Raw genomic sequence first — 72,089 nt, 5'->3', positions numbered from 1 at the left:
TAGAGTGAAGGTAGAGATTACCGCGGGGTTGTCGATTCGGAACTTTGAGACTGGTCATCGATTCGGGACCACCCCCTGCATTTTGGCCCCTAGGGACATGGCTCAGGTTTGGGCCATGTATGACATCCCCAAGGAATTCGAGATGAGGTGTCCACAAGCCGGGGAGAGGCCAATGGATGCTCGGCCAGGCAAGGTGTGCGTGTACGATAGCAACATAGAAGTCGGGCTAAGGTTCCCTCTGAACGAAGGGGTAGTCAGGGTGTTTGAATGGTACCGAGTGTTGCTAGTGCAGCTGATGCCGAATTCTTTTAGATTTTTGTTTGGCCTTGTGTCTTGTTGTGCGGATCGTGACATTGAGTTAACCTTAGGTATGGTGATCTATCTCCTCCAGCTGAAGCTTCACCAGCAGGGCTACTGTTACTTCTTTACTAGGAAGAACATCAACATGTCGGTCGGGGCCCCAACCTCTATGATGCATTGAAAGGAGTACTTCTTTGTACACTGTCTCGAGGGCCTACCCTTCCTTGCCACCTTGGAGCTCCCGAGGACAAAGGTGCCGCAGCCCAAGTGGCATATGCTTACCTTTGAGGAGAGGTCGGCCCTGAGCATGATCGATGAGATAGATGTGGTGGCGTACACATGCTCTGAGATGTTGATGCTCACCAGACTGATGCGTAGGGTGGCTGGTCTGTTTTGTTGCTTTGGTTTACTTGTCGAATCCTTTCTTTTTTCGATCTTGTGCTTACTCTGTTACAATTCTATGATGCAGGTGTGGAGATGGTGAGTGAGGAAGAGATTGTCTGCTGAATGAAAGAGAACCGACAGAGGCAGAGCCGAGGTAGCATGCAGCCGTAGGTCTGTTGAGAGGTGGTCCCCCTTCGAGATCTTTCGAAAGGGCATCCTGACACCAAAAGAGGGCTCAGTAGCGGGGAATGATGATGAGGATGTGGTAGTGGTGGATCTAGAGGACTTTCGTAGGGCCGTCGTTCCTCCGCAGACTGAATTTGGGGGCAGCAACTCGGCTATCCATGTGCCGCGGTAGTCGGTTCATTGCAAGAACAGGCTTGAGATGCCCGAGGTGCCAAAGCAACTTCTCTGCGGGCTCTTGACCATGGCCATCAGTCGTGAAGCTGGGGAATCTGGAAGCGGGGCCTTAGAGTGTTCGCTTGTCTCCGTCATTTTAATGAAGTCTCTTTATGCTGAAACCGTTTCTTTTCTACAGAATGCATGCTCGGCGATTGCTATGGTTGGGGCTACAGTAATAGCAGTGTAGCTAGGGCCACAGAGTCGGTGTATGCTGCAAATCTGGCCGAGCCATGCTGACATGGCCGAGCGATGACTGGGCGGCCATGTGTCGCTTAAAGCCAGCTTAACCATAACCTGAACAATTTAGTTAAAGAACTTAGACATATTATAACTTGGATTCAAACTAAGTAAGGGTTGGAATGAAAAAAGTCCAATTATTGAACTTTGGATCCCTCCCACAAATTTATTAGTTTGGTGGTCTGGTCAATTAAAATTACAATGGATTATCAGTGTTACTCTTAATATTACAAAGCTAACTTAGTAAGGAAAATTTTAGTTCTTGGTTTCCATTAAATAAGTTGATATGTTGTTTTATTACAGGAGGGGTAGTCAAGCAATAGTGTGCCAACAGTTGGTTTTGAAATGGCATCGGCATCAGCAATGGTTTCTACACAATCAGTTCATTTACATTTTTCTTCAAGGAATTTTAGTGTTAAAGGAGTGCCACCACCAACGTAACCTCAACTACATCATCTTCCTTCACAGGTGAAAGATATCCTTTATGTGTTATTTATTGATTTTTTGTTGGCACAAACTAAAATCATAACCTAATCGATCCACCCATTATTCATTGGTTTCTTTTGTTGGCGTCAATCACCCTTAGCAATTTGTGCCTTTTTCTTGCACCAACACCCTTAGTCATCATGGAAAATATGTAGGAACTCTATAGTTTTGTAGTGAGTATTGAGTGGATAAATGAGTTAGTTCTGTTGGTCGGCACAAATTAATCAACCACTTTGTTTTTTCAGTTTATTTTGCACAAGGTAGTCAAAATATCGCCACAAATTGTATGGGAAGAAGTGTGGGTAGTGGTGGGGCACATGTTCCAAAACAACTTCTCATGGTGTAGGAAGAGGCAATGACAGGGCTGGGAGTCAGAGGAATGGTCAAAATATCACAACTCGAGGTAGGGGAAGGTGTATGGGTAAGGGTGGTGCATCAGTAACACCATTGCCTTCACAACCCACTCAGTCAAGTAAAAATGTACATGGGTGAGCAGTGCTTTAGTAACACTATCTGAGTTAGCAAACGCTCAGATTCAAGTGTTACCCATCACCCAACTCCTTGAAGTTTTTTTTTTTTTTTTTTTTTTTCTATTGTGCCATCTAACAAATCACTACGATGTGTTCCACGTAGGCATGATTGTTGTAGTGTTGTATACATGTTTAACAAAGTGTTAAACTTATATCATAAAACTCTTGTTGATTGAACAAACACCGTGTGGATTGAATAGTTGCATATCATTTACACGGGATTTATATATATATATATATAGTCATATAGTTATATGAAAAAGTTAATTAGTCCCTAACATTTGGTTTTTCCTAATGGTGTAGGGAGCATCCTATGGAGATCATCAAAATTTGGATAGGACTCACCGTGTTTGAAAGCAACTTTAGGCATGAGAAGCTGATACTTTTTATGTACACTTTGGACCTCTCTTTGCGTATATCTTTTGTTAATGTTTGATGGAATGTTGGAGGAACTTATGGGGCAACCCAACTGTCATAGGGTTGACTATAAACTTGAGTAATGGAATGTTGGAAGATGGTTAATACCATTATGTATGTAAATGGGGTGGGTTATATGCAATTTTTTTTTTAAACAGATGGAGGAAGTACTCATTTATTTCTTTTCTTTTTTTTTTTTTTTTTGCAAACATATAGGGAAGGTTTTTATGCTGTTGGAATTATCTGAGAATTAGTTACACATATAACCTGATCATTGGTTGTTTATTTCCCTACATCAGCCTAGTTAATTTGATCTATTGCATATAACCATTCGTTATGAGATGCATAAAGATGGTGCATCTCATCTGCTCTTCTTGTTCTTTTGTTGAAGTCAGCCATGTGAATGTAACACATGTCATGTCAAATTTCACATTCTCTTAATGTGCTATTGTCGAGTTATGACCACCTATGTCAATTGAAATTGGATTAGTTGAATTAGTAAATGGTTAAATAAATAGGACAACACATCATCTAGGTTTTCATGCGGGTATAATGAGAACTACAATAGCCACAGGGACAACTAGTAAAATAGCTCATCCGATTCAAAACACAACACAATAAGCTCCCATCTTTTAAGGGTCAAGTTGGCTCTTTAGAGTGTGTGTTGACATCTATTACTAGGTCATTTAAGTCTATTAGGATCATACATCATAACCAAAAAATCCATAAGTTCCATTATAACCGAAGTAATTGATCTAACAACATAACCAAAAAAATCCATAAATTCCATTAGAAGTCAAAAGATATAAGCTAAGATCTGCAAAATGTTAACATTACTTTACATTCCAACACCTAGGATACATATTGCTTAGCACCACCACAAAATGTTTATACAGAAAAGTCATAGCTTCATCCCTACTTCCTAAACACAAACAACATAATGAAGACACCAAGAACTATAACTTTCATGAGTCACATCATCCCTAGGCCTTCAACAAGTAATAGTTTATCAGAATTATTCTCCAATGCTTTCACCCAATTGTTTAGCTCACCTACAAACTTCTTAATCTCCCTCATACAATAACCTTGGGCATCTTCATTGTACATATGTGAGGTAAATACTTTGGAGTCATTAATTGGAATGACCCATTCAAAGAAGTCACAAGCCTTGACATTCAGTTGTTTACCCTGCATGGAACACTATTGTCAAACCAACTAGGAATAATGGTCATATTACCAATTAAGTGAATTTGTCAAAACACTTACAACTTTGTGAGGACATGTATAGAACAACTTTTGTGGGTTCGATGCTATTTCAAATACCCTAATGATACACTTCTTACCACAATCACACACTTTTATTTAAAACCCCAGGTTACATGGTGACTAGAGAGTAAATGTCGAATGCTCACTCATTTCTATAATAAATGTATAACATTAAACTTCATCACACATCATGAACATTAATCTATATAAAATAAGCTTCTTTGACATTAAAGTTCAGTGACATTAAACTTCATTAAACATCATGAACATCAATCTAAAGAGAATAGATTTCATGACACCCTTCTTTATACATTAAACTTCAAATAACATTAAACTCCATTAAATTTCTTCCATGCATCAACATTAAACTCCATTAAACCTCCCCCCATGCACGAACAATAACCTCCATTAAAATTCTTCCATGCATGAACATTAGCATCCATTAAATTTGCTCCGTGCATGAACATTAAACTCCACTAACTTCCTTGCATGCATTAGCAACCATTAAATTACACTCATTGAGTCGGAGCTTAGCACATCTTAGAATTAAGGGTATCTACACATGGATAACCAAGTAATAATAGGGTAGGGTTACTCAGACATCAAGTGAGTCTTATCATCCAAAAAAGCCCATAAACAAGTTAATGGTTACCACATTTGGATTAAAAAAAGATTTCATTGGTAACATACATTAATCCTAAACATAACAAGTCAAATAGCAATCCCGTTTGCATGATTAGTGGCACAAACACCATGGCTATGAAGAAAGTCCCTCTAAAAACCTAAATGAGACTCTCTAAACCCTAATGCTAATAAACCCATTATCAAGGAGGAAGAACATTCACTGATGTGGGAACAATTGCCATAATAAAAATCCTCCTTCACCTCTGTCCAGTTGATCAACGAAGTAACTTTCTTACGAAAATTTGCTCCTGAAACTTAATCGTGACGGAGTAGGAAAAGGGAAATAAGTTTGAAAAGGGCATTTTGGGGGATTTCAAAGTATTAAAACCGCGAATTAAGAATCTTTTTCTACGAGAACACTAACGTAAGGGGTCTTTGTCTAATTACCAAACTATAGAGGGTCTTTGTTGCAAAAAAAGTGTAGGGGTCCGTGTAATTTTCCCTTAAAAAATTTTGCCTAAGTTCCTAACTTATAATTTTCTTGACAAACTGATAATAATGGAATGACTGTAGCTTCTCATTGGCCATAACAGCAGTTAATATAATATGATGACACTTTGATGTTCATGTTGCAAATAAAAGTTTACACATTTGGCTTCCAATGATGGTGTGGATTCCTCGAGATATGCAATGGCGAAAGGATCTTCTAGAGTGGATCCCATTTGTAGGTTATGTAATGGTAAGGTTGAATTACTTTCTCATCTATTTTTTGGGTGTTTGATGGTATGACCTATTTGGTTTGGTTCTAGAGTGGATCCCATCGCCTTGATGATAATGTGAACCAAGACTTAATTTTTTTGGTTGGAGTGGTTGCAGATTGATGCTTCTCACAGACATCCTATTGGTTTATTGAGTTTTCACCATTGAGATCATCACTATTTGGCATATTTGAAATATGTGAAATAAGGTGATTCTTTGATAGGGTGGTTTTCTCTGTGTATTAGTATCTCTTATTCATGCCCACTTAAATTTTATTTTTTAACTATAACATCATGAGTTGATACACTTGGATCAAATGGTTGAATTACTTATTTACCACATGCATGGAAGAATGATTCATTTTTAATCGATTCTAAAAAACATGGGTTTTATATTGTTAAAAGCATTGGATATAGATATAATTAATGAAACTCATTGGTAAAAGATATCTATAATATAGAAATGAGAGAGAGAATAGGAGTTAATATCTTAAATATAAGATTAAATAAAAGGGGTTTAAATGAGGTGAAAAGTAGTTCAAATAACATTTTCAATCCTCAAACTTAGAGATAGACTAAATTCAAAAATAATGGTATTTTAGTCAAGAAAAATCCACACCTCACTCATACTTCTAGTAGTAGTAGTAGTAGTATTAGTAGTAGAGGTGAAAAATAGTAGTACGTAGCAGCAACAACTGCAGTAGTGGTAGTAGTAGTAGAGATGAAATATGATAAATCAAATTACATTTTCAACCCTCACAATTTGAGAGAGACTAAATTAAAAGTAAGGATGTTCTACTCAAGAAAAATTTCACACACTTATTTGTACTTTTAATAGTGCTATAGATATAGATATCAACATTTAAGTAGTTTATTAACAAAACACAACATTATAACTAAACACACTAAAATTATAACTAAACACAACATTATATGCTTGAATGTAAGAAAAGAAACCGACTATGAAACCGGAATAGGAATCAAATCTAGAACACTAATCGTAACTAATGAATGCCTATCAGTCAATTAGTATTTGGTATGCCCATTAGTTAAAGCTTCTAAAGTATCATGTAAAGTATCTAATGATGTCCATATGTGTGGTTTAGGGCCTTAGGTATATGCTGCCACGTGTCTTGAGATGTACTAGAGAGCTCTTAATAACTCGAACTAGCTTGATCGCCTACCCAACCTAGTGCTCATCTCCATGTAGGACTAAGACTCCTCGATAACATATCATCTCTCCTATACGACCTCCTTGAATAAATGGTACGCAATGCACAACACTCACAAGCTCCTTAGTCCGTTGCTTTCCTTGTCGACTAGTGTCCTCTTAGATGATCCCTTGCTCACTAACTTAAGCATCAAAGAGCTCACCTCGGGGACATATGAGACTCTCCCCTTTTGTAGGTCTACAAAAGCAACTCGATTTGATCCCTTAATTCGGTTCATCCTCTTTTCTCCTCTTTATTTGTTGTCCAGATTTTGACTACAATAGTATCATGTCCTTTTAGTGTCATAAAAATTGCTTTTATTTAAATGCCAAATTAAAATGAGAAAAATTAAAACATAATAAATTAAAATTAATCATTTTTACCAATAAAAATATTTCATTTAATAAATAATAAGCGGTCTAGGCAAGAGAGGTCAAAGGAGAAGTAACAATTTTTAATTCTCCTCCTTGAAAAAACAAAATGTAGATTACAGTTATGCCCAAAACATTTGATTCCTTTCCACCCCTTGTTTTTCTAGAACATCAACAAAAGCATTTGCATTTCTTTTAACCCTACAAACCTTCACCTCCATATCTTGAGTTAGCTACTTAAATTTTTTTTCTTTTTATTGTTGAATATCTAGAAACCATTCCCCTCCTTTTGTAGTCAATCCACAACCAACTTTGAATCACCTTCTATAATAGGCTTCTTCACATTCATATCCTTGCCTTTTGCATTCCCTCCATCACAGCCAAAACCTCAGCTCTTAATGAGTCACCTACACTAATTGGACTAGAAAATAGTCATATAACTTTGCTTTCCTTATTCTTGAACACCCCACCAATAACAAAAGGGCCTGGGTTCCCCACACTACTTCTATCAAAATTTAATTTAATAAAATCATTACTTTGTGGAGACCATAAAGACCTCATCGTCTCAAATTGAAATTAATTATTAATGATACTTAAAACAAATATAGTTGTAAAATAGAATTTGAAATGAGAGAGATTTAGAAGTATTGGTGCCTTTAGACTCTCACACTTGGTAATTAAAAAGCACACACACACACAGTAGTTGTAGTATACTTAGATTTGTTGTAACTTTTAAGGTGCTAACCTTAGCATGTTTTCCTTTGTTATAATAATCCTCCATTTGTAAGGTGCTAACCCTTTTATTAATTACTTGGTGGAATATCAATTTTAATTGGTTTCTATTTGCATGTTTTCCTTTGTTATAATATTCCTCCATTTTTATTTTCATTTTCTTTGATGTTCAAATCTGTCTCTCATCTCATGCACGAAGAATCGTCTCATATATCAATTAACAAGTTAGGTCTTTAAATCGCCTTACACGATTATTATCACAACTATATTAAGTTTGGTTGTTTTAATTACCATTGAAGCGGAAGAAAAGAAAAAGGAATGGAAATTCAGAAGTATTTCCATCCGAGAAAGACTATATACCTTACTATCAAAACTAGGGAGTTTCTTTGGAAGTAAATAAGCCTTAATTTCATCAATGCCCCTTTGCCATGCCAGTCAAAAATAGAAGATTCTAGACTGAATTCTAGACTGGATATATTGTTTGAAATTTCCAACTTTTTTCTTTGCAAGTTGGAAGAACCACCACTCATTTAGTGGATGCATTATAACACTGTAATGACTTGTTCAACTTTTGTTTACAACAATTGGTTCTTTGGTTCTTAATTTTGTTTTCTTAGTTGCTGACGTGGCAGTTGTTTTTGTTTTCAAAAAACAAAATCATCAACATGTTATAGAGCCCATCCTTAGTCTCTAAGTGTTGTGAAAGTTTTGGTCTCAGTCAGAAATAACAAGATTCTCCGAGTAGAATGGCTATAAAACATACCTATCCTAGTAGCTAGGGTTGATCCTCTGATTGAATGGTTCGGATGAAGAAACTAACCATGCCCATATGACTACACCTTTTTAATGAGTATGTCAAACCCTATTATAATTCATAATCTTAGGGGTGAAATGATGATTCAAGTGTATCTTTTCTTTTCTTATTGCTGTACATATAATATTAATGTTTTCCTTGACAAGTGGATGAATTCAGAATTTCTTTTTGTCTTACCCATAGTTTCAATCTTTGTTCTATTCAATTCATGTTCTGTCACAGTCGAATCCAATTACTGTAATTTGACGCAACGTTGCTCTCTTTCTCTCCAACCCATCTACAACGAAACAAAGAGAATTCAATTCATGTTTTGTCGACACAGTCGAATCCAATTACTGTAATTTGATGCAACGTCAAGCTCTCTCTCTCTCTCTCTCTCTCTAACCCACCTACAAGGAAAAAAAGAGAGTTTCTTGGGAAAAGTTTCAACTTTTGGAAGGTTTAAGTTCACAAGTTGTCATGTTAGGTTCATCATTAATGTATAAATGAACTTAGTGTGCAGGTACTACGCGCATTTCTAATTCCTTCTGTTCAGCAATCAGTGGATTGAACAAATACAGGGTACTTAATTAATTAGCAATTATTTGATTCTAAAATGATTAATCCGGTACTTCAGCAGAGGTTGAAGTTAATTCTCATATATAGAGAAGAGAATATACATTCATATGAACTCATTTTCCCTGTTGATTCAATTGCTAGATAACAAGGCATAACGACTGGCTGTGAATCTGGCAGAGTTCTCCTGGATGTGTTAATAATATCTCTTCTTCATCACAGCACTGCCCAATGCCTACACCATCGAATCCAGTAATTCCAAATAATCCTTCATGAGAGAGAACTCAAATGCATGGCTGCAGGCTTAGTAGTAGTGCAACTGCTGCTTCCAAACGGATCAGGGAATTAAACCTTTTTCAATTTCAGTGCAAAAATTAAAAACTCAGATTTCCAGAATAATCTCATGAATCATGAGTGGTGTTCAATTAATGGGTTCACAATTCATTGAAAGCGGATTCATTGCCAATTAAATGTGAAAAATTAGTTAAAAATTAATGTTTGTTTGGTCCAGAAATCTATGATCAAATTGCAAATAATGTTTAATCAATTGAATCAAGTAGTCATGCTTCTCAGTTAGATGTGGTTATATGAATACAAGATGTATAGTTTCATGCACCCATCAGCTCTCATCAGGGAGAAGAAAAAAAAACCAAGGATGAGAGAAGATATATAATAACCAGTGATATATATATATAGATATATATTTGAGATAAAACATTCATAATAATCACACAAACATACTTATATATATCCATTATTCATGGTTTCTTACTTCAGCATATATAGTTACAGAAAAGGAAACACAAAAGACCTACAGCAGAGACTACAGATATCATATAACATGACCAAAGGTCCAAAGCACACACATGCAACCTAATGCTTATTATATCTCTGTTAGGAGCCAACATGCATGAGTACGTAGCTAGCCATGTTCATGGCTGCTAATTAACATGCTAGCTCCAGTTCTCCACATTATCACGCCAAACTCTATAATTAATTTACAGCAGTAACTTCAGTTGTATAACAAGCTCATCTCAATGGGGAGGTCGCTTATAATCTGGATAAACATGGTGGGTGTTAGTAAATGATCCTGAAGGATGGCCATAGCTACCAAAGCTCTCGTTGTCATCATCATAACTCATTATGCCATTGCCCATCTTATTGGTTGCTTCATTGGAATCTAATGCTGCAGAACCAACCGCAGGATCTCTCTTATTCTTTCCTGTGAGATTGTTTATCTTCACATTCTTGGCACCAGTAGTTCTCCCCACCTCTACCTTGCGTCCCAGTTTTACTTCGTATTTTAGGCTATCCAGTGGAAGCTGATAACTGTTCTTCTTGTGCTCCGCCACAGCAAGCAGCTTTGATGAAGTGACCTCTTCTTGTGCTTCAGTAGTCCTTGCATCAACTCGTTGAGTTGCCAAGCATATCCACCCCACAGTAATGAAAAGTATCAGTAAGGCCTTCATGATTTAGCTGTAAATTGTATCAAGAAATTAATTAGAAATGCTTCAGTTCTCACTACATAACATACAGCTACTACTGCAACCATATATAACCTGAGTGATGAAGTAAACAAGTTTTATGTTATGGACTTACCTGAATTTCGATTTTCTAATTCTTTGATTGTTTCAGATGATCAGCCAGACAAAATGAAATTTGAAGAGTGGCCATGAGGACCATTTATAGAGGTTTCTTGTTCTGCTAATTAAGCTGGGTTAGCAGCAGCAAACTGTAGGAACAGAGACTACACGGAGTGGGGAACCACTTTTTCATTTAGCCCTATGTCCTGGGGATATAGCCACTGAGAAATTATTGGTTAGGGTTAATTATGAAAATTGTCAAAGCTGGTAGTGCTGGTTTTCTTTCTTCGGTAAAAACTTGATTATGCTTCCATTTGGTGTTCACAAGTGATCAGTGCTCTTGGACAAAGCTAAAAATTCAATCAGATATGATTAAAGGGTACAATTTTCACTAGTGGAATGGTGTCATGTTATGAAGTAATTAAATTGTGTTACTTGTGTATCCGTGAGGTCACAAAAGCTCCCTCTCACGTCACGGGTGCATCTTGGGTTGGATTTGGGCCAACCTGAGTCCAATCCAAATTAACCTGTAATAATAGGGCTGAATTGGATTTGGTTGATTATTGGGTTACGGGCCGGTTTAGGGTTTTTAGCCCAGCGATATTGACCTGACCAAGGATGAGAAGGTTAGGTTTTCTGGCCATGATTATGTGGGTTGATAAGTCAAACAAATTGTTAGGAAAAGGGTTGGATAGGATAAAGAGGGCCAAGTCGATCCATCTGTGAAACAGATGGATTTAAATGGGTTGTCTTGTGTTGGATAAACAGATGGCCAAGTCGATCCATCTGCACAAGAGGCGGGGATAGCACGGTCCTAGAAATCAGCAGCACAAATAAAAATAAGAGATGAAGCAATACAAACTAGGCTAACTTGACTACCATGATAGCATTGCGCGTCAACCACCGTAACTTGATTTACCTAAATGTGTGTTGATAGCGAACTCCCACCATCCAAATGAGAGCTGATGCATTTAAAGTCATCAACGATGCTCGAAACTCTCCAAGGCGTAGCCATGGATCTCTTCAAACCTTTGAATCTCCTTCGATGCCTCTCTAAAATTGAGGGCCATATTGTACGCTTCCCATGGGCCAATTTAAAATTCTAATAGGATGTTTGGTAAGTCTTTCGACATGCTCTTTACCAATATTTGGTAAAGTGACCAAATATAAGAAGCTTCAAACCCGTCTTTCTATACATAAAATCTTTCATTTAATAGTTTGATAGGTCATGGTCGACCGTGATATTTACCCAATGATCTTGGTCATGAAAGACAAGCTCCAAAAAGCTTGGTATGCCATTTTGCCAGGCTATTGAAAGATTTACTTAAAAGGATATGCCAAACAGCCCCTAAATATCCCCAAATACCATAGCAGGTAGCCAAGTACTTTCCACATAGCTTCACTAAGGCTGCATTTGGCATTCTTTATTTTAAGGACTTATCTCATTTTTGCTGTTAAAAATTCAGTGTTCAGAGGCATTTTAACTGTAAAAAAGAGATAAATCCTCAAAATAATGAATGCCAAATGCAGCCTAAACATTATTTGCTGATGAATCTTTCCCATAAGCAGTAAATATGTATATGGTTGTCAATTGAACCAGATTTGATCCAATCTATATGTGTCTATTTACAAATGGATCGGACCCAATCCAATCCATATCTAAGTACAAACCAAATCCAATTTAATCCAAACTGAATAAAACATTAGAAATTAATAAAAAGCATAAGAAATATAAAAAAATATAGAAATACAGTAGAAACTTCACAAAAAATAAAATAAAATAAAGAAAAACTCTGATATAATTAACTGTTCATCAACATGACTCTCTCTTTATATCCAACATACAGACCCTAATTAACATCAAAAAGAAAAATTAAAAATAAACTAAACTAAATTTAGATCAAAGTAAAAATTGACATCTTAAGACCAGGATGCTGTAGTTGCATCAAGTTTTAAGAATAAATGTATAACAATGACAAAATAATATAAGTTGCAACTCCTCAACATGATTCTCTCTATTCTTGTTGCTGAACTTGAGTATCATTGCTGAAATTGCAAAATGTTTGGCATCAGTTGTTGTCTGAATACCTGCAAGTTACCCTAACTCATTGAGAATCAAAACTTTGGCTTCATTGCACTTCATCCCTTCATATGGTACGACCGATAGATTCTCTGTCATTGTAAACTTAAAATTCAGCTTCCAAACTATCTCTGACCATACCAAAAGACCACTTCTATTATTATTATATATCATACATATAAAAACCATAAGAACTTGATATCTCACATGATGAGTTACTGTGCCTAGCCTATAGCCAGGGGTGTCAATTGGACTGAATTTGGTCTAATCTAATCCAGTCCAATCTAAGTTCATTATAAATGGATCAGGTCCAATCCAATCCAATGAATGTTTTGGACCAATTTGGATTAGTCCAATTTAATAATTGGATCGGACCATCCAATTTGTTCAAATTCATTTTGATTTAGATTGGTTTCAAACCAAACCTGGTCCATTGACACATATATTCTTATCTTATATCAATGGATTATGTATTGGCTTAATCAAATCCAATTCAATATAAATTTGTTACAGACGGACCAGATCCAGTCCAATCTAATAAATATTTTGGACCGAATTGGTCCAATCCAATATGTCTTGATGGTCCGTTCAATTTGTCCAAATTGATTTTGGACTGGTTTATTAACACCCTTACCTAGGATTAATTAGAAGCATAGGCTAATTAATCTAAAGCAATCAACTATGAATTAGGCTAACTAATCAGAAAAAAAAAAAAAAACTTCTCTTGTGTTCAGACATGTACAAGTTGGGACAACTGCATATGCTAATTTTTTTTGACAAATCGAGAAAAGAAACAAGAGGGCTACACACAACAGGAGTAGAATGTCCCAAGAATATATATATATATATATAAGACTTAAAGCTCTAGGGAAGAAACAGCACTTGAATGAACAAAGTTGGCGAGCCAATCCGCAACCATGTTGCATGCCTTCACGATATACATGATAGTACTCCACTTGACCTTCCAAACTTTCGACCAGCAACCTGCAATTTCAATGATGGATTTCAATCTCCAAGGGGGCTGCACACTATTCCTTAGATCGTCAATAACCAATTTTGAGTCTCCCTCTATAATAATATCCTTGTTGGTGGAGTTAATGGCAACATTATGAGCCTCTAACGCAGCCCATGCTTTAGCAAGATTAATAGATGAGGTTCCTACTTTATATGCTTTGCAATCCAGGATTTGACCTTTGAAATCCCTAGCTAAGCAAGCAATTGTGCACTGACCATTGATGCATGAGTAGGAATGGCAATGGGGCGGGGATCATATTCCTCGTTCCCGACCCCGATTATGAAATTAATCTCCATCCTCGTCCCCCAATTCCTGCCGGGATAAAATTTGTCCTCCATCTCTGATCCTCGGCCGATGGGGATGAGTTCCCCAAGGGGACCTGAATCCCCAAATTTTTTTAAATAACAGCATTTTTTTTTGAAAAATAAATAAATAATTTAAATTATAAATATTTTTTAAATATATTTTGATATATATATAATAAATAATATAATAATATATATTTATCGGGATCGGGGAGGGGCAGGGACCTCAATCCCCATCCCCGACCCCGACCCTAATCGGGGATTCCTATTAATCCCCGTCCCTGTCCCTGCCTCGCCAAAACAATCCCCATCCCCGATGGGTCGAGGAAATCGGGTCCCTGTCAGAGATGGAAAAAATTGCCATTCCTATGCATAAGCGAAATTCATGTTAATTATCCATATAAATGGAACATACTGCTTAACCTTTTCTTCGTTCCGATCTAACTCTGTGTTTGATATGAATTCCATAAAAGCATTTTTTCTCTTTCAATGATTATAGCTAGAGAGGTTTTCTTATTACTAAAAACATTATCATTGTGGTAACCATAACAAGAAAGCAATTTTTCTTTAGCAAACGAACCATTTGAGTGGCTAACCAAACTCTTTCACCAATTCAATATTGTGTTACTATTCTCTTGATTCAACGTATTGAAATCACTCATCGTGACCCACACTTACTTAGTCAAGGTACAATTCGCAAAAATGTGATTGGTATCCTCTTCTTCTTCACCACAAACAATGCACACTCCATCAATATCAAAGCCCCTATGAATATGCCTTCTTTTAGTAGGGAGCTTATCATTCAAAAGCAAATACATGGAGGTTTTAATTTTCAAGGGTGTTTTCAGAGCCCACACTTTATTAATCTCAGTCACAATTCTATTGTTGTAATTCTCATTCATCTTACAAGCCTCATTATAGGCTGGTTTAATCGAAAAACTACCTTTCGGGTTGGGTCTCCAAACCAGTTTGTCTTCACAATTACTTCAGGAAATAAACAACATTTTAATTTTCACCTATGCTGTTGTGGGAACAAGATTTTAATGATGTTTTCTTTCGAAACCCTCTTGTCCAGGTCAATTGCTTCCCCAACTTTTAAGGTCCGGATTACTAATTTGACTAGGATCAACTGCTTTGATCAGAGGCTCCTCATCGGCCCATTTGTCAATCCAAAAGTTTATGGAGTTGTTGTTCCCAATGATCCAGCCTAAGCCTCTCTTATGAAGATCCCTAACAAAGAGGATGTCTCTCCAAGCCCAAGACTAATTTTTCTTCAAATCTACCTTCCATAGGTTCTCTCTACCCAAATATTTCTTGCTTACCACTTGAATCCACAGATTTTCTTTCTCATTCAAAATTTTTCATCCCAGTTTTGCCAAACAGGCCTCATTCATCCAAAATAAATTCTGAAGACCAAGGCCACCCCTATGCTTGGTGGAACAAACCCGGTTTCAATTGATTAAATGAAGAGATATCTTTTCTTTGTTATTGGACCACAAGAAGTCTCTTGTTTTCTTTCCAAATCTTGGATGACCCCATTGAAATTATGAAGGATCTCATGATATATTGAGGAATCATGTCAGATGAGGATTTTATGAGGGTAAGTCTATTAGCGAGAGAAAGAGAATTCCTTTTCCACCCAACCAGTTTCCTATTCATTTTCTATTGAAAGCATCCTTACCAAATCTATTATTGAAAATAGGTTCCCCTAAGTAAAGGCGGTTTCTTGGTTCCAAGGGAATTCTAAGCATTCTAGACATTATTTTTTTCAACCTCAGATGGATATTCTTGGAAAAAATGATATTAGATTCATCAAAGTTTGGAACCTGCTCAAATGCTTTGGCAAATTTATGGAGGATGTCTTTTATAGTAAAACAAGTTTGGATATCTGCTTTAGCAAAAATGACATAGTCATCTGCAAACTGCAGTATTGGGATCTCCGGTCCATATCTAGAGGCCTTAATACCAATAGAACTTCTAGTAGAGGAAGCCTCCATCAGATTCTTAGTAAGAGCCTTTGCACATAGGAAAAATATATAAGGAGATAGAGGGTCTGTTTGTCTGATGCCACCGTCAGGAATAAACTCTCTTACCGACACTCCATTGACTAAAATTTGATAAGTCATTGTTTTGATGCATTCCATCACCCATTCTACCCATTTGGTGTGAAATCCAAGCCTCCTAAGAACCTTTTCTATAAGCATTCAGTCCAATCTATCATAAGCCTTTTCCATATCAATTTTGTAGGTCATAGCACCCTTCCTTCTAACTTCATGAGCAATGAGAACGTTATCAATGAACTGCCTATTTGGAATGAAGGCACTTTGGAAAGAGGATATTATGTCATCAAGAAAAGGTTTAATTCTATTGACTAGAATTTTTTATATTGTTTTGTAAATGACATTGCATAGGCTAATAGGCCTGAAATTATTGGCAGTCTCTAGGTTTGCACTTTTAGGAATAAGAGTGATAAATGTTTTATTTAAAATATTGTTAAGCTTCCCCGAGTAGAAAAAAGCTTTCACCACACTAGAAAAAGAGTTTCCAATAATGGGGAAGAATAACACATTAAGCCCATTAGGCTAAGGCGATTTGAGATCCTTCATAAAAAATAGTCTCATGATCTCCTCATTAGCCTCGATAGCCTCGATAAATTCCAACTTTGAATCTACTCTCGAAAATGTCACCTAGGTACTCAGAAATACTATCACACTTACTCTCCATCTTCATTCTTAATCTTTTAAATTCTATTTTTGCTCCTTTTAAAGGTAGCCGTTATGTTAAAGAAACTATTTTTTCTATCACCCAAATTAGCCTAATCAACTCTCGATTTCTGAGTCCAATACAACTCTTCACGAGGCAACAAGGAGTTAAGGTGTTTTTAGAGAGCTACCTCAAGGTTAACAAGGGACATGTTACTAGGGTCACTTGATAATTTAATTTGAACATCTCCCAATTGTTTATATATTATTTCTTTCAGAAGAAAAATATTCTCGGATTTTTCCTTGTTCCACACTTTAATTTTTTTGGACAAGGGAGTTTCTCTTCTTGATAAATTGAATAGCTTTAGACCCTGAAAAATCATTATTCCATGCCTCTTGAATCACTTCGTTGAGGTTGTCATCGAGACACCACATTGCCTCAAATCGAAATGGTTTAGGGCCAGAAATGGAGACTTCTCCTGTATTGAGAAGGGGAGGGGAGTAGTCTGATGTGAGAAATGGAAGATTGGTAAGAGAGGCATTCAAGTTCTCTCTTCTCCAGAGGTCATTTGAGAAAACCCAATCTATTCTCTCTTAACATTATAGTTTTTCCATGTAAACTGGAGGCCATCCATATTCATTTCAATAAGGTTGCAATAGCCAATACATTCATTGAAGTCTCTTGTTTGACTACTAGTGACCATCCTCCCACCCCATTTGTTATCACTGACTCTAAAGGCATTGGAGTCTCCCATCACACACCAAGCTTCATCTATACTTTCAGCAACGTCTTTAATCCATGTCCGAACTATTTTTTGCTCTAACCTATTAGGAGGAGCATAAACAAATGTACAATACCAAGACTTTCTAGAGATTAGATCTTCAACAAGAACATGAAGTGATATTTCATTAGAAAAAATAACATTTAAATTGCTTTGGTTTTTGTTCCGCATGATTCAAAGACCTCCAGAGATGCCGATTGATTTTATATAAAAGGATTCATTGAAAGGAAAGATTTAATGATTTTCTTTGTGTGCTCAAGACTCACTCTGGTTTCCATCAAAAAACAGAAACCTAAATTATGTCTCTTAGCTAAATCAAATACTTGATGCCTTAATTTGGGCCTTACAGACCCTCTAATGTTCCATATTAGTACCTTCATTGACTCCGGTGTTGGGTGTTGGACCTATGTTGGCCCTTTCGATAGTAGAAGCTTGTGTTTCATCCTCAGTCAGTCAATCTTCATTAAGCTCTACAACTTCCCTTTAATTTCATCTGGGGTAGACTCTTTCCTGATGCCTTCAAAGTCATCTTCGTCTTCTCCCCCTTCATTAAGAGTGTCATCATCACTAAAACCATAAGGGTTTGGAGACTTACTCCCCTCAGACAGGTCAAGAGCACATCCATTGCTTCCCACCGATGTACACTTCTGAACCCATACCACCTAACTTTTCGACTGATAAAAAGGTTGTATTGTCATGTGTCCAGGGTTGATAAATCTGGATCCGGTACTCTTCCCATCAATTTACTCTTTGCTTGGAGCCAGTTCTGGTGTTTGTTGTTCTAGCTCCTTCCTTTAGACATGCCTTCTTCTTTGTTCTTTGGCCCATAAGATTTCTAGCTACTCTTTGTTTCTTGTTGTGAACAATAGTCCACTCTTGTTCTTTCTTCTGTTTGATCATGTCTGGGCATTTGAACGCTTTACGCCCACGCTTTGTTTTTTGTTGTGAACAATAAACCACTTTGATCATGTGTTCCTGGCCTCCAAACGTAACAAGTATTTGAAGCTTGAAAGGTTCTGTAAGATCCACCTAAACACAAACCCGAGGGGTGCATCGCTCTCTACATTCCTTCAATGATCGAGTCAAGCTTCCCAGTAGTCTAGAGGCAGCCCAGGGAGCTGGATCCAGATGTCGGCCTTTTCTAGATTTGCAGTGAGAGGGTTGAACCCAATTCTCCACTAAAATGTCACGAAATACTTCCCGTTAATAAACAACGACCCTTTCTTCAAAATTAGGTTGTAATCTTCTGAATTAGAGAAGGGCAGCAAGAAGAAGTCATTTCCTATGGATCGAATATCCGCCTTTTCTTTTATTCCCCACTCCATCACTCTTGAAGTGATGGTCTTGATAGGTTCAGTCTCCCCAAGAATCTTAGAAAGCATGGATAAAGACCATAGATCATCATTCCTCTTTTTCTCCTTTCTGATCTCATCCAAATTAACCGGACAAGCAATCTTGGAGCTTGTTCTTCCGCAATTCCCTTCAATAGAATTACTGCCCCTTCGTGTGCTCAGCCTTATCATAAATATGGTTATCGTTGTTACTTTAAGGGAGCGTTCTTTTTTCCGATTTGGAGAGGGGAAAGTTGGTCAATGGGAAGAATCTCATGTTTTTTTTTCTTATTTATGTGGGGATAAGAGAAAGTTTATTTTCTTGGGTATCCCACCCAGGAGAAAAATTGCCAATACTTGAATGGGACAAAAATGTCCCTTTTAATAATAGATTTTTATGACTAAAATGATCATTGCCTTATTTACACGAGAAATAAAAGAACATGCATAAATGCACTTACCCGAATAAGTATTTCACAAGAAAAACTTACCCAAATAATTGCATTTGTCTGGATAAATAACTTATCAGAAAACAAACGAGCCTAACTATAACAATACTTTTCCATCGATAATAATTCCATTCCATGGATAAGTATATCTCTGTAGCTTTGAGGGCTTTTCGTCTGGTCCGTATCTTGCATGGGACTTTAATCATCCTTATTCCCCATGAAAATGTGCTCATCTTTGCATGAAGGAGGCAGAGGAGGTTTCTTGACCGAGCAATCTTTACCCATCCTTTTGGGTAGGTCGTCATTTAAGTTGGCCTTACCATGAGTCGTTCGGTGTTCCAACTATAAAGGACTCCTTTGAACATTTGATAAATTAATCTACCTTTAGTTCACCTCATCTTCCTTATTGTTTCTTGAAATTCCCTCCTCTTCTTTAATTTCCTAGAGGGTATAATTATACTTGTTGGACAGTGATTGCCTCCTCTGGTTCTTTTCCGTTGAGTCTTTGGTTTCCATGCAGCTCATGCAATGCATGCAAAGTTTCCATACGTATCTCATCTTCCTTTATTGTGAGTTCGCAATTCAAGTTATCCTCTAATCCTCCTTCATTGTTGTCAATACCAAAATTCAGGGACGAAAGTTTGTTCTTTATTATAGAAAACATGTCTAAAATGGCGTTCATCCATTCTGTCTTTACCCAATTTTCTTTTGAAAGTTTCCTATTGGAATTGAAAAAGAAATCCACCGGCTTATCTTCTTTTTTTTATTATTTTTTTCATTGAATTTTCTCTTTCATTAATGCTTAAGTTTATCGGGAGATCCTTTAATTTTTATCGCTAATTGATGAAGGGTGATTTGGCCCGACCTAGTAAAGAGGGGACATGTGGACATGATCTGGCCAAAAGATGACAACTCAGTCAGACATGACCAGTCCGCAATAGATCGAGCTTGGATATTCAACCACCTCGGGATAAGGTTACCTCGGGACAAGATTACCTCGGGACGAGATCACCTCAGTACCAGATCGCAACAGGATCACTTCAATCCCAAGGCACTTCAGCATTCAACCTAGTTCATAACTTAAAGGCATCAGCTTGGGGATACCGACAGACCACTACGTGGTGACCCCAGAAGCCTCTCCAACGGATTCCGAACTTCACGGGACCACGCCGCATAACAGCTAGCATTATCTCCTCCCCGCCCGATTCGGGCGGAATTGATAAGCCTTATCAATTGACAGCGTTATCCCCCAATTAAAGCGGAAACGAATCTCATCATGACGAAGATCCCGCAAAACCCGCGAGGACTCAACTATATAAAAGCTCCACCCCCGGTGGTTCAAGGTACGTGTGATTTCTCTTCTCTAGCTCTCAACATTCTCAACAATTTTCAGCTCGCAACAAGTTTGCTAACTTAAGCATCGAAGCAACCTCGACGGGTTAGCCACCTCGAGTTCTCTGATCCTCCTTTTGCAGATCAACTTAGTCCGCTGTTCGACTGGAAGCCAGATCACCTCTAGCAGGAAGCAGCTAGATCACGCTACATCATTTGGCGTCGTCTATAGGAAACGCTACAGAAAGACTTTTCCACCATCAACAACTCAGAAATCCATGGCATCTTCCAACAACACCAGACAAAATGCTGAAATGAACGTCTCCGGGGGGCAGCCTTAGTTCCCGTCCGTCTACATCGATCAGTTCACCATACCGCTTACTACGGCTGGGGTCCCAATGTTGACCATGCCCCAAGCGGCTACACAAGTAAACACGCCACTCCCTCCTGTAGTTGGCACGACCTTCGCTGAACCGTTTGTGGTTCCCCCTGGAGTCGGGCAATTCCAGTTCAACGACCTGGTACACTACGTGCGGGCCATTCAGGTCCAAATGCAATAGGTCCAGCAGTTCCAACACTATTAGCAGCAAGTCCTCTGCCAGTTCTACCAGCAACAGTATCAGCAACAATTCCCTCCACTACAGCAAAATCAGCAGCCGGCTCCACCCCGACACCTAGCAGTACAGCAGAATCAACCTCGTTTGCAGAACACTCACTTTCCACACCGAGGTGAGACTTCCCAAGTTCCACTTCCTCTTGGGAGCCAGGTCTCACCCCGCGGGAGGAGGGACGGACAGGTCACCCCGTCCGCTTCACAAGGCAACGTTGGAAGTAGATCAGGAGATACTCAGCCCGCTAGGGCTATTTTACCTTGGCCTTCTCATCAAGAAGGTTCGCTCGCAGGTAACCGGTTTGGGGTTCTGGTCGCGAGCTTAAGGTGAGGCCCTTCCATCCATGGCAGTCAGCCTCAGCATCTAGAGCCACCCCATGCCAGAACAGTACCCGACCACACAGAGGTCAGTAGCACTAATGCGGAGCCGACGAAGAAGCAGTAGTGAAGGCGTCGCAAGGCACACTGAACCACAGCTCAGAATAGCCAGCTCGCTAGGCCCAGCTAATCAGAGCAAGTAAAAGGTAAAGAGGAGGCGAGCTCAACACCCACAAAGACTGCTCCTCTCCTCTCCGAGTCATCCCCTCTATCCTCCGAGCTCCTAGCGACCCCGATGCCGAAGGACTTCAAAATGCCTCATCTCGACAAGTATGATGGATCATTTGATCCAAATGACCATGTAGACTCCTTTCAGTCCCAGATGCACCTAACTGGGGCTGACGAATCTTGCATGTGCATGGCTTTCTCCACCACATTCAAAGGAGTAGCTCGCACATGGTACTGGAACCTCGTGCTAGGAACAATCAGAAGTTGGGCACAGTTTGTAGAATTGTTCACCTCGCACTTCATCACCAGCAAGAAGTGCCCAAGGTCCCAAGAAAGCCTCCTCAACGTAGTTCAAAGAGAAGGGGAGTCTATTAGAAGCTATATCAAACTCTTCAATGACACCTGCTTGTAGATCCCCGATCTAGATCCAACAGTAAGGCTTACGGTAGTGAAGAAAGGTATAACTCACAGGGAGTTCAAGTGGCATGTGGTGGCCAGCAAGCCAAAAGACATCACAGAATTCCTCAATCTCGTGGATCAGTTCATTGGGACTGAGGAAGAGATGAATCAGAGGACTAAAAATCCAGTAGAAAAGAGAAAAAGGGAAGGTGAAAACGCAAGCAACGACGGGAACAAGAGAAGAAAAAGCAAGACCCCGACCAGGGGAGGAAACAAGTCTGGGATCCGATCTCCTTCGCGATCTCGTAAGTCAGGTCAGCATTCTAGAACTCTGCCCATTGAAAGGACGAGCTACACTCCCCTCAACGAGAAAAGAGGAGAGATCCTAATGGCGATCAAGGACTCCTCCTACGTGAAGTGGCCACCTCGGTTGATGGGGATCCCGCCACCAGAAACAGAAATGTCTATTGTCACTTCCACAAAGACCATGGACATAGTACAAAGAATTGCAGGAACCTCCGTGACGAGATCGAGGAGCTCATCCGTCGCGGATATCTAAAAAACTTTATACAAAGAGAAGATACTACCTGTGATCGCTGAACTGGAGAGAGGACTGCGAGCCTATCCCAGAAGCCCAAGGGCCATGATGCCAAGCTGACATAAGACCTTAGCACTATGACAAATCCTAGTCACCTCTTCAGCATGGGCAGGCAAATCCTAGTCGCCTCCTCGACATGGGCAGACAAGTCCCAGTTGCCTCCTCGACATGGGCAGACAAGTCCTAGTCACCTCTTCGGCATAGGCAAATCATCCCCCACGCCTAAGGCATAGACAATTCGGGTATAAACCCTACGACGTCTAGCCTAGTTCGGCATATAATAATAGGTTGGACCCACTAGCTCAAAGGGACAACCAACATCTAAGCGAGTAGCCCGTGTGCAGGCAGGTCGAGTATATACCCTACAATGTCCGCTCACCTCGGCGTACATTATAAAAAGTTACCCTTACTAGTAGTCCAGATCGGTAGTTCGGGGTAACCTCCACTTGGGAAAATTCTATTTTTAGTTACCCTTACTTGTTGTCTAGCTTGGTTAGTTTGCCAGTTCAGGAGTTATTTACACAGAACATTTTTGAACAAAAGATAAGAAAAAGTGTAGTTCATTGATATCAAACTTTGAGTACAAAAAATAAGATAAAAAGTTCACTATAGACCGAGCTCGGAGACCCGGTGTATACAATATAGAAGATAAAAAGGAGTCTATTCGCCTCGGTGTTCTTTGCCCTTGTCCGAGGCCTCAGCAGAAGGGTCCATACTCTCGTCAGCACCGGTCTCTTCGATGTCAACGAGCAGTTCTCTATCACTTTCCGCCTCGGAGTCCGGATCTTCAGCAGCTTCGACAGCCATTTCATCTGTGACCCTCAAAGTAGTAATGGCGCTCAGTTCGAGCTAAGGGAATTCACGTCGGGTCAGCCACCTACTAAGCTTGAAGCCCTTACGATAGCCTTCTGTCACCGCCTCGACCAGTTCTCCACGAAACTCCTCCGAGGTCTTGTAATCCTCGACGGCCCTGACTTTGGCCTCCTCAACAGCCTGGAGGAGTATCTCAGTTCACTCCTTGATGTGGGCCTCAAGGTTCTCCACCTCCCGCTTCAGCGCCGCTTTCTCCCTCACGAGCTCCTCCTTCTCGGACATTAACAGTGTGATCAATTCCTTCTGAGCTCGCACATCTTTCTTCAACTGGTTGATTTCGTTACGGGCCAGATTTAGCTCGGCGTGAGCCTCGCGAGATGAAGACTCAGATGCAAGAGCTCGCTTCAGGTGTACCTTGGACTGGTACGTCAGAGCATGCACAACGGAGTTCACCTGCCAAGAGAACAAGAGTTAGTACAAGAAAAGTTTTAAGTGCAAAATTGAAGAAGTCAAGACAAAACTTACCACCATGCAATGAGTAGCCGCTCGAGCTCCGAGCTGAGCAACTGATAGCTCGACCCAGTTAGCGACCTCCTCGGCGTATACCGCGCTCTTTCTCTTGAGAAGGTTGTACTTCGAAGTTAGGATGCTCCGAATTGCCTCATCGCTGCACGAAGAAGCGACAGTCGCAAGAGGTTTCTTTCTGGGTTCCTCCTCGACCAGATCGATCACTGGAGATTGCTTGGCAGAGGGCTGCTCGGGCTTAGGGACGGTAGCCTGCGGGGACTCAACGCGAGATCTTTTGGCAGCTCGCTTCTTCTTTCCCTTCATTCTACCAAGGAATTCGTTCGCAGGGATTTTCATGGTTGCTGCAATAAAAGCAAACTATTAGAAACAACATCGAAATAAAACAAAGGCAACACAACAAGTAATGACCTACCAGGACTCAGACCAGCCTACATGAGCTTGTCCTCGGTAATGTAGTCTGCGAACTTGAGACCGAGCTCCTTCCAGGACTGGAGCGCTTCCCTTGTCTTCAAGTCCAGCCTGACACTGCGATCTTGGATGGCCACCCTCCAGTGGGTCGGGAAAGGCCACCCCTTAGTGTTACGGACCAAAAAGTAAACCCTTTTCTAGGTCGGGACCTTGTTTGGGAGTCCGTGCAAGAGCTTGTAGCCCGGACGAGGGGACAAGTAGTAAGTCCGTCTGTGCTCGGGTAGAACACAAGAGGAATTCTTCATTATTGAAAGGATGGAAGAAAAAATGTCAAGGTCAAGGGGCAAGTTATAGTCATGGAAGAGAGAGATGATTCCTACTACATTGCATATGGAGTTCGGATGCAACTAATCTATGGTGATGTTAAAAAGTTTTATAACTTCTACAATCAGGGGGTGAAGTGGAAGATGAAGACCAGTTGCGAGCTGCTCCTCGAAGATCACGATTTCGTCGTGAATGTGCTCCCAGGGAAAGTTACATAGGGGAAGACTATAGACAAGGTTGCTCAGAAGCCTATACCGAGCTACTAAGATCTGGAGCCTGTCTGTTGTCATCTTCGACGGGCCAAAGTTATCTGGCTGCCGACCTCAGTGCGAGGTGGACGGCAGACCACCGGAGGCCTCTCGTGCCTCTCGGGGTGATTCCACCTCAAGAGGAGCACGAACCGCTTCTTGACCGGAAGTAGACTTGTTCATGGGTCGGGCGGCCCAACGAGCTGGCCCGGCCCCCGGACAGGCTTGAACAAGTATATGGGCCCGTGGGCTTAACCTCGGGCCAAAAAGCCCGGCCCGCAATAAATTCAAGCTGGGCTCGGGATTTATCAAAATAGCATGGCCCGACCTATACTTAAACCTAAATAAAACCCCTAGTCGAGACATCTATGTCTCTTCCCATTCTTTTTTTCAGTCGACCCTTCATCTCCAATATCTAGTTCTCCACGTCCTCCACACTGCACAGTTCTCATCCCCACACTCTCAGGCAGCCACAACCGGCGAGGCGACGAACGTTCACCGGCGCAACAACTCCAGCGGCGGCGGTGAGCTCTCTCTTTCTCTCTCTCTCTCTCTCTCTTTCTTTCTCAAACGCGAACTGATCAAGTGATCATTGTCAAAATTGCAAGTCAAGCTCGCAGCTTACAGACCACAATCACCGATTCACCGCAAACTCTCCGGTGAATACAATCACCGGCGGCGGCAATGAGTCCTCTTTACCATTTTATTCTATAACAATCTTTAGTGTTTACTGTTTTTATAACTGTTGGTCCTGCTGAAAAGAACAAGGCATAATCGCAGAAGTGGCTTGTTTCTTCCTAAGAACTTGTTAGTGCTTGAAGCAGAAACGTCAGGAGACTCAGAAACGTCGGGCTTCGGGCTCGGGCTCGGGCTTCTGGCTTTTTGTCAGGGCCGGGCTCGGGCCTATCATTTTTCTGTTAATGAAGACTAAAAGCCTGGCCCGAGCCCGGCCCGGCCCGGCCCATGAATAGGTCTAACCGAAAGTAGCTCCTTCGGTGAGGTGATCTACGACCTGAGCCGAGGTACCCACCTCGGCCCCAGCGGATTCACTGCTCCCATCCAGGAGACTATCAAAGCTAAAACTAGACATGGAAATGACAACTGAATAAAAAAGGAGAGCTAGGGAAGACTCACTAAGGAGAGGCCAAACTGAAAGAAGACACCAAACTGGAGAAACCGAGCTAAGGAACTTGCACGCGACCTCAAATTGAAGGCTAGCGAATTTGTGGTGAAGCAAATGAGTCTCGAGCCCCCTATTTATAGCCGTTGTGTTCGAGAATCAACGGTCGAGATCGAAGCAATCCGACGGCTCCTAGGAAAACTGGCTACGCGACCCCTGAGGTTGAAATCGGTTTAGTGCGTTTTTTGATGTCCACGGAGTTTATAGATTGCGTAACGTCCGCACATAGACCAGACGCGACCTGGGTTATTCCTGGTTGAGTCGGGTAGCGGAACATGTCCGACCAGCGATTCGCCCGACATGCCGCCTGGACCTTGGGCCAAATCCACATGGACTTGTCATTAACTCCCCGCACTGGGTTAGGATCCCTGGATCAGGGAGTGGGGGGCAATTGATGAAGGGTGATTTGCTCGACTTAGTAAAGAAGGGACACATGGACACGACCTGGCCAAAAGATAACAACTCAGCCTGACATGACCAGTCCGCAATAGATCGAGCTCGGATATTCAACTACCTTGGGATAAGGTTACCTCGGGACGAGATCACCTCGGTACCAGATCGAAACAGGATCACTTCGATCCCAAGGCACTTCGGCATTCAACCCAGTTCGGAACTTAAAGGCATCAGCTCGGGGATACCGACAAACCATTAAGTGGTGACCCTAGAAACCAAACCAATGGATTCCGAACTTCACGAGACCACGCCGTGTAACAGCTAGCATTATCTCCTCCCCGCCCGATTCGGGCGAAATTGGTAAGCCTTATCAATTGACAGTGTTATCGCCCAATTAAAGTGGAAACAGATCCCATCGTGACGAAGATCCCGCAACCGATCCACAAAAACCCGCGAGGACTCAACTATATAAAAGCTCCACCCCCAGTGGTTCAAGGTACGCATGATTTCTCTACTCTCTAGCTCTCAATATTCTCGGCAATTTTCAGCTCGTAACAAATTTGCTAACTTAAGCATCGGAGCGACCTCGCTGGGTTAGTCACCCTAGGTTCTCTGATCCTCCTTTTGCAGAACCTAGTCTGTCGTCTAACCAGAAGCCAAATCACCTCCAACAGGGAACAGCTAGATCGTGCTACATCACTAATATTAGAAGCATTATCGTTCAAAAGTGTTCTGCCTTTGTTAAGGGCCCATGCCCACTTCGCTCTCTTTTGCATGAAATCTTCGTCTCTACCTTCTCTTCCAGATTTGCCTTTATATCATTAGGGGCTATTTTCCCCATTATATTCAATTTACTATTCTTTCGATCATATGGATATTGAATTAACAGTTTTGACAACCCCTGTACTATTCGGAAAAGGCAATTTTACCCTCAAATTATAAAAAGGGTCAATTTAGACCTTAGGTTTCAAAAAAAAGGCCAACCGTAAAATGCCTGGTGTTAGTGATGTCGTTCACAATCTATTAAATAATGAATAAAATATTAGAAAATACTGATATATACTATTAAATTAGAAAAAAAAATAAAAATTATAAGTGAATCCCATTGAATAAAATAAAACCTATTTAATGTATAATCATAAATGTTAAAAATAATATATAAGTGAGTCGCATTTAAAATTTTATTTTATAAGAAAAAAATAATAGATGGAGTCCACTTGAAATTTTATTTATGAGAGAAAAATAATAGGTAAGTCCCACTTGAAATTGTCTCTCTCTTTCTTCTTCTTCTTCCTGCTTTCCTCTTTCTTCGTGTGCCTCTGCAACCCAAACCAGCAATTCCAATTCATCAAAATTAATCTTCTGAAACCATGTCAGAACTCAGGCAAGCACTTATATGGCACATCTCTGTGTGTTGCTCTGTGATTGGCTATTACACTGATGGAGTACTTCTCTCTCTTGGTCATACGATGTGTGGCCCATAAAACGTAAAGAATAATTCTAGTTCAGATCATGCTTGGACATGGAAATATGGAATCAGAGACAAGAGCACTCGGAATAACTGGCCTACATGATGAACAAGTGATAAGCGTGGTTCTAGTAAACCAATAAATGACACAGATTCTATATATGCACTCAGTTAAACAGGATTATTCATCCATAATAGACGTGTAAATCTGGTCCAAGACCACAAAGGGAATTTGATTAAGCTACAACAATGGCTTTTTACCTTCTATTGACACTAATTTTCAGAGGAATCGCACTTTATGGGCGGTAGAGAAATGCTTAGTCGCAGCTATCATGGTCCCCTCCGGATCAGAAAGCGATGGCGTCTTCAGCCCCTTCGCAATATTGTCATAGTTTCTGTATCCGTAGAAAATTGAAGACAAAGATCTTTAGAATGGTGAGTACCACCTCGCCTTCTTATATTTGCTCATCTTCCTTGCTTATTATCACCCTTGTAATGGAAAGATCAACACTAAATCTCGCAGCACTCTGTAAACGTTTGGATTGCAAAGAATGAAATTGAATGATTAATCTTCAAAGTTTCTGATACTATCAATTTACTCGTTCAACTCTTATTTATATTGACGGAGTTTCTTGGATATCAAGATAACAGAATGGGGATCCTGGGTTTGATTTTTCATAAAGGGAAGATACATGCGGGAGTCTTCGTTTTGACCATGATCACGGGAAATTATCTAACCCACCATTTCTATACAGATGCAGTGTTGACAGAGTAGTTTCCTGGAAACTGTTAATCTATCAAAATAACATCAACATCTAAAATGTCAAGCTCATCAGAGGGCATCGATGAATCTTCCAACATTTCCGTGTTTGAATTTTACTAGTTTAATGGTCTTTGCTTGATCCATATAATGACCCTGTTAGCCGCGTTCATTTTTTGATAAGCCCCTAAAAGGCTCGGTTGGAACTGCAGGTTTGGGTTGCCATGGCCGAACATAAGAAAGTGCGAGGAAGAAAAAGAAGAAGAAGAGGAAGAAGAATAGAGACTCGCAATTTCAAGTGGGGCGCATCTATTATTTTTCTCTTGAAAGAGAATTTTTTAATTGAACCTATTTATATATTATTTTCAATATTTATGATTATACATTAAATAAGTTTTTATTTTTATTCAGTGAGACTCACTTGAAATTTTCTAGTTTTTTTAGTTTAACGGTGCAACATCAGCATTTTCTATTATTTTAATTATTATTTAACGAATTGTGAACAGCATTATTAATACCGGGCATTATCCTAGGGTCTAAGTTTTCCCTTTTTTAATTTGATGACAAAATTGCCTTTTTCCGAATATTACAAGGGTTGCCAGAGCCGTTAATCCTATGGAGATTTCATTTTATTTCGAAAAGCTTTTGTTCCTGAATCACTAACCTCTATACACTGGTTCCTGTCATTCATGCTATCTCAAGGCCTAAGGTACCTCTATTAAATGGTGGTGTTTCCAATCTGCCACTCCATTTTGTTGGAGTTCACTCGTCCCAGTCACGGTCTTAGAGTGTGGATTCGGGAGAATGAAAAATGATGAAAAAAAGACTGCCACACAGTTTAGTTGTGTGATTTTGCTGACTGATAACCTACAAGGGCATAGTACCTCTCTTTAGTGTGGCTGATGTGCTTGCAGTGGTCAGTCAAAGCTTAGATCGAGGAGCTCCAATGTCTTTATCCTTGGATACATCAACTGCTAATGCTGCCCCTTCAGGTTGCAAAGGTTAAACAGTTGAACTGGAAAGTTGTATGAGTGTATGCATTGTTCAGGGACGATAGGGGCTCTGATCCGAGGATGCTTGAACAGATTATGTTGAAGGATTCATTCATTCAAGCTCATAAGAAACTGATGCAACTTCTCTTTGTCCCATTTTACCAAGAAAACCTTGGTTGCTCCACAGGTACATTTAGGATACACTGTAATGGTGCTGAGTTCATCCCATAGTATTTTCAATTTTGTAAAATAGTTGTTTACCGAAAGGTCACCTTGCTGTAGCAAGGCCAAATCTTGTTTCAATTGATATATTTGGGGATGTTTCCCTGCGAGAATCTTTCTTGAAGCTCTTTCCAAATTTTTGCAACTGATTTGATGAAGGTTGTACTATTATAGATCTCTCTTATTAGTGAATTGAAGATCCATGCAACCACCATCGAGTTGCACTTGATCCAGGAATTCAGATTTGGAAAACCAGCCGCTGGTTTAGGTAGTGAGCCATCAATGAAAGGAATCCTGTTCTTTGCCTGTAGTGCATTGGTTATAACTCACTGCCACATTGGAAAATTGTCTCCATGGAGGAGGCAAGAAACGAGAACCTCTCCTGGAGTATCAGATGGAGGTAAGTAGTAAGGAAAATTCTCTCTAGTATGAATTGAATAGGAAATTGACTAGCTCTACACCTATTATTTATAAATTTCCCTTTAGGTACCTCTAAGTTTTAGGAAATTGACTTGAAAAAAGAATTTGCTTATGATTGATTGTAGGTATGAATTGATTTCACGAATAAAGAGCACCCCTCTAATCTTTAACGATAATGTCAATTGTTAGAAAATTTAAGAATACTGTAAGACATAGCATGATTCCAACAGTAACTCCATATCATGGTAAGTCTTCTCATAAATAACCCACATAATCCTACTAATTTAAGGAAGTAAACTCCCGTAAAATAGCTATTCTTATCTATTTAATAAAATTAGCCTACATATTTAGATAATTAAGCTCTTTCCTTTTCCATCCATGCAGGTTTATCACTAGCAAGTGTTAAGTATACTAAACTGGTTTGGAATCCATTAATAGATAATGGAACAAAGCTTTCCTCTTTCTAATGTCAATTTTATAACAATTAGAAATTATACAAACAAATTCATGGTAAACATCTTATTCTATTCTAATCATTGAATTTGAACCATTATATGAGGGGCAAATGAAAATGATGAAATCCAGCAGCAAATGTTGCACTCGTATAGGAAATAGGAATGTTGGGTCCTCTTCTCATCAGCTTGAACCAATAAAACTGATGTAACCGTTTTTGGTCACGTACCATTTTTTGGGATGTGTAAAATTTTTTGGCTAAGTACCTCGTGTTTGACCCGGTGGTGACGTGCCTTGGTGATGAGCTACTTGGTGGCGAACTTCCCGAGGGAGAACTGCCTGGTGGCGAACTGCCTGGTGATGCTTCCTGGTGGCGAACTGCCTAATGGCGAACTGCCCGGTGGTGAACTGACCGATGGCGAACTGCCCGGTGGCGAACTGCCTGATGGTGAACTGCCTGGTGGCGAACTGCCTGGTGGCGAACTGCCTGAAGGCGAACTGCCTGGTGACGAACTGCCTGATGGCGAACTACCTGGTGGCGAACTGCCCGGCAGTGCTCCCTGGTGGCGAACTGCCTGATGGCGAACTACCTGGTGACGAACTACCTGATGGCGAACTGCCTGGTGGCGAACTGCCTGATGGCGAACTGCCTGGTGGCGAACTGCCTGGCAGTGCTCCCTGGTGGCGAACTGCCTGATGGCGAACTGCCTGGTGACGAACTGCCTGATGGCGAACTGCTTGGTGGCGAACTGCCCGGCAGTGCTACCTAGTGGCGAACTGCCTGATGGCGAACTGCCTGGTGGCGAACTGCCTGGTGGCGAACTATCTGGTAGTGTTCCCTGATGGCGAACTCGTCACTTGACTTGCTCCTAGGCGGTCTGCAACTCAGAGGATGGTGGAGCTCCCTGGTGCAGCGCTACCCGACTACCCCCTGCGTGAGGTGATTTTCTCTCCTTTGTAGACGACGGGAGCTGAGGGACCTGCGGGAACTGAATCAGAGGACCCGGGGGTATTTTCCCGGCGGGGACTCTCCGATGCCTAAGTTAGCATTCTGATTACAGAGGGCTTGGAGAGAAATGAGAGAGCTAGAGAGCGGGGGTCACCATACTCCTTTTTCTCCTCTGTTAGCTTTGGGGGTCGGAGTCCTTACATAGTGGTGCCCTCGTGGGTTAAGTGGGTAAAAAGCCTTCAAATGGTAAGACGTCATATCCCGTCAGAACCGGGGTACGGTGATGAACTCCTCGAGGTTGTCAGGTCGGCGCCTGTCAGTCGGCGGGTCGGTGTCCGGGCCAGGTTGCCAGGTCGGTGCCTGTGCCAGTCGGCGGGCCTGTGTCCGGGTCATGTTGTCAGGTCGGCGCCTGTGTCCGGGCCAGATCGCCAGGTCGGCGCTTGTGTCAGTCGGCGGGTCGGTGTCCAGGCCAGGTTGCCAGGTCGGCGTCTGTGTCAGTCGGCGGGTCGGCGTCCGGCCAGGTTGCCAGGTCGGCGCCTGTGTCCGGGTCAGGTCAGCAGGTCGGCGCCTGTGTCCAGGTCTTGTTGTCATGTCGGCGCCAGTGTCCGGGCCAGATCGCCAGGTCGGCGCCTGCGTCCGGGCCAGATTGCCAGGTCGACGCATGTGGCAGGCTCATCCGGCCAGGTCGCGCAGTTCGCGCGCGGGTCGCGCGCAGGCCGCGCCAGGTCGCGCCAGGCCAGCCAGACCGGTGCCCGGGGGGGGACCAACTTGGTAAGTTGTTGCCTGGGGGCTTGCCTAGTTGTCACGAGGTGCCACGTGTCGCAACTTCACTGGAGGGCCAAATCTGCCCTCATCAATTGCCCCTCACTCCCGAGCTGAGAGTAACTCAGCGAAGGGAGTAGATTTCTTTTGGCCCGTAAGTTGACGAGTTAGTAAGTTTTGATCCAATTCCTTAGGCTTTGGGAGCTGCCTGTATGTGGCGAGCTGCTAGTAAGACGAGGGGGTCTCCGCCGGTTTCAGTAGTGTAAACCTTAGGCTCTGGGGCAACTTATAGTTCACTTTTGCTGATTTTGTTCCTGTTGAGAAAGCGATTGGATATTTAGCAACAGTGTGGCCCGCAGGCTTTGGGAGTGACTCATAGTCTACTCTTTTTGATTTTCGCCCGTGCCGGAGAGGCGACCGGGTCTTAAGCAGTAATGTGGCCCGTAGGCTTTTGGGAGTGACTCTTAGTCTACTCCTTTTTGACTTTTGCCCGTGCCGGAGGGGCGACCAGGTCTTAAGCAATAATGTGGCCCGTAGGCTTTTGGGAGTGACTCGTAGTCTACTCTTTTTTGACTTTTGCCCGTGCCGGAGGGGCGACCGGGTCTTAAGCAGTAATGTGGCCCGTAGGCTTTTGAGAGTGACTCGTGGTCTACTCTTTTTTGACTTTTGCCCGTGCCGGAGGGGCGACCGGGTCTTAAGCAGTAATGTGGCCCATAGGCTTTGCCTGTGAGGTGTCGAGCTATGATTGTGCTGCATCAGCTTCATAATGCCGGTCACCCACTCCTACAAGAAGCTGCTAGGGGCTCGACCTTCGGGGGCAGCACTACTAACTTTAGGTTGCCAGCTCACACGGGAGCCTTGGAAGGCTCGACCGGTAAGGGCGCCTATGTAGTCTGTTGGCCGTCAACTCCCGCGGAAGCCACGAAGAGCTCATCTTTGTAGGGGGACCTTGCGGAGAGGACTGATGAGGCATCATCTGAATCGAAAGTAAGGTTGGTAGAGCTACTTAGTCTGTTAGCCCCCTGCATAGTTTTTGAGTTCATTAAAACTGTAAACTATAAAGTGATATCTTCAAAAAAGTGAGGACTTAGCTTTGGTAGGATGAGAACTTAGCTTTTGTAGGATGAGAACTTAGCTTTTCGTAGCGTATTCCCACAGACGGCGCCAATTGATGTAACCGTTTTTGGTCACGTACCATTTTTTGGGATGTGTAAAATTTTTTGGCTAAGTACCTCGTGTTTGACCTGGTGGTGACGTGCCTTGGTGATGAGCTACTTGGTGGCGAACTTCTCGGGGGAGAACTGCCTGGTGATGCTTCCTGGTGGCAAACTCCCTAATGGCGAACTGCCCGGTGGCGAACTGCCTGGTGGCGAACTGCCCGGTGGCGAACTGCCTGATGGCGAACTGCCTGATGGTGAACTGCCTGATGGCGAACTGCCTGGTGACGAACTGCCTGATGGCGAATTGCCTGATGGCGAACTGCCTGGTGGCGAACTGCCCGGTGGTGAACTGCCTGATGGCGAACTGCCTGATGGCGAACTGCCTGGTGGTGAACTGCCTGATGGCGAACTGCCTGGTGACGAACTGCCTAATGGCGAACTGCCTGATGGTGAACTGCCTGGTGGCGAACTGCCCGGCAGTGCTCCCTGGTGGCGAACTACCTGATGGCGAACTGCCTGGTGGCGAACTGCCCGGCAGTGCTACCTGGTGGCGAACTGCCCGACAGTGCTCCCTGGTGGCGAACTGCCTGATGGCGAACTGCCTGGTGACGAACTGCCTGATGGTGAACTGCCTGGTGGCGAACTGCCCGGCAGTGCTACCTGGTGGCGAACTGCCTGATGGCGAACTGCCTGATGGCGAACTGCCTGGTGGCGAACTGCCCGGCAGTGCTTCCTGGTGGCGAACTGCCTAATGGCGAACTGCCTGGTGACGAACTGCCTGATGGCGAACTGCCTGGTGGCGAACTGCCTGGTGGCGAACTGCCCGGCAGTGCTACCTGGTGGCGAACTGCCTGATGGCGAACTGCCTGGTGGCGAACTATCTGGTAGTGTTCCCTGATGGCGAACTCGTCACTTGACTTGCTCCTAGGCGGTCTGCAACTCAGAGGATGGTGGAGCTCCCTGGTGCAGCGCTACCCGACTACCCCCTGCATGAGGTGATTTTCTCTCCTTTGTAGACGACGGGAGCTGAGGGACCTACGGGAACTGAATCAGAGGACCCGGGGGTATTTTCCCGGCGGGGACTCTCCGATGCCTAAGTTAGCATTCTGATTACAGAGGGCTTGGAGAGAAATGAGAGAGCTAGAGAGCGGGGGTCACCATACTCCTTTTTCTCCTCTGTTGGCTTTGGGGGTCGGAGTCCTTATATAGTGGTGCCCTCGCGGGTTAAGTGGGTAAAAAGCCTTCAAATGGTAAGACGTCATATCCCGTCTGAACCGGGGTACGGTGATGAACTCCTCGAGGTTGTCAGGTCGGCACCTGTCAGTCGACGGGTCGGTGTCCGAGCCAGGTTGCCAGGCCGGCGCCTGTGTCTGTCGGCGGGTCGGTGTCCGGGCCAGGTTGCCAGGTCGGTGCCTGTGTCAGTCGGCGGGCCTGTGTCCGGGTCATGTTGTCAGGTCGGCGCCTGTGTCCGGGCCAGATCGCCAGGTCAGCGCCTTGTCAGTCGGCGGGTCGGTGTCCGGACCAGGTTGCCAGGTCGGCGTCTGTGTCAGTCGGCGGGTCGGCGTCCGGCCAGGTTGCCAGGTCGGCGCCTGTGTCCGGGTCAGGTCAGCAGGTCGGCGCCTGTGTCCAGGTCTTGTTGTCAGGTCGGCGCCAGTGTCCGGGCCAGATCGCCAGGTCGACGCCTGCGTCCGGGCCAGATTGCCAGGTCGGCGCATGTGGCAGGCTCATCCGGCCAGGTCGCGCAGGTCGCGCCAGGTCGCGCGCAGGCCACGCGCAGGCCGTCCCAGGTCGCACGCAGGCTGCGCCAGGCCAGCCAGACCGGTGCCCGGGGGGGACCAACTTGGTAAATTGTTGCCTGGGGCTTGCCTAGTTGTCACGAGGTGCCACGTGTTGCAACTTCACTGGAGGGCCAAATCTGCCCTCATCAAAAACCAATGAGTGACGACATTCAATAATCTACCAATCACGTTTCATCAAATGTAAGTCTACCTTTATTGTTTACATATTGTCTTGTCTTACACTACCCTTAAATCCTTTAACAATTGATATCGTCATTAAAAACTAATGAAAATAATAAAATATTAAATTTACCCTCCACTATTTCTTAGTTTTTCAAAATAAAACCCAACTAATTAAAGATCGGAGGGGTGCTTCCTTTATCTAAGAGAAAGGCCTTCAATGTTCAAAATACCCAACAGCTTTCTTCGTAATATGGCCTCCACAATAATAGCAAACCCTATCCATTTTTTGGCCATAATGTCTCCCATCTTTGATACCTTCTTAGCTGAAACTGCATTAGTTGCATTAGTCGTACACTTGTAAGAACCGAACCACTTCTCCTACATATACCCACTTCTCCACGGTAGGACGTGCAAAGTCAGGTAATAATTTGTTAGTCGAGCTATGGTAAATTCTCTACAGAGAGCCACTTCGACAATGTAACGAGTTCTAGCAAAAATGACGTTAATGTATTCAGAGTCCTGTTGGGAACTGACGATTTTCTCTCATCGGGATTTACAAAGACCTCACATTGTTATGTTATACACATAAAAGGCTATTTTAAGAATTTTAAAAATAATATATCCATGACGCAATGTCACATGTGTATGAAGTGTAACGAAAAATTAACGACCCTCAGTGGTGGCAATTGGGATTTGCCCTTAGTGGTGGTAATTGGGCGGGGTGGATTGGATTTGGTTCCCAACCCATTAATGACCCAATTATATTTAAATGAATTAGATTCAACCAAACCCGCTCTAATCCAATTCAATCCACCCAAAACTATTAATCTTATATTTATAGACTTAAAAAATAAACTAACTCTCTCTTGACAAATAAGTTGGTCATAATTTTACTTATACAAGTGGTGAAGGTTCAAATCATGTTACACAAGTTGGTCATAGTTTGCTCAAGTTTTCTGCAATGAAAGGTCATTTAAGTGAAAAAACATTTTAATACTTCCAGAATTTTGGCAGCAATCACCACTATAGGTCCTCAGCGGCATCGTGCCATTCCACCTGTGCCACGCTCAGTCTACATCCTTAGCTGAGAAGATTGATTACTCTGACTCGATGTCCAGCTATGGCCAAACCGAAGCATAAATGCCAGTTCTCACCGTACTTTTTAACAATGGATAGCAGGAGCAGTGATAGTCGAGTGCTGTCCGACCTGTGCTTTGCCTTTGCCCACATATCAAAAATTGCTGCTTCTCGCTTCAAATCCATTCAATACCAGTTTGCTGATTCTCGAGATCAACTCCAACCTTAATGGCCATTTTGAAGGTTCAGGAAAATCACATGTAAAAGATGAGACTAGCGCTAAGCCCAAAGATATTCTGACAGAAACTTTGAATTACAATGGTATGTGCAGATATACGAGTCAAAAAGGGATAATCAATTTATAAAATATGATCCCTCAGTTGGAGCTTTATGTAGTTGAAAGCTTCAACAACAGCCCCATGATAGCTGAATGGAATTTGTGCTAGGGATTGATCTAGCCAGTCATTCTCAATGGCCCTCCCAATCCTTCAGCTTCTTGCTTCCTTTGGGTTTGGCGATTGGCGCATTCATTCCAGCCATCTTAGCATTGTACTTTGCCCTCAGAGGATCATTATATGTCCATCTGCATCAAAAAAACAATACCAACATCAGGATATAAACGTCTACAGGGGAGTTACACTTCATAAAAATAGTAGCTGCTAGAACGAAAAATTGCAGTGTTTAACATATATTCAAGTAGCATGACAAAATTCATGTAAAAATAAGAAGAGGATCAACAAAGATGCATGGCAATGGCATGGGGATAGTTGGTATGCACTACATCTTCTTGGCGCTCATACCAGACTGGATAACAAGCACTACCAGGAAGTGTCTCATCACTTCTCTTACTTCTCTTCGTTACCCATCTGCAATAGAACTTCTGCTTGAACTAAGTAGTTTCTCATTATAATGTCTGTAGTTTTTGTTGCTAACTCCCTCGTCTTACTACCTGTAGCCCTATAGATTTCTTGTAGTGTATTTCTATTTTCCTACTGCAGTTATCTAATTTTTGTTGCTAACTAAAGACTTGATTAATTTATTTACATTACCAGTAGTTATCTAATTTTTTAAGCTTCAATCTAAGTAGCTTCCAATCCTGCAGCTAGTTGAGATTCTAGATTTGCATATAGTGTTATTCTTATTAATCAGTACTGAACCTGGAATGAGATTCACCTTATAGGATCTCTTAATGGGAATAAAAGGAAAAAAAGGATGATCCAGATTTCTAAGGCCTTGGGAATTAAAGAGCCCCCAGAAGGTAAAACTGATTTGAAATGAACAGAGCCCCCAGTGCTAAATAGAACTAGAGTGGAAAAATAAAGCCACAGGGAAAGATGCTACCGTTGTGATGAGATACTGCTCACTCCAGAAAAATGACAAAAAATTTAAACAAGACTTTCCTAGCCCTAATTCCAAAAAGAAATGGGCCAGAAATCCCAGACCATTTTAGGCCATTCCAAAAAGAAATAAACTCATTGCTAAAACTCTAGTAAATAGATTGCAACCCCTTCTAGGGAAATTAATTTTCCAAAATCAATCAGCCTTCATCCCAGGGAGACAAATCTCAGATAATATATTAATCACGCATGAAATTTTCCTTTCTCTGAAAAAGGAAAAAAGGTAAGTTAGGGATAGCCGCCTCTAAGATTCACATGGAAAAAGCAAATGACATGTTAGAATGGGAATATATAAGAGCAACTCTCCAAAAATTCGGATTCCATAATAAATGGGTAGGATGGATTATGGAATGTGTGACTACTGCTAGTTTTCAGGTCTTGGTCAATGGATCTCCTACTAATAGCTTCACTCCTAATAGAGGTAGGTATACGGCAGGGTGACTCCCTATCCCCGCACCTGTTTGTTATTTGTAGTGAAGCCCTGACCAGAAATATAGAAAAAATTGCTATGAATAGTAAGCATCTATTGGATTTCAAAACATCTAGAGGGGGGCTTAAGATATCTGTACTGCAATTTTCTGATGACTGCATCATATTTGCAAAAGCAAATCTTGAAGCCTGTCACCAATTAAAAGACATTATTGCAAAGTTTTCATCAGCCTCGGGATTGAAACCCAACTATCAGAAATCATCTCTTCTCTTCTCCAAGAATGCATCCGCAAAATTTCAGAGGATGATAGCCAGAGCTGCTGGGATCCCAAGAAATAATAAGGAAGAAAAGTAACTGGGAGCCCCATAAAAGAATAGTTACAGATTATCAGGCAAAAAAGAACTACAGTGGTACATATCTATTTCTTCTACAGAATTTCTGAAAATAATAAGAGCACAAAAGTAAAATAGTTATTAATAAAAGGAAATTTGAACTGAGAAGCAGAGATGAAAGTAGACATACGGATTGTTCCAATCAGTTGTATCCTCATTGACAAGATGGGTCCATTTAGTCCTCCCACTACGCCCAAAGTGCTTAACCTGCATGACTTTGGGCAGTATTGTCTTGTCCATCTTATCCTCCCCAGTAGGAGCAGAGAAATCACGAGAGTAGATAGTGTCCGCACGATCATCTGCATCAGACTGGAAGAAAGCACCTTTGTGGTAATATTTCTGCATAAATCTCCATTTCTGCTTGGGTACAGGGAGTGGTTTAGGATTTTTCCTCTCCCATTCTCTCCGCTCCTCCTCTGTCATGTTTCTAACCTTCTCTATCTCCTCCTTCTCCTTCAACATTGCCTCCCGGTCTTCCCTATCCCTCTTAATTCTTGCAATTTCTCTGGCCTTCCAAGCTTCGTACTCTTCTGCCTCATTAACCTCATCATCAGTATCCACGTCTGCAATGTTTGCCTCCACTTCCAAGTTCTTTTGTATTTCTTCATCCTTCCTTATCTCTTCAACCACAATCTGCTTGGTCTCAACCTTTCTTTCTTCCAACTTCCTTTTCATCGACTCTTCAAGAGCTCTTTCTTCTGCTTCAAGTCGCTCGCGCTCAGCTATGGTGTCCCGTTCTGACTTAGGAACAAAGACAGGCTTCACCATAGCCATACCCATTAATTCCTCCTCTGAATCAGTTTCATACTCAGACTCCTCTTCTTCTTCCTCTGCTTCCTCCTCCTCTTCCTCCGGAAGTAGTGCAGCTTCCTCGTGCTGCTTCTGAAGCAATTTCTCCCTAATTCTTCTTCTCCTTTCCTCTAAAGCATCTTCATCCTCCTCTTCTACATCTGCACCTTCTTGCCTCTTGCTTTCCTCTTCAATAGTGGAAACAATCTCAGCTTGCCGAATGCGACGATGATCAGCTCTAATTTCTTCACGATTATCAATCCTACTCTCAGCCAAACGACGCAGCCTGGGGTCATCTTTTTTGACAATTCCAGAATCATCGTCCTGGCTAGGGAAAGCTTGCTCCAAGGCAACTGCCCTAGTCGTCCTGATATCTGCATCTTCGTCTGCATCATCTGCCCATTCTGGTGCTTTTCCAGGCCAATACCTTTTCACCTTGGTTTGCCCAATCTTACCTCTAAGTTTATCCCTAATAGCAATCACGGTATCGCTAACACCAGCAGTGACAGACATGATTCTAAGTGATAAACCACCCCTCCCCCAAAACAAAAATAAGAGACAAAGACCGAATAAACCTTAGAAATAGAAACCTCGGCACTCCCTTCCTGTCCTTCAAATCTCCTCTCTTTATTAATTCTGAAGACCTTAATCCTCAATATTTTGCTCAAGTTTCCTGATACCGAAACTACAATGAAAATTAATTTCCCGTCCAACAAAATAAATTAAAGCTATACTTACAAACACGCTAGTAACCTCTGATTCCAATGAAAATCCCTAGACTTCTCACCAACCCATCAAATTCTTCAGCCCTAGAACCAATAGAAGTAAAAAATGCAGTTAGGGTTCAAGCAAAATCAACGAATTAAATAACCCACAAGCATAACATACCATTCATAAACAAGATTTATCCCAGAAAACCCAAAACAGAGGGAGAGAGAGAAAAACATCAATTGCAATTTGAAACAACTTCAGAAAATACATAGAGAGAGAGATGTACGAAAAGTCCTCACCTTCTGGCATTGTGTGGGAAGGCAAGTCGTTTGAGTGTGGAGAGGAGGCAAGGAAGGAGAAAGACGAAAAAGAAGGGAAACGGCTTCTTGCTTGCCGACTTGAAAGCGAGACGAGTCATTGCCTCCGGTTTTCGAGTCACCGGTTCAACCGTCCGGGTCGATGGTTCGACCCGTGACATCATAATTCATAAATAGATAATAAAATTATAGATGTTTAAAAATAGGTAAATTTCTTAAAATACCCGTTTAGCTAATTGAATAACTCTACTTAAAAAAAAAGAATAAAATGTCAAATTTATCTTTTACTATTTTTCAAATTTTCAAAACAAGACCTAATTCATAAAAATTTCAAAAACCTTCCTTAGTTTTACATCGTCCTACATTTATCGTATCTCATAGACTCCACCGATGTCACCTTTCAGCCCTTGCGGAACTAGAAAACAAGCTACTTCACAAAATCACAAAAACAACTACGGTAAGTCTGATTTTTCATGGAGCCATTAATCAATCCATGAAAAACCAAAATACCAAACCTAATCGAAAAAATCAAATCGCAAAATGCGATTAATCGAACTGATTGGTTTAGTTTCGGTTTGAAATTTTTGAAAAACGGAAGGATCGGTTCAATTTTCGATTAATCTATAAAAAAACTAACGATTAAAAATACATATATTTATATGTATATTTTATATATATTTTCAATATATGTCACATATTTTCTATGCATTTTATATAAATATATACTTATATTGTATTTATAATGATCTATTTAAAAATATTATATATTTTTAAAATATTTATTATATATTATATATCATTTATTATTTATAATATTATATTATACATATATTTATATAATATATATTATAAATATAAAAAACCAACAAATCAAACCGGTCAAAAACCGAAACCGGTGGACCGGTTAACCAGTGGTACCCGTTCGGTTTCGGTTTGGTGAAATGAAAAAACTGATACCACCGGTTTGATTTACAAAAAAGGGCCATGGTTCAGTTAACCGAACCGTGGACACCCCTAATGCCATTTACTCTTCTTTCCCCAACTTATTTCCTTCTTTATTATCACTAAAATCAATAAATCCTCTTATGAGGGGCATATTGTATGCCCAATTTTGAGGCATACAATATAGATTTGCCCTAGAACAAGAACCAAATTCAATAAGAATTTCGATATGAGGAGATATCTTCCTTTTTTCTATTTTCTCTTTCTTACATTAAATAAAACATCAGCTCCATGCTTATTCTTTTTTTTCTTTTACTTTCTATCTTTAATTTTATCATAAAAAATTATTATCTTCTTAGTTGCTAATTTTATAGGAGATTACTTTATTAAATACTTATTATATAGTATTAATTTTGAGTATTGAAATTAATATATTTGAAATATTATTATCTTCCTAATATGATGATTTCCCATGTTGTGGCAGGAAGTTTAATTTCTTAATAAGAAAATTGCTATTTTTTTTAATTATATTCATGTGAAACGGTATGTAAAACTAGGGAAGTGGGGCAAAACTATTTTTTTCTTTCATTTTATAGTTATGAAAATATATTGTATCATCCAATTAAGGCTATATTTGGTGATTAAGTGGTTGTAAAATAAGCACTTGTTGCCAAATTACTTATTGTGTTTTTTAAGCACTTATTGAGGTGGGGATGGTGAGTTACTTTCCCCACAAGTGCTTATTTTAGCATAAATGACAATTTTAGCCCTCATTTCACCCATACATATAAACAATGCTTTTCACATATTATATTATACATTTCAATGAAACTAGCTACATCACCACCTCATGACACCTGAGAGCCCATGTTGGCCCACACATTGAGTGTGACATGGACCCAAATATTTAAAAAGTAATGAATAATAATAATAATAATAATAATAATAATAATAATAATAATAATAATAAAGCATCACCATTATGCAATGAGGATTTAACAAACATTTAACTAATTATTAATCACAACAAAATATAAAAAACATCACAAATATTCATATAAAAAATCAAGAAAAATGCAAACACTTAACTAATTATGCATACAAAAAATCAAGAAAAAATTATGCAACCACATATTTCAGCATATTTTCTACTTGATCGTCAACAAAAAAAAAATCCTACTTATCTATAGGAATCATCACAAGACAATGCACAAAAAACCTAACATAAATATTTCAGATTCATCTATGAAAATTTAAAACAAAACCGATTTCAGCTAAATATTCACTCAAAAAGGTGAAAAACACAACATCAAACATGGAGGGTCTTCGTTTAGGCAAACTAACCTTCGTTTGTCGGTGTCTGGATGGTGGGATTTCACCATTAAACACGTCCCAAAACAGATCTTAGAACAAAAAAATGCAAGAAGTTTCAGATGTAAGTACCATGGACTCCATGATCACCATGGCCTAGTTCGGCTCCAAAGGTCCAAGAGAATGGCAGTGAAGAGGGAGAAAGGGAGAGTGGGATGGTTGTAGGGAGAGGAGAAAAGAAGGGCGAGAGAGAGAGAGAGCCTCTAAGGAACCCTATGGTTAGGGTTATATGGTTGTTTGACATGGGGGAGAGTTGTTTCCCTTTTTATAAATAGGACCCCAAAGCTTGTAAGGAGAAGGATATAAAAGAAGAAATTTCCTATTAGGAAAGGGATCTTTATCTTTATGTTGGCTATTCAGGGCCACGTGTTCAACGAGATCCTTCAAAGATAAAATTTCCTTTCTCTTGAGGATTTTCACGTGGTATGTGTAGGTTATATCCCCTTATGGGTTTCCCTATGGCCACATGTTAAGGACAAGATTTGGATCTAACTAGCATGCTCGGGTGTTTGCTCGATTCCCTATGGCCCCAAGGCTAGTGGGTGTCACCAGCCTTGAGATCTATCCACCGTTTGTTACAACATGGGATATCATTTCATGTCCATCACAAGGTGCTAGTAGTGTATTGGGTTTGTCTTAGATTAGTGATGTCATTTTATATCCATTGCAAGTCTCAAGCGATGTTCATTACTCATCGCAGGTCTTAAGAGATGTTTTATGCTCATCGTAGGTATTGGATGGCCCTTTATGCTCATCACAGATCCTAGAAGGCATTCCACGCCCATCGTACATCCCGGGTGGCTCTATGTGCTCGAGCCTAGTACTACCTTGGCGAGCCAAGCTCGAGCCTTATACTATTCAGCTCGACTTAGCTTGAATCCACCCCTATAGACTGATGAAAGCAATGGAGGTGTAGCAGATGAGGCAGTTGTTGCTCCTCTAGGCAAGAGTGAAAAGTGTTTGGGTTATGGTTGAGCTAGCCATGGCAACGTGGTAACCTTTACGGCCATCCTATCATTCCAACCACATCGGCATCACGTGGAATAGATAAGCACGACCAAGAAGGAGAGTCCCACACGAACAAGGAGGGTAACCCCGTTGAGGAAGAGGAGTCATCCCAAAGACCTCAGCGGGCAACCTCATACCGACAACCCCGAAAGCCTCATCTAAATAAGACTAGTTATAAATAGGTAATCTCCGCTCAGGGTAGGGGACTTTTTGGATCTTTAGACTTCCACTTTACTTCTTCTCAGACTAGCAGTATTCTTATCTACTCGGCTCGGCCTCATATACTTCCATTCAACTGACTTGAGCATCAGAGTGCCTACTTGGGGAACAACTCCTTAGGCCTCTGACCTTCATTCTTGACTATAGATTCCAGTGTGTGGCTTAATCCTTCCACCTTGGTCTCACCTACTTGGCAAGATTATCTGACTACGATCTTGATTCGGGACACCTCAGATCGGGCAGCATCAAATTGGCGTCGTTTGTGGGAATGCACAAGAAGCCATTTCCCAATAACCCCTTTTCACACACTCAAGACAACCATGCCAAGAAACATATCTGACCGCTCTAGAGCCTGATCCCCATCTCGGGGATCCCACTCCCACCGCAGCTCTCCACCTCGGGAGCCCCAACAACAAATCATGGTCGATCTTGGATAGTTCCAGGCGATGCAACAGAAGGTCGACCGAATTCTTGCAATGATGGAGACACTCAAACAACTAGCCCAAGCCCCCGAGAATGTCTACCTTGTCGCGAAGGTGCTTACCACAATTGATCCTCACACTAAGGACCCCAAAAAGCACCACCCAAACAAGTAGAGGGTCAGGTTTAACCAAGAAAGGCAACAGTCATCCAGAAGACCAGACTCGCTAGTCCGGTCCTGTAAGCATGATGTTTACAACAAGTCACACCGTTCCACCCGGATACTGGAAAAAGAACAGCTCGGCCAGCATCTGCCACAATCACCAATTTTGGTAGCCGAATCCAGTTCAGTCCAAGGTTGTCCTGCAATGCCAAAGAGAGAAAAGTCCATAGGTGTAGCCCCAACTGGTAGAGATGCTGAGATCAGGGAACTGAGAAACGCCTAGCCGAACTGGAACGTAGCCAAGTGGATAGAAGCGTGGCTCATCCAATGGCTCAGCCCATAGGACACCACAGCCAGCTCGTGAAGGAACCAATCTTCGTTCAAGAGATTGTGGACGAACTCCCGCCAGCTGCTTGGCGACCTCTGCAGTTCGAGAAGTACGATGGAACTTCAGACCCCAATGACCATGTTGAAGGGTTCAAGGACATGATGATACTACACGACTCTTCTAAAAGACTGATGTGCAAGGCCTTCCACGGTCCATATCTTCTTGAGAACAACTGGACACCCAATTCTTGGCATAGTTCACAACCAGCTAGAGACATTGAAAGACTTCGGCCAGCCTCATGCAATTGCGACAAAGGAAGGGAGAAACCTTAAGAGAGTACTTGGTGAGATTTAACGCCGAGGCCCTACAAGTTCAAGCCCTGGACTAGTTTGTAGCGGTGATAGCTATCTTGAGCGGCCTACACTCCTTTACATTCAACTTCTCACTATAGAAGAATCCTCCTCCCAACCTAACAACACTCATGAAGCATGCACAAAAGTACATGAACATTGAAGAAGCCCAGGAACTGTAGAGGAGCGAGGAAGAGTAGCGGGACTAAAAGAGGAGGGACCATGATGAGTGTAGGCCAGACCAAGAGAACAAAAGACAAGACCGAGAACTCTGCCTTTGATGTATAGGAGCTTCACCCCCTTGAACACACCTCAATCTGAAAGGTGTGTTCCCAAAACACTTACATAAAAATAGGAACATAAATGGCAATTGTGCTGCCACTTTGGGGGCAACTTCCCCTCACAATTATCAATTTACACGCTACTTGCTCATCTTCTTATTCCTCCCAATATACATGCTACTTATTCATCTTCTATTCCTCTATTTACCCATCTTACTCCTCTTTTAGCTATCTTCTCCATTGGTAAATAAATCCCCAGCAAGATTTTTCTTTTTTTTTTTAACTTTTTACAAAGTATAATAACCATTAATCTTTGTTTGAAAATTTTGGACGCAACTATTGCCATTTTCTTTGGTGAAAGGATAGTTTAGACCACCTTATCTGATTGACGTCCTGGAAGGTACACATTCATTATTTTTTGGGAGAATTATGGATAGCCCAATTCAGAATTCTGAATTCCAAGTCAGCCATAGTAGAATCGAGAAAGAGTTTATAAATCCACTTTTTGAAAAGTGAGGACAGATTCCCACACCACGTAGGAATTATTTTCTTGACTAATTTGGTGTCTAGACAACCTTGCTTCCATGTTAGTCTCCCATTTCCCCTTGAAAAGACAAAGACTAAAATGCCCTTATTACAAAATATGACTCATTCGAAGAAAGTGCAATCTCATCCTGGTAAATGTTTACCAGGTTGGCACATATGGTTTCATATCTTCCAAATGGCCATTAAAGAGATGGTGTATACATAATAACCAATATTATTATATCATTGCCCTTTAGTTAATTGTGCTGAAACAATATTACACATTTGTGATAGTTTTTGCATGTTCTCAAATTTGAAACTAACCCCTTAATCCCATCTTAGTAAAATTTTATGGCTCATAATTGTCAAATGGTCATTAAGGAGATGGTGCACACAATAACCAATGCTATTATGACATTGTCTTTGAGTTGATTGTAATGAAACATATTATCAAAATGAGGATGATCATGTTCTCCCCAATGAACTTAGCCAATACTCTAAACCCATCTTGATAAAATTTGACTGAAGTAACAATTAGGGCATATAATAACATTATAGGAGGATAACCAAAATATAACACTACCTTATATACCTAGTATATCTTTCTTTCATTATCAAACAATATTATGTATTTATAATTATTTTTGCATGTCTTTAGATTTAAAATTAACCTATTAACGCCATCTTGATAAATTTTTATCAAGTTGGTTAATATGACCCCATATTGCCAAATTACCATTAAGGAGAAGTGATCACACAATAATCAATATTTTTATGTCATTATCCTTGAATAATTTTCATGAACATACTATCTTAGTGGCAATGGTCATGTCCTTCCCAATGAATTTAGCCAACATCTTGAATCCATTTTAGTAAATTTTTACCAAGATAATTCTGAATTCATATATGATCATTAGGAAAGTGCAATCAAAGTGTAACAAACACAATTATGTTTAATATATATCTTTGATTTATTATTAAACAAAATTAAAATTTGTTATGATTGCCACATGTCCTCACACTTATAATCAGTCCCATAGTTTCAACTTAGTAAAGTTTTGAGTTAGCAAATATAGCATCTTGTTGCCAAATGGAATGTAAAGAGAAATTAGCAAATGGGCATTCAAGGCTGATGTTAATAGACAATAACCATCACTTTATATGATAAAAAACAAACCATTATATTACAAAAAAGAAATTAACATGAGAATAGAAATTACTAATACCAATGGACTTGGCCAATATCTTATATTCATCTTTGTAAATGTCTACTTGGTTGGATATTTGGGCATTTAAGACTTCAAGACCAATGTTATGAAGTAAATATGCAACTTATAATATGGAAGTCATCCTATAAGAAAAATCAAGTAAATCTCTTTTATTTTGCTAAATTGGTAAATGTGTACTAAGATAGGTTAGTATATATCGGTAATATCTTCACTCATACCTATATTTGTAAATGCGTACTAAGATAGGTTGCAATATGACTTCACTATTGAAATCAGTTTCAACCTCAACTATTTCAACTAAAATAGAAGGACTTTCATACAAAACAATTAACAAATACCTGTTAGTCATACTTTTTCATATAGAGGCTAAGGTACAATTTATTACCAAAAATTCTCTCATGCATATTCTCCTTATTCAAATATGAAAATTTCTCTTTAGAACTTTAGAAAGCTGCCTTTCGGTTCTTTCTTCTTTTAATACTTGTACTCAATGAAAATGTTTTGATGCCCATGTTAGAGCTACCTTTAATCTAGTGGGAGGACTAGAGGAAACTCTAGCGTAAATGTGAAATGAAAAAGATGAACAAAAAGGGAATGAAAGACAAGAGAGTTGAGATGTTGGTTAAATGAAGGGCTAAAATTTGTCTCTAACAATAATAAGAAGATGAAGTTGAAAGATGAGAGAGAGAGCATTTGGTTGAGATTTTTGTGAGTTTAATATGCAAGAGAGAAATGGGAGAGAGAAAGCTCACATTGCAGAAACACAAGAGGGAGAAAATGCAATGATCGGGGGAAAGAAGGAGGAAGAGAATGAAAAAGATGGGAGAGAGAGATTCGAATGAGTCATGTTTTGCAATAAGGGCATTTTAGTATTTTTAAGGGGAAATGGGGGTTTTATAAAGTTTTACTTTGAAGAATTCAGAATTTTTAATGGTCATTTGGCATGGGACCATATGTGCCAACCTAGTAAACATTTACCTGGATGAGATTGCATTATCTTGAACATTTTCTTTGAATAAGTATAAGGGAATTTTAGTCTTTAATTTGTCTTTTCAAGGGGAAATGGGAGACTAACATGGAAGGTTGTCCTGACACCAAATCAGTTCTAACTTTTCAAAAAGTGGATTTATATGTCTTTCTCAATTCTAATATGGCTGAACTGAATTTAGAATTCTAAATTGGGTTTGTCCGTACATTTTCCTTGTTTTTTTTTTTTTCCATGGGGGTCTCATAATCTTTCTTGAAACTAGTAATTGATAATATAGGTTTTCTATGTAAAACCAAGAATTTTTCTCTTTTGAACCTTGCCGGTTTTTGATTGTTGCACCAAAATAGGTAGTTATGCAACACGGGTGGGCTTTTATATAATTGGGTCCTTATCCAGTTAGCTCTGTTTGTTCTATTGAAGCACAAGTCGAATCCATAGATAACTATTATCCCATACACGATCAACAATGGTGGGGTTGATATGATTAACCGACAGTTAATTATTGACCTTTTTGAGCTTGCAAGAAGCAGGCCTGTTATCGCATACACAATCGTGAACAGAGAAGTACTTCCACCTGTAATGGCAACCCATTTGCATCCCTTTTTTGCCTAATTCAAGGTCAAAGCTCAGCTCGACACATGACTCTTGAATTTTTAAAAGCATGTGTTTAATTAATGTTAACCAGATCACATTCTTTGACACACACTACTGTTAATTAGCCTTTATTGTAATTAAAAGACTAATGTTAATTAATTATTTAATAATTAGCAGTAATCTTTAATTAATTGAAATAAAGAGTAATCTATGATATTAATGTTAATTAATAGGATAAATTGCTGAAACTTCCTCTAAATTTTTTTGTCGTTGCTGAAACCTCCCCTAAAGTTTTGTAATTGTAAGCACCTTCCCTGAACTTTTTGACAGTTGCAAGTAGACTCCTTATGTTAAAATCCTCTAACAAAAGGCATAAAAATGTCCAAAATACTCATGCAGTTACTACTGACGCTGTTTTCAACAGAAAAAAAAACAATAAAACTTTAAAACCATAAAATAAAAGAGAGTTTGAAATTGCAGCTTTACTTTTGAGCGATTGATATGAAGGGAAAATGTGGAAAAGAGATTGGAGATGCTTGGGATAGTGATTGATACGAAAAAGAAATGGAAAATAAACATTTTAGTCAAAAGTAACTACATGAATGGTTGATCACCTGGAAAGAGAAGATGTAATCTCATTTGGTAGAGACAAAGCGACAAACACATGCAATTAAATGAAGATTGAGCCACATGCATGAATTGGTTTCCATGGCTAGACTTATGACTCGTCGTGCTTCACTTTGCAAACCCAAGATAAGGAAAAAGGAAAGAATCTGGTTCTTCTAGAGAGCAATGAATAAAGACAAAACTCTCTATAGCTATTTGGCTTTGACATAGAGATAACCTCCCTTCTTCTTGAAAGCGCGTTATAAGATAATGAATCTTGTGTAGATATACTCTTGAAGAATCAGTACTTTTGTAGTGTATGTACCTCAATTCCCAACTCAAAAGTGAACTCAGCAAGCTTTACCTGTTTGTTCTTGTAGCCTTCTCAGTTTCAGCATGTCAGTGGCCAAATGGTTCTCTAATTTATTATGCATAATATAATGAAAAACAGATGTAGCCTCCCAATGGGAACAGTTAGACTTTTGCCTATACTCTAGATAGGCTCACTTCTTTGTAATTTGGACCACGTAGAGGGACAATTTGGTCCCTCTATCTAAACCATCCATCAGATGGATAACCCTTTGGACCAGCCATGTGTTCACTCCAACGGTCCATGTACAAATGGAGAGACAGATGGGCAGGGCCCTTTTGGGCCCCAAATCATATTGTTGTGTAAGATTGTTTATAAGTCATTTAAGCATCCTTACTAGCAGATCTGTCCCTTAACATAATCAATGATCAATCTCATGGCAGAATATAGAGACAACATTTAAGTTTTTTTTTGATAATTTGATTTTTTTTATTGAGATACATTTTTTATTTATCTTAGTCTTATTAATTAAAACTTTCTAAAATAACTTGGATTTTGGTGAAAAAAAACTTCTGAAATCATAATAGGGTTGATGATAATTTAATATTTCAAAAAATATTATTTAGTGATAATTAGATATTAGGAATTAACTGTAGAAATAGAGAGTTGGTGGGGGGGGGGGGGGTTAGGAAGCTGTTTTAATCATGGGTACGAGTGGGAATTGATTTTCAATCAATCACTAAGTTGTTATATAGCATAAATAGATACATATGGTTAGATAGTAGCATATATTTTCCTTTGAAAACCAAAGTTTTCTTTTTTATTTTCTCCTTGTTAAGAGGTTAATGTTAAACTATTAGTCCAACATTTGGCATTAACTAATGGGTTTTGTTATGGTTCAGACTAAAATGAATAATAGAAGGATAAAATGGAATTTTACATTCAAAATCTCCTGGTTGGTTCAATTTGGATCTTATGACATTGACAATGATATCTTTTCTTGCTAGTAAGTGGTCAACTTATTGCTAGCATTGAAGGCCAGACAATACTTTAATGTCATGATATTGAATTTAATGAATTTCTCCAGCACTGGTGATGCTTTCTTTCTGTATTTCCTTCACCTAAAAAGAACTTGGGGTTTTAACCTTACACAGGGTTATAAACTGAACATGAAATGTGACGATTTCACCTTGACATTACTATTACATGTAGGAAGCATTTCTGGTTGTCGACAAGATATAGGATTGCCAATAAGAATCTGAGTTTCTCATTTCTAAGGAGTTCTTTCATTATTTCTGCTATGGTCCCAGAAGTGGAATTCTGCAACTAAACTGTAATTCCAATCATCCATTGGACAAGTCTATGTAGTATAGACTGAATTGCTATATGGTCATATTTATTTCTCATTACAACATAATCTATATTCCATATTGTTTATTGCATTGATTTCCTTCCTTGGTCCAAGAATTTTAGATCTAGTAACTAGAAAAATTTGGAGAACATGAATTTCTCATTTCTAAAGAGTTCTGCCATGCCTGTCATTTTCTGCTGTGGACCTTATCCTGAGTCCCAATCATCCCAATACCACCAAACCTGTGTTCAGTTCTCAACAGTTTAGTGGCGACCATGAATTTCTGGCCCACCACATAAAATGTAACAAGGAATGAGTCCCTCCACCCAACAATGTTCCATTATAGGTGCAAAGCATAGAATCATTTTTGTAATATGGTACAGTGCAATGGGAATGTCTTTTGCAAATGAAAAAATTGAGAAAAAAACATGGATGTAAAGATATTACAAGATTTGACTTTTCCTACTCAAAGTAGGAAAGACATTCAAACACATACAGAGCAAAAGCTAGTAGTTCCAAGTAAAATGCTAAAAGAGGTGTCATGACCTTCAGCTTACTTTTATGGCAACCAAAATGCTAGACCTGTTAAAAAGCAACAATGGTAAAGATTAGTAAAATCATCAAGTTTCTGACAACAGAGAAAACCAAACCCAAAGCAACCTCACCAGAGGAAGATGTCAACCAGAGAACACAATGAGCAACAAGCAAAAAGAAGTGATATTGCATGGTGAGCTGTCCTGCGAGGGATGCTCGCAGTACATATAAGGTCTCTCTATCCCAATCCAGGTCTCTGAATCCCGATAACAAGACGTTCACTCTGGAGGCCAAATATATAGCTTACCTGATAAAATAACAGTAGGTCCACAGTTTCTCAAGAATCTCAACCTCATCTCTGAACCATCTAATAACCCATGAAAAATCTGCAACCTCTGCCTAGTCAATATCTACAGAAGCCATCAGTTGAATGTCTGGAGTAGGGATCTCATCTCTGCTCTTATTAGACCATCTGACTCGATGGGTTCCAAATAGGACAACAGAATCTTCTGTCCCCAAAAACACCCTGCTCCACAAGAAGGCCTTGGGTTCTGCAAAGAGAAGCCATCAGAATTAAGTTTGACCAAGCTTTAAGGCGGGGGATGCCACTCCATGTAAGTAATTTATATGGTGGATGGAGATCATGGCACAAGAGCCCAAAAGCATACAAAATCATTAAAAGTATGACCAAAATGGGAAATGTAAATTTCTTGATTGTATTGTACAACAAAATAAGTTAAGGCAAAAAAGTCAGAAATATCAACTAAGATATTACTGGTGAATGATGAAAACAAGTAAAATAGAAGACATGGGAATGGATCCTAGTGGATTTGAACCACTATCCTCATGAGATATTGGAGACATGTTCCATTTCTCAAGTGCTCTACCATTTAAGCTAAAGATCCATGTCTAAGTTGCACACAATGATAGATGTGAGTCTCCAAAAGACAAGGAGTAAGAAAACTGCCACTATATTTTTCTATGACATTATTACCATAAAAGTGTAAAAGGTGTTTCATATCATAAACATTAATGACTCACAACCTAGTTTTAAAGTAAGCATAAAAACTGATATTTAAAATATTCATTGAGATAAACAGATCCAAAAGTGGAATTTAAATACAAATCACAATTGAGTTAATCAATGGATCAAGTCATATAAATTGATATCAACCATAGAAAACCTAATCCAATCACTGATAGAATAAAAGCCATAACAAATAGCGAAATAAAGAAATGCAAGTAAGATTCAGATTGGAAAGCATCTAATTCACTCCCCAAACCCAATCCAACAAATGCTGCCTGCACAGGTTCATTTGCTTGAAATGGAAGAACAATTAGATTTCCTAGCATCTGAGTTTTCCTTGAAAACCTTGTTGACCGTATAACAGTAATTAACTGATTATGCGTTCTAGAGATTAGGTGGAAAATCTTCTAACCTAATCCACACCTCATCATTGACAAGGTGTTGGATTTGAGGCCTATGAAAATCAATAATTCTAAGATGCAACAGGGTTCATTTAGCCTGATGATAATGCTTTTCACAGGCAACATTAGCTGAAAAGGAGAGTTGGAATCACCTCTCTCACACATCCCATTTAATATCCAAAATGATTTAATATTTAAAGTAAGCTCTGGATAATTTAATAAGCATGTGAAGTTTTAGAAATATCACAATATATCAGCATTTGTTGTTTCATGAATCGATGTAATGAAATGTAAAGATACTTTCACAAGATTCTGTTGTTTATAGTTAATACATAAATATCCAAGTTGATGTATTTCTTCTTATACAGGCAAGAATACACTAACCAAAGAAATATAAGATCATAGATGTGGCTATAGATGTTTCTATCAACTTCAACTTTCTAACCAAGTGGCAAGGTCATCTTTCATGCAAACAACTTGAGATAAGAACTGAACTCCAACATTAAACAGTTGCAAAACCAGCCAGGTAAATCATAAACAGAACAGAACTGTTTAACCGAGACAATGGGGAAAACCAACCCAAGTGTTTGCAACTTGAGATAAGAACTAAAAAACAAATTCAAATGTTCCACATTAGCTATAGAAGTTTTCTGTTTACTACCAGATTAAGTACCAGCATTGTTAACATAGGAACTTGGAAATGATTCCAATTAACAAAATTGTTTAGAGCCAACATAATTAATCCCAAAGCAAAGGTGCCAAAACTTCAGTGTGATACTGAACTCCAAGACAAAACCTGGTATAAGGAGCTACCTAAGACAACACATACAGGTCTTGTGGTTGTCAAAATTAAAACCAACCTTGAAAGTTCTGTTCTTTGAGTTGCCTCCACAAGCAAAGACTAAAACTTTCTTGCCACATTTAAAATCTCAAAGAAATGTAAATACACAATAACACAGGAACCTACATCAGTTTCTAGTCTATTACAGTTAATTTGACTGCCACCAAATCTGGAAAACTACTTGATGACTGGAATATTTGAACAAATGGGAAAATTCCCGATAGGTACCCTGTACTTTAGGCCGAGTGCCAATTTAGTACCCATACTTTAAATCGTGACAATCTAGTACCCGAACTTTCAATTTGGGACAATTTGGTACCCGACGTTAGATTTCTGACAGTTAGAGGATAAAAAGTCTTAAATACCCCCAGTGCTATTTCGACCGAATAAAATAATTAAAATAACCCATCGAGCAATGCAAGTAGGAACCACTGTTCATACTTGCACTTACAGAGACGTCGAGAACCAGCTCCCTCACGCCGGTGGTGTCAGGCGAATGCGCCACCGGGAAACGGCCTAAAGTACACGATTTAAAGTACGGGTATTAGTTTCTTTATCAAGAAACTAATTGAATCTCGATAAACTGATACATCTCTTCCTGTTGTTCTTCTTCTTCCTCCGCAAAAATATCTGCTTTGAATTGGAGTTCGATTAATTTTACGTTTTAATTACCTGGTCTACTTTTTTCCCCTTGAATCTTTTCATGTAAGAGGAGCTATGTAAATGAAGAAGAAGAGAGCATGGTGCTTTCCAAGATTTTCTTCATCCTGATTATCATTTGCTTCAGTGCCGCTGTCGCCGTTTCTAGTCAACATGGACTTAAAGTCCAATGGTTCTTCTATTCTTGCTAGTATTGAACTCCCCGATCACCTAAGCTTCAATTCAGTCACAGCATCGGAAATTACAGGGTGCCGTCTCACAAAGACAAAGACTTCTTCGCATAAACCAACAGAAGCAACCATTCCAGAGGAAGAAGATGGTGATGACGACAGAGATAAGATAGCAGGAGCTCCACCTCAAACACAGACCGACGACTCATGGAGATGAAGCTGGGAAAAAGGAATCAGTACATCAATCCACCCACAAAGACTTGACCAGAATCCAAACCCTTTTCAGAAGGATTACAGAGAGGATGAACCAGAACACGGTTTCAAGGTTAACAGAGAAGAAGCTGGCAGGGCTGAAGCCTGTGGTTGCACCAGCAGCGGCACCGGAATCTGACACAAGTGGATCAGCTAGAAGACTTGTGGCAACTTTGGAATCCGGTGTCAGCCTCGGGTCAGGCGAGTACTTCATGGACGTTTTTGTGGGTACTCCTCCCAAGCATTTCTCTCTGATTCTTGATGCTGGTAGCAATCTCAACTGGATACAATGTCTTCCCTGCCATGACTGCTTCGAGCAGAATGGCCCCCCATACAATCCGCAGGAATAGTCGTCCTTCCGGAATGTCACCTGCCGTGATCCTCGCAGTCAGCTGATCTCCTCCCCTGATCCCCCACAACCTTGCAAGGCCGATAACCAGTCCTGCCCCTACTTCTACTGGTACGGTGATCGGTCAAACATGACTGGAGATTTTGCCCTGGTGACCTTCACAGTGAACCTGACATCACCAACCGGAAAATCAGAATTCCAGAAAGTTGAGAATGTCATGTTCGGATGTGGACACTGGAACAGAGGCCTCTTCCATGGGGCTGCCGGATTGCTGGGACTGGGGAGGGGCCCCCTTTGTCGGTTCTCCAACCTTTCTTCTCTTCGCTGGCCTCTCTGTCGCTTCTCCAACCGATTTTGAAGAGAAGGGTGGAATGGAAGTGCTAGGAATGAAGAGGAAAGTCGACTCTCTTCTCTTAAGTTCGTTCAACCCAGACTGAAGACATCGTTCGTTCAACCCAGAATGAAGACAACAGGGGATTAGGGAAAGGGAATAAGAAGGGTTTTTTGTAAAGGGTATTTTTGGTATTTTTGAAAATTTTAACCCACACGTGAGTTTCTAACTGACAGAAATCTAATGTCATGTACCAAATTGTCACAAATTGAAAGTTTAGGTACCAAATTGTCCCAAATTGAAAGTTCGGGTACTAGATTGTCACGATTTAAAGTACGGGTACTAAATTGGCACTTGGCCTAAAGTACAGGGTACCCATCGGGAATTTTCCCTAATTTTTATTGCAATCATAATTCAAATACACTATACTCAAATATTGATTAAATAATAACAGGCAAAACTTTGATAAGGTTAGACTGAGCTAGAAGCCTAGAACAAACACGATGGTGAATAAGTTGTAGGGGATCCTACAGAATCAAGAAATCAATCAGAATACCCCATGCATAATCAGACTGAAATCCTATTATATGCATCAATTCTAGGTCCTTTTAGTCTGGGTCTGATACAGAGGACTTCAGGGCCAACCCATCAAATAATTGGTACTAATTGAGCATATGGAATTTTAGAATATTTCTAGAGGAAAAACATCAAAATCCAAGCTATGCAGCACACATATAGTTAAATAACAAATGGGAAAAGGTGAACTTACCTTTCTTTTATTTTTGGTAATAGGTGAACTTACTTTCTTCACTGCTATAAAATTAAAGTGTATAATCACATATTATAATATAAAAATCAACTTAATCTGGTATATGAGATTGCACCTGATTTTTAACAGTTCTTAAATCAATATTGTCCAAATTAGACCCTATTATTATGCATTACAATTTGAGTGTGCACTGAGCATGATTATAGGTGCCATGTAGGTATCTTGGCAATTGGGTAGCTCATTGACTCCCATGGAGGATAGCAGAGAACAAACTTCAGTGTATAAAACCCATTACACAGAGATCAAAAGTGGTAAAGAAAAGAAAATAGCAGTCATGCTTGAGATAAATGTATTGAATAACTTTGTTAGTAAGCTTACAAAAATCAAAACCAGCAAACCATGTACAGAAATTTCTATAAAGTACCAGCTGTGCTGTGCTACCATCTGCCATACAGATTTTCACACGTCATATTTCAGATGTTCATGCTGCTGGGTCCTTCATGTAATCATCTCTGGCACTAGATTACTATTTAACAACTCTTACAGTCTCACTCTCCCTCTTCTCTATTTTTCCCTGTCTTTGTCCTCCATCCTGTTTTCTTCTCTACACCCGTCTCTTTTACTCCTTGTAAAATTTTCATTTTTTTTTCTTTCCTTTGTTTCCCTTTTTTTCATATTTTTCCTCATTGTCTACCTCTCTTTTTTCTTTTTTTTTTCCCTCCCATTTTCTTCTTCTTCTTTTTTTCTTGATCTGTTATTCTGCTTCTACTGTCTTTGCTCTCTGCTTTTGCATTCATAGTCAGAATTTAATAACTATCCAGCCAGGATATGCATATTACATAAATGAATTCATGAGGGCAACTGTCATGATTGAGGTTAACTGATACAACAGTAAGAATTTTGTTGCAGCTGAAAAGGAAATGATGAATCACAAAATCAATGCCAAGATCCTTACCTGGGAGGGAGAAACGAGGCTTTAAGAGACCTGGTATGAAGGGGTTAATCTATATAAGTCATTCTAACACATAAACTTGCTTTTGACTTCAATAATAACATAATGACAAGTATCCGTAATAACCTAAAACAACTTCCTAAATCCTAAAGCAGAAAATTTCCAGATTTTGGTACTTCCAAATATCCCTGTAACCAAGTTAATCCAAAACCAATCAAGAAATCAAGCAGAACAGAACATTAACAAGACAAATATAAGCAAGATAAGTAGCATAAACATGAATATGCTAAGTATATTTTGAGCTGCACAGGAGAAAACGAAGGATGAATTAAGTGATGAGCTTCAGACTCTCGAACAGGCTATGATCGAGCGCTTAACTGCTCCGCTTCTAGGTAGAGGAGGCAAACGCCCTTTGTGCTTCTTCCACAACATTCCTTGGCGCGCAGGCTGTCTCAATTCTTGAATCCCCGTGGACATCTCCAAACCTGACCTAAATAAAGGAGGAATTCGAGAAGAGCTATGTACATGAGGGCGAAAAGAAGAGAAGACATGGATGAGAGAGAGAGAGAGAGAGAGAAGGGATTTGGGAAGTCTGAAACAAGAGGAGTGATATGGGTGTGGGCGCACTTGTTCCGACTTCCAATTGGAGATGGGCTAACTGTCTTCAGGATTGCACATAAGAATGTGACGAGCGAGGAGCTTCAACTTGTGGAACAAACAGTTGAGGATTTGGCGCTTAATTCTTCCTCTGCAGGGAACAATAAATGTTGAAGGTGGGCTTCGGCAAGCAAGAGATTTTACCTCTTCAACAACCTCCACTTTCATCTGCTTATCAGCCTCCATGTCCATGAACGAGCAGAAAAAACGAAGAGAGTGAACACAGAGAGACAAGAGAAAGGATACTTGAAACAAGAGGAGACAACGTTGGATGTCATTTTGGATTTCGATACGAGGAGATATATATAGGGGAGAGAGAGAGAGAGAGAAAGAGAGACCCCAGAAAGGAAGCTCAGCTGAAATTGATGAAGAGTACCGTCTTCAGAGTATGATTGAAAGGTCGAAGAAAGTGAATCTTCCGTGGTTGTAGGCCTTGTGAATTTGTCGTTCGCTCCCCTCGCACTCCCACAATACATCTAACCGTGCATTGAGAACATCTTCGTGACAATTTGAGAGATATTCCCAATGCACGCTAAACGTGCATGTCGGCCGCGTGCTGCAGTGAACTGTCGGGGTATTGCGGAACTTGGAAGCGTTTTATCGGTAGCAGTAACGTTTGAAAATTTGATTGCCGGCTCAATCGGCTGGTTCTTTTATATCATGTGAGAAAAAAATAGTCAATATTTATTAATTTATTCATAGCCTTTTCTTTCTTTGCTTCTTACTTTTTACATGTCCACCTGCGCAACTAGTTGGATCGGAATTGGATGACTTGATGTTTGGATGTTTGTTTAATGGATAAATAATTAAATTATGAATATATGAAAATATACTAATCAACCGACTCAAAACTTCCTTAGTGCTGCAACTTGGACCCAGTTAGGGTTGTTGGGCTGGGTTAAAGTCATGTTGGGGTTGAAAATTATAAATCAGTTTAACTTTGGGTTGGGCCATACAGATATAGATATATCTATGTGTAAGGGATGCTTTATCTACTTCTCACTTTGGCATACTTTATCTGCTTTTGACCTTGGCTGTTTGCATAAAACATCTAGGCTGTTAGTTTTCTCCCTAGGCATAGACATGATACATAATCAATCCTAAACGTTCATCAGTTTCTTTTTTCATTTTATAAATAAAAACAAAAATATAAAAAAAAAAATTGTCTAAAATTCACCATCACTTTTCATGAATTCTCTTAAATTTACCATAACTTTTCAAAACGTCCAAAACTCCCCGGGTTAACAGTAACTTGGCTAATAAATGTTGTTAATTTACTATTTTACCCTTTCTTATGTTCGACCCATTTAACAATGACCCAAAATTACTCCCGCCATTCTTCAACCCAAAATCCTAATAGTTTGGACAAAAGAGAACCATTGCCGCTGCTTCTTCCACCATTTGAGAAAGAGAAAACTATTGCCATTTGACGCTGCTTCTTCCCCATCTGAGAAACAGAAAATCATTGCTATTGATTCTTTTGCCATCTAAGAACGTGAAACCCATTGCTACTGATTCTTCCACTATCTGAGAATGTGAATACCATTGCCATAGCTTCTCCCACTATTCTGAGAACAAGACCAGTCAGAGCGAAAACAAGTGTAAGAAAAAAATACGATGGTCACCATTGCATCCAACATTGCAGAAAAACTAATAAAATGAAAAAAAGTTTTCAAAAAAAAATCAAACAAAAATTAGCCATTACACCCAACTAATATTGCAAGAAATTTTCAAAAAATATTTCAGAGAATTAGATAAAAAAATTACAAAAATATTTTTGCATAAATTGGTAGAGCCCTCGATGGGGATTTACATTCTAGATTCGAGTTGCAAAAAAATATATAGTACATATTTATTTCAAAACATTAGAAATCTCTAGAACTTCTGATCATAATCTTCATTCCTTCATAACTTCAAACCGGATATAGGAGCGAGTGAGAGAGGGATAGTGGTGGTGTGGCAACGGCCGGAATCGAGATCTAAGCAAGAGAGGGTGGTGCAGCGATCGGAATCAAGATTTGAGTGAGAAAAGATGGTACGATAGCTAGAATTGAGATCTGAGTGCAAGAGAGAGAGAGGGTGGAGCAACAGCTGGAACAGAGATCTGAGCAAGAGAGGGTGGTGCGGCAGCCGGAATCAAGATCTGAGTGAGAGAAGATGGTGCGGTGGTTGGAATCGAGATCTAAGCAAGAGAGGATGGCACTGCATCCACCTACTGTAGATCTAAGCGAGTTAACCAAGAGAGGGAGCTAGTTGGTGTGGCATCTGCCTTTTGAAGATTTGTGCACGAAGAGAAAGAGAGAAACTTGCAATGGCCTGAAGAGAAAGAGACTTGCAATGGTTGAAAGCTTTGAGCGAGAGAGATAGATCAACACACACACAGAATTTCGGGAGAATCTAACCCTAAATGATACTTTTCCCTAACTCGCCGGTCCAGGTTAGTTTGGTCATGAAAATGTTATTTATGCTGATGTGGACAACTTTTTTCAATGAACATTAATAGTGATAGAATAGAAGGTGAGTTTTACAAAATAAAAACTTAATGATATAAAAAGTTTTGGAAGTTTTAAAAAGTTACGGTGAATTAAGAGAATTCATAAAAAGTGATGATGAATTTTAGATAATTTTCCAAAATATAATATAATTATTTTTTCAAAAAAAACTATCACATGTAATAATGATTTTCAGTTTTTTCACTCCCCAAAATCCATTCCCGCCCATCCCTCTTCTCTCCCTCTCAAGTCTCATCCCCCTGAGATCATACTCTCCATCCAACCTCCAATCTACTAGTTCCATTAATGATCTGTTCCGTGTTTGATATTTGCAACCTTCTTCACCAATAGTGTACCTCAGGCCACCGGAAGTAGACTGCCATCCATCCAGTCACAACCTCAAGCATCACCACACACCAAAGCTATACACATTGACTGAGGTATTTGCTTCACTGGATTCTATATGGTCCGGTGCCATATATCCGAAGACCCCACGAACTGATCTCTTTGGATTGGCAATCACATGATGGTCATGCTCATTTCGAGTCAGGAATTCACCAAGAGCAAAGCAACCCAGACAGGGGTTCATGTCAGGGTCAAGAACAATGGCCGGAGACTGACTCCATCGTTGCAAACTGCTGGTGGAGTTTGTTTCTAATGCCAAATACAATGGTTCTTCACTTCAGTTACTTTGGGCAATCATTTAATTAATGCTGTTGAAGGTGCCGGACTAGATCAATTGTTTAATACCATTGAAGTAATCCTCTCTCTGGTTGGCAGTTTGGGAGACTTTCAACATTGTTCTCAGAGGTGTGATAATATGCACTGTTGAAGGCATCTGCACTTTAGAAATCCTTCTCACCGGTGCAGTTTGCAGTGATAGAATGGGTGGGGATGTGACTTGAGAGGGAGAGAAGAGGGATGGGCGGGAATGGTTTTTGGAGAGTGAAAATCTGAAAATCATTATTATGATGTGATGGGTTTTTTGAAAAAAAATATTTTGTTTTTCATTGACAAAATGTAAAAGTATACTGAAATTTTAACGTTGGGTTAATTGAACGTTTGAGATTAATTACGTGTCATGCTTAGGGAGAAAACAAACAGCCTGGATTGTTTTATGCAAAAAGCCAAAGTTTTCCTGAGCATAATTGAATGGTAATATGGGCATTATAAAAAACAATAATTTTAAATTTAAAGGCAAAATTTTTGTAAAATGTCTAGAGTACTGCAACTTGGACGAACTCAGTTTGTACTTTTTGTCAAAATAACTCAAACTCGACCCGAAGGCCAGACAGAGCCCAGAGCCCAAAACAGCATAAAATGCTATCTTGGGCCAACTAGCAAGTAAACCAATCCAACTCAGGTCCAGGTCAAGGTCCATCTCTGCTTCGTTATATATGGCCAAAGGAGTTTTTTCTTGGGCCGTGTAAGCATTGAGGTTAGAGAACTTCTGTTCTCCATCTTTCCTCCATATAAAGAGTCTACAAATAAGAACCTTATTAAAAAACAAGAATTGACCTTAGTGGTAAAATTGAAGGGGATTTTATAGTTCAGTCCACCCCTAGGGTGGAGCTAAAATTTCTAGGGGTAGACTGAATCTTAACCGCAGATTGATGTCAAATCCATGGGCAGGATGCGGTTTATAAGGGGGGGAGTACTAGTAGACTAGGAGGGGCTGCAATTTCAGATTTATGAGGTGGATTGCAGTCCACTTATCCCAAAATTGAATTAGCTTCAACCATTGACTCTAGAAATAAGAACATTTGGTAGAAACGAAAGTAGAAAAATCAGAATCAGGTCAATCCGAACCCAACCTAAATGAACCATAACCATTCGATTTTCAAGAAACTTATTTAGACTCTAGTTGTACATGAAAGCAACAACCAAAACTGAATGGACCATTTGACCCATGATTCTATCACATTTATGGGTTGAGAAAAGAGAACGATCTGGGCCTGAGTCATTAGTATAAAATAAAATATTAAAAGGTCTTGCTTTTTAATGTAGGAATATCTGGTCGACCTACAGATCTTGATACGTGGCATTAGTCGGATGCATCCTAGTCGTCCATGCATCATCAACTACTATCAACTACTCTCAACTGCTCCTCTTCTAAGTCAACTCCAACTATAAAAGGGGCTCCCACATTGAGGTAAAAGCACATATTTAAGCTTTATGTTTCCTCACTTGCTTGGTCCGACCCCTCATAGCCCTCGGCTAACTTCGCCCTTGGGACAACTCCCGAGGCTTCTAACATCTTCTTTGTCTCAGCAGGTTGGACTCATTAGCCTCGGACACCAGAAATTATGTTGTTACCCTTGGCTCCATATTTGGCAACAACAATTGGTGCCATCTATGGGAAATGTCTTCAAGACTTTCTCCTAAGAAAACAAATATAACCTAATCAACTAGTGTTTCTGAAATGGCTGACAAGCAAGACACCATTCCTAACATTCAAAACTTAGTCACGATAGACCAATTCGAGCTAGTCTTGAACAGGCTAGACAACCTGGCCTAGTGGTTGGACAATATAGGGCATCCAACGGGAGGCCAACCACAGGGTTGCCGCCCCGTCAGAAGTCACAGACAACACGGTGAGTAATCCGCCCATACCCCACTAAGCTAGAGCTTGGGCAGCCCAAAGGAGGCCAACCCCTCGGAATTCGATATCAGCAACTGACGGGCTAGCAAGCCCAGTTCTAAGACCCCTCGACTCCCTAGCCGAGGGGGCAACCCTGTGCGGTCTCACGCTGAGTGCAAGATCCATCAACACCGTCGCGCGGTGACCAGTAGAGATGACGGCGGGCGCTTGGGACACTACAATCCCACTCTAGGGGTGGGAGACCAACGCCACGCCTCTCTCCTGCCAGTTTCCGACCTTTGTGACCTCCTCAACAATTGTCGTGCCCACAAGGCTTAAGACGTGTTGACGCTCGAGCACTTGGGGAATAGGGCCAGCCCGTCCTGTACGAGAGAGAACCAGGACTAGGCCAAAGCAACGATGCCATACGTAAACTAGTGCCTCGAAGATATTCATGCATAGATTGGTGCCATTTAGGATAAGCTTTGGCAAGTAAAGGATGGCTGAGGTGACACCTTCGCCAATTGCCATGCCTCATTCAGCCAGATGGAGGCCTTCATGGATTCCATCATCTCCAAGCCCCTTCTGTCGAGTTTCAAGGCCTCAACGCTGGAGACCTATGATGGGAGTATAGACCTCAAGGACCAGCTAGAAAGATTCTGAGCCCTCGTGCTCCTACACGGATACTCTGACAACCTCATGTGCCGAGCCTTCCAGGACACACTTTCTGAATTGGCTGAGTGTGAACCTGAGCTATAGTCTAGTTCAACAAAAGAAGAGGAACTTTGCATCGAAACTTTGCAAATGTAAGATTATATCTGGCTAACCATCTAGAATGATGGTATTGAGTTGGTACAGAAGTGAGACCAATGCCAAAGGCACTCCAACATCCTCCATCGGCTTACGACGACCCTCTTGGCCCTCAGTAGCCCTTGTCCCTTTACAAAGTGGGGAATGAACGTCCTTGGTCCTTTCCTCCTAGCCACGGGGAATAGGAGACACCTCGTCGTGGTAGTAGACTATTTCACTAAATGGGTTGAAGTCGAGGCCCTAGCAACCATTACAGCCAAGACGATTCAGAGCTTCTTCTAGAAGAATATCATTTGCTGATTTGGCATCCCAAACATGCTCATCATCGATAACGGTCAATAGTTCGACGACTCCAAGTTCAGAGAATGGTGTGGAAGTTTAGGAATAAGGAAACAATACACCTCAGTCGGATACCCTCAAACTAATGGGCTAGCCGAGGTCACTAATAGGACGATGCTAGACGGATTGAAGGCAAGGTTGAACAGAGCCAAATGGCTTTGGGTGGATGAGCTGTACAGCATTCTATGGGCGTACCGAATGACACCTTAGACTGCCACGGGTGAAACTCCCTTCAATTTGACATATAGGACAGAGGTTGTCGTCCCAACAGAGATCGACTAGTCGACACTTCGAACCGAGGCATACTAAGAAGTTGAGAACAATGAAGAGTTAAGGAACAACCTTGACCTATTGGAAAGGGTCCGAGAGCAAGCTCAAATTAGGGTCGTGGCCTACCATCAAAGAGTTGCAAGATATTATAACTCCCGAGTTAGAGAGCATCACTTCAAGGAAGGTGACCCCGTCCTTAGAAAGGTCACGGTTCCGGAGCTTGGTGACGGAAACCTTGGCCCAAACTGAGAAGGGCCCTATAGAATCAAGCAAGTAGTAGGGTCTGGCACCTTTTGGCTGGAATATATGGGTGGAAGACCAATGCCTCGTACTTGGAACTCCGAAAATCTCCGGATGTACTACCAATAGAATTGTAAATACCTTAGTGGAAAATTGTAAATGAAAAGTGCAAGTTCCTCTCACTTTAAATCTTTCTTTGTGTAAATGTTCTTGTCCCCATCAGCCGCTAGGACCCCTCGACTGACCGACTACAACATACAACCTTTCTTAAGGTTATACTCTTGAACCAGACGTCAGCCCCCTCAGCCGACCGATCACAGCATATGACATTCATTAAGGTTATATGTTCGGACCATATGCCGGTCCAAGGAAAATGACACTTTGTGAGTCATATGCCTAGTTGCCTTTTGACCTTCTTTGACTAAGGTAAGAGCTTCCAGGACCTTGGCAAATGTTGATAAGTGGCCCATGACCCCAATCTCAGCCTCAAAGACCCTTAAATAAGTGAGTCTTTATGAAGGTCAAAGAGCCGACGTCGACCAATTACTTAATAAAAAACGCGATGAACAATACACTAAGTAAACAACTCTTCTCCACTGGGGCAAGTGCTCGCAACCTTGACCGCAAAACCCTCGTGGAATGACGTACTAAGCAAAGGGAATTTTTTCACTAAGGTAAAAAATTCCTAGACCTCGGCAACTGTTATCGAGCGACTTATGATATCGGCTTCGGCCTAAGAGACTCTAAGACGGAATGTCTTCACAAAAGACTAAGTAAAGATCTCTTTTACAAAAAAAGAGGTACTTTATTAAAGAATTGCAAGTTTCTTTACAAAAATGCCTCTTCGGGGGGAGGCATTGGCCCCTAGCACAAAAGAAGAAAGAGAAGAAGAGAAGAAGAGAAGAAGAGAAGAAAATCATCTTTTGATAAGAAACTCAAGTGTCTTTACAAAAAAGGCCTCTTATGGAGGAGACATTGGCCCCTTACAAAAAAAAAAAAGAGAAGGAAGAAAAAATATACAAGTTTTAGGGGCACACAAGCCCAAACAAAGGAAAACTATCTATTGGCCCCCTTTGGTCTGAGCGGTGGCCTAGGAAGTGGCGTTGGCGGTTGGGTTTTCGCCTGTCCCCAATATATCCACCAATTGTTGAGCTTCAGTAGGGAACAGGTCAAGCTGGCCGACATCGAAGCTTAGAAGAATCTTCGACACTTAGGCCTTGCAATCGTCGAAGCCCTCTAGGTAAGTCTGGGAGGAAAAGGAAGTCAGGTCTGCCTCGTGCTCCTTCAAGGCCTTAAACTTTTTGACCGCCTTCGCAGCCATCTCCTCTAACTGTCGCTCCATTGACACTAGGGAAGACTTAAGCTCCTTCACGAGCTCTCTTTTGGTGGCAACCTCAGCCTCGTCCTTCTTACAATGTTCGTGCTCATCGCGGGCTCACCCTTCGGCCTTGGTCGACTACTGCTTTAGGCGCTCAATCTCCTCTTGCACCTATCGAACTTGTTGAATCAACAACTCCACCTTGTTGCAGAGGCCAACCGAGCAGGAGGCCATATGCACAGAGAAAGGAAAACCTGTCAGTCACATTCTACCAAGATGACCTCGACGACATAACAGACTCAGGGAAGTATGTGCATACCTCAGTGGCCTTGTCCAAAAGCATGTCTCAGACCGAATCCATAGTGTGTTGTGTACAGGATTGGCAGTCATCGGGAAGGACCATGTCGATCGCTAGTTGTTGGCTAATGCCAACCACTGACAAGGAGTCCCCTTCTCGCATGCTCCACTGCGGTCGAAAGATGCGATGATTGATGAGCATCTCGTCCTGCCGGGGATCGAAGGATTGAGGTGCCCTTGGGTGAGACCCGCCCGAGGCCCCCTTGGGCTAGCACTACTTGTGCAGCTGAAATTTCTTTGCTTGAGGGTCTTAGGCCACTTCTGCGCTATCGTCTTCTTCTGGGCCACCTCTGCCTTGACCCGTTGTTTGGCGGCCTCCTCCACTTACTGATGTCGAGGCATGTTCTTGGCAGCTCTTTTCTAGACAGTTCTTTTGGACGCCGCAGCCTCCAACAACTTTGCCTTTCTACTGCCATCCATTTCTACCAAAAAGAGAAACAAGCAAGTCAGAAAAGTGGCAACGAAATTCAAGTAATGTCACAATTTGCAAACGACGGAAGTGTCCATACCAAGGGGGGTAGGACTAAGGCCGGCCATCACCAAGGCCTCCTCCTTCATCAAGGATCTTGTCTGAATCATCCTTCCTAGCTGAAATTGATTCATCATGGCCTTCTCCTCATCACTGCTGCATGGTGCAATCCTCTCAGCCATCGTATTTGGGTTCCCATAACCGAATTGAAAGGACCAGCATTGGGGGTATCTAACAATGAAGAATTTCTTCTTCTAATTATGGATGGACGACGAGTTTTCCACCTCATTTCTCTGTCGGCCTTGGAAATACCACAAACCTTCCCAGTCGGGATGCTTTCTCAATGCGAACAAACTCTGAAATATGTTCAAAGTCACAGACACATCTTGGAGATGGGCCATCACCAACATAACCACTATCATCCCAATGGCATTGGAGCGAGTTGGCTAAGGGTGAGATTTAGTGGTTCAGAATCTCGGGGATTAGGGGGTGTGGGGGAAAATGCAACCCAAAGTGAAGGTAATGCTCGGGGACACACACTTTCCAGGCTCCTCTTCGAGAGCAAGAGCCACGACTGGTCACCAACACAGGGGACTGTAACCCTATAATCCCCCGGAATGTAGTACTTCTCAGCCAAACCCTTAATTTGATTCTTGGCGATTATGCTATCTAGGTTATAGCGGGGATAACGCCCCAGCGTCACTCCTCGGTGCTTGGCCTCAGCCCACTCCTCGATCGTAAGTCCCTCAACCACCTCCCCATCTACCACTTCAGGAAGTGCAAGAACATTTCCTGTGGCATTGGCCCTGGCCAAGTAGACCAATACTCTCATTGGTAGAGTCCGCACTTTGTTGGTCATACTCAGCCCCACAAGACACGACCCTTTCCCTTAAAACCTGGATGCTAGATGTCTGAGAGGAGCTTTCAGAGTCACTACTATCACTCCCATTGCCACTAGGAGTGTTGTTGGGAGTACTCTAGCCAGTAAGGTTGTAAGCTTCAAGACCAGAATCTGAAGTCGACATGTCGGGGACAGAAGTTCTTTACCTAATGTTGTTTGTGAAAAGGGAGTTTAAGGAATTAGTTGTGAAAAGCCGAGGTATCCTCAATAGATCCAAGACTAAAGGTTTCGAGCAAATGGTGAAGTCTCGCTTAACCAGCCTCCTTATTTAAAGGAAACTATATGACCCATATTCAATTGATCCATTGGTCGCTGACTAATCGAGTTGAGCTCCATTTAAGCTCAACCTGGTTCCCTTTCTTTATTAATTTATAGTGGACTTTTGGTTCAGACAAAATAATATATATTCATAACAAGGAGATCAGAGATGGTCGCTATCAAGCCAGCTTATTCTCGTGCAACCCAACATTATCTAAAGTCATCACCAAACACTCTCTCTCAAGAATGACCGAATTAATGATAGAAACGCTATGTATGGATTTTTTAGTGTTTTCAATCCACTCTTTGATTCAGTCGTTTGAAATGTTTGAACTGTTATCTGGCTATGGTTCTAGGTCCGATTGTACTAAAACTTGCAAATTGGTAAAAAACTGTTTAACTTGGGTGGTTGGATTGTTGGTCCATTCAACCTAGTGACTGGTTTAGAGGTTGCACATCAAATGTCAATGCAAATTTTCTGAGGCATAAGTTTGCACTCCAATGGTGTCCCATTTGGTGATCTTTTTTTTACTTTTATTTTGGGTAATTTTTGGAGGTTTTTGCATCCAAAGAAGTCATGATATTTTTGCAAAAAAAAAAAAACATGAAACCTTTTTTGCCTCGAATTGCAATTTTTAATATTTTATAAAAAATTAAAACTGATTTAAAAATATAAATTAAATAAAAATAATATATATTACATATAAAATAAAATTATGCATCATTTATTAATAAAATATATTTTTACACACACCGAGAGTTGGGTCTCTAGGTGGGTTTTTAAAACATTGGGTTTTCCTCATTTATTTTATCCATAATAAGTTTGTTACAAAATAATAGCTTATTCAGGGACTCCACCTAATTAATTAACCCATTTTGTACTATTTTGTTCAAATAATGGTTTTTATGGTACGCTCTACAAAGGTAGTGGTGTAAATCGAGCCATGCCGTCTACGGCCTGGCTCGATTTTGGATCGGCTCGGCATGGCACGACACGACAGCATGCGGGCTATGTAGGCGCGACATGATGGTTTGGGCCGTGTTGGGCCTAGGGTTCTAGGTCCACAGGCTAGCTTGACACGACACGACTATGTGTGACATGTTGCCCGCGGCTCACGTGCCAGCATGGTATGTGGCATGGCATGGCTTACGGGCCCAAAGCGGGCCGCGCTCATCTCGCTTGTAGCAGTACCCAACGGCTAGTTTTAGCTTTTTGGGGGATTTTTTATAGAAATACTCCCCAACATCTATAAACAACTATATAGGGGGGTATTTATGTATTTTGGTTTTGAGGGGGAGAAAGAATGACACAAATGCCCCCAATAGCTATATAACAAATTTGCAGCTAGTTTGGGGGTGCATTTTAGGTAAAGTGGTAAATAACTTTGCAATGACCAAAATACCCCTCCTAACAACTAAAAAATGGATAGTTTTTAGGGTATTTTGGGTAATTAAATTATTTTCAATTCTTGTAAATAGCCTTATCCTCCACCATTCTCATCACACCAATTAAACAATTCTCTTAATCTCTTATTTAGTTCTCATGCTCTCTCAAGTCTCAATCTCTCAATCTCTCATACATCCTCTTGTTCTCCAATTCTCAACTTTATTGAAGTTTCAACAAGAAGAAGGCTTACTCAATAGCTCAAGTATCTCAAGTTAGCAATTTGGGAGGCTTGGACTCTTAGAATTGAAAGGCTTAAACCACTGAAATCAAGTTAGGATTCCGAATTGGAAATTCGGAGAAGTGCAATTAAATTAATTTTTATTTTTTTAGAATTTAAAAAAATGGTTGGCTCCTCCCGAAACCAATTCCGCAACATGTTCAATGTTGATGATATTCTGCTGTAGCATGGTAGTGTTAGCACTGATATGGATTCTATTGATATTGACGGAACTTCCACCCTTTGTACTGATACTAGGGGAAAGAAAAAGGTCACTAAGTTGATTAGCCCGGTTTTGAAAATGTTTAAAGTAGAGGAGGTTCAGGGGAAGGGAAAAAGAACTGTTTGCAAAAAATGTAAGAAAGACTTTATCTATTGTAACAAGGGTGATATTGGCCATTTGGGTAGATATTTGCTTACCCATGAGAAAGAAGAAGAAGAAAAAGAAGAAGGGACAACACAAACACAAATTGGGTGGGGGGTTTTGGTACTTTTAAATATTCTCAAGAAAAAATGAGACAAGAATTAACAAAATACATTGTACATGCTGAACAACCATTTTTATTAGCTAACGATACTAAACTTGAAAAATGGTTATGTAATTATGTAAATCTATAATTTGAAAAAGTTTCTAGGAATACTATTAGATCAGATGCTTACAAATTTTTATTCATATAAATAAAATTTAATTTATATGTTATCAAATCTTAATTCTAAAGTTGAAATTACTTCTGACATTTGGGCTTCTAAGTTTAACATAAGTTATATTTGTGTTACTTGTCATTTTATTGATGAAAATTGGGTTTTTAATAAAAGAATTTTAAGATTTACTAGGCTTCAATGGCCACATACTGGCCTACCTATTGCTACAAGTAGTTTAAATACTTTACATGCTTATGGAATTGGCAATACATAATTTTTTATTAGTTTTGATAATGCTAGTAAAAATGATTCAACAATAAATATTTTAAAATCTCAATTAAAACCATTTTTAATTGGTAAATTATTTCATATCAGATGTGCATGTTACATCTTTAATTTATGTATTCAGGATGCTTTAAATATTATTTTACTCATATTTCTAATATTAGAAATTGTATTATATATATATATATATTAAAAGTTTTGGAGCAAAAAAACAAGAATTTAAATATTTATGTCAAAATTATGGTTTAAAATATAAACATTTTATATTAGATGTTAAACATAGACGAAATTCTACGTATGCTACATTAGAAATTTGTATTTCTCACAAATAAATTCTTAGTGATTTTTATATTGCAAAAATGCCTATTAATATTATATTTGTGGAAGATAAGGAAATGATAATTTGTATAAGAGATTTTTTAAATGAATTATCGAGTATTTATTAGTCAATTAGTTGTAATTTAGCTTATCAATTAATGATGATTAGTGATTGTTTTACAAAATATAGAAAGAATCCATAATTTAAAAATATTGTTGAAATAATGGAAAATAAATTTAAAGAATATTGAGAGAACATTTCTCCTCTTTATTGCTTAGCTACAATATTAGATCCTAGGATTAGGAAAGATGATTAAAATATTTTACTTAAAACATATTGTGAAAATATGAATATTGAAATTGGAAATAAAAAAGAAGAAATTAATAGTTTATTATTTGAAAATATATAGTTTATATGAATTTGAAGTAACAGGGAATAATAAAATTTCTACAGCTTGTACAACTGCATCTTCCACTTCTGAACTTGAATCCAGTAGTGGAAGAGAAAAACTTTTTTATTTAATAAGTAAGAGGCAGAAATCCG

General features: G+C 40.3%; 1 protein-coding gene, 1 long non-coding RNA gene and 1 pseudogene across 4 annotated transcripts; 1 reads left to right on the top strand and 2 right to left on the bottom strand.

Annotated features, from left to right (window-relative positions):
• Positions 1 to 23,378: 23,378 nt before the first annotated feature.
• On the bottom strand, positions 23,379 to 28,885 carry LOC148803514 (uncharacterized). The gene is made up of 4 exons (XR_016076146.1): positions 28,443 to 28,885; positions 24,573 to 28,279; positions 24,158 to 24,501; positions 23,379 to 24,085 (listed from the first exon to the last, which is right to left on the bottom strand). It is a non-coding gene; the product is annotated as an uncharacterized LOC148803514 (long non-coding RNA).
• Positions 28,886 to 36,664: 7,779 nt separating this feature from the next.
• LOC104599534 (uncharacterized) lies at positions 36,665 to 41,045 on the bottom strand. 2 transcript variants are annotated; one of them, XM_010262111.2, is made up of 3 exons: positions 40,956 to 41,045; positions 39,287 to 40,754; positions 36,665 to 37,520 (listed from the first exon to the last, which is right to left on the bottom strand). In XM_010262111.2, the coding sequence occupies exons 2-3, from the start codon at positions 40,456 to 40,458 to the stop codon at positions 37,406 to 37,408; spliced, it is 1,287 nt and encodes a 428-aa protein (XP_010260413.1). In that variant the 5' UTR covers positions 40,459 to 40,754; positions 40,956 to 41,045; the 3' UTR covers positions 36,665 to 37,405. The 2 variants fall into 2 exon arrangements, with proteins under 2 accessions (XP_010260413.1, XP_010260414.1); XM_010262112.2 differs by lacking the exon at positions 40,956 to 41,045 and adding an exon at positions 40,834 to 40,955.
• Positions 41,046 to 51,958: 10,913 nt separating this feature from the next.
• Positions 51,959 to 58,976, top strand: LOC148803513 (uncharacterized; annotated as a pseudogene). Its single transcript, XR_016076127.1, has one exon. The product of XR_016076127.1 is annotated as an uncharacterized LOC148803513 (transcript).
• The last annotated feature ends 13,113 nt before the right edge of the window (positions 58,977 to 72,089 follow it).

This window comes from Nelumbo nucifera, chromosome 1, assembly GCF_055504915.1.
Source record: "Nelumbo nucifera cultivar China Antique chromosome 1, China Antique-T2T, whole genome shotgun sequence".
NCBI lineage: Eukaryota > Viridiplantae > Streptophyta > Magnoliopsida > Proteales > Nelumbonaceae > Nelumbo > Nelumbo nucifera.
The sequence above is the reverse complement of the archived record's forward strand: the minus strand, read 5'-3'. Positions and strand labels throughout refer to the sequence as shown.

Coding starts and splice junctions, on each gene's coding strand:
- LOC104599534 (XM_010262111.2), bottom strand. CDS start 40,458: ATGTCTGTCACTGCTGGTGTTAGCGATACCGTGATTGCTATTAGGGAT. Junction 37,521..39,286: donor ACAACTGATTGGAACAATCC/GTATGTCTACTT, acceptor TTTTTGATGCAG/ATGGACATATAATGATCCTC.